General features: G+C 52.3%; 3 protein-coding genes across 11 annotated transcripts; 1 reads left to right on the top strand and 2 right to left on the bottom strand.

The window, feature by feature from the left end:
- Positions 1 to 1,711: 1,711 nt before the first annotated feature.
- NAIF1 (nuclear apoptosis inducing factor 1) lies at positions 1,712 to 7,309 on the bottom strand. 2 transcript variants are annotated; one of them, XR_008290919.1, is made up of 3 exons: positions 5,892 to 7,309; positions 2,526 to 4,213; positions 1,712 to 2,442 (listed from the first exon to the last, which is right to left on the bottom strand). XR_008290919.1 is itself a non-coding variant. In XM_053204562.1 (2 exons), the coding sequence occupies exons 1-2, from the start codon at positions 6,400 to 6,402 to the stop codon at positions 3,741 to 3,743; spliced, it is 984 nt and encodes a 327-aa protein (XP_053060537.1). In that variant the 5' UTR covers positions 6,403 to 7,309; the 3' UTR covers positions 1,712 to 3,740. The 2 variants fall into 2 exon arrangements, 1 of the variants encoding a protein (XP_053060537.1); XM_053204562.1 differs by having other exon boundaries at positions 1,712 to 4,213.
- Positions 7,310 to 7,492: 183 nt separating this feature from the next.
- On the top strand, positions 7,493 to 41,201 carry SLC25A25 (solute carrier family 25 member 25). Of its 6 annotated transcripts, none has more exons than XM_027035212.2 (11): positions 7,493 to 7,857; positions 33,262 to 33,388; positions 33,480 to 33,567; positions 34,216 to 34,251; positions 34,514 to 34,625; positions 35,796 to 35,954; positions 37,480 to 37,632; positions 37,915 to 38,022; positions 38,136 to 38,303; positions 38,820 to 38,970; positions 39,074 to 41,201. In XM_027035212.2, exons 1-11 carry the CDS (start codon positions 7,603 to 7,605, stop codon positions 39,256 to 39,258), a joined length of 1,542 nt encoding a protein of 513 aa, XP_026891013.1. In that variant the 5' UTR covers positions 7,493 to 7,602; the 3' UTR covers positions 39,259 to 41,201. The 6 variants fall into 6 exon arrangements, with proteins under 6 accessions (XP_026891013.1, XP_026891015.1, XP_026891017.1 ...); XM_027035216.2 differs by lacking the exon at positions 7,493 to 7,857 and adding an exon at positions 23,829 to 24,499; XM_027035217.2 differs by lacking the exon at positions 7,493 to 7,857 and adding an exon at positions 30,580 to 30,848.
- Positions 41,202 to 50,730: 9,529 nt separating this feature from the next.
- On the bottom strand, positions 50,731 to 56,007 carry PTGES2 (prostaglandin E synthase 2). 3 transcript variants are annotated; one of them, XM_027035220.2, is made up of 7 exons: positions 55,703 to 56,007; positions 54,267 to 54,464; positions 53,524 to 53,582; positions 52,983 to 53,132; positions 52,505 to 52,705; positions 52,012 to 52,129; positions 50,731 to 51,345 (listed from the first exon to the last, which is right to left on the bottom strand). In XM_027035220.2, the coding sequence occupies exons 1-7, from the start codon at positions 55,970 to 55,972 to the stop codon at positions 51,223 to 51,225; spliced, it is 1,119 nt and encodes a 372-aa protein (XP_026891021.1). In that variant the 5' UTR covers positions 55,973 to 56,007; the 3' UTR covers positions 50,731 to 51,222. The 3 variants fall into 3 exon arrangements, with proteins under 3 accessions (XP_026891021.1, XP_014917877.2, XP_014917878.2); XM_015062391.3 differs by having other exon boundaries at positions 54,267 to 54,359; positions 55,703 to 56,005; XM_015062392.3 differs by lacking the exon at positions 54,267 to 54,464 and having other exon boundaries at positions 55,703 to 56,006.
- Positions 56,008 to 60,948: the final 4,941 nt, after the last annotated feature.

Below are 60,948 nucleotides of genomic sequence, written 5' to 3'. Positions count from 1 at the left end.
TTTTGACAAAGCTCCCATTGTGATCTCAAGACTCACTAGCTACCCCTTTGGAGTATCAAGTCACTGCAATAATGATGACAGCAGCCAGTATTTATTGAGCACACGTCACGTCCTAGGCACACGCTAAGTGTTATGTACCTGATCTCATGAGATGGGTTAATACTTACAGTGCTTAGGACAGTGTCTGCACATGGTAAGTGCTCAATAAACAGTAGCTATTTGGGGCACCTGGTGGCTCAGTCGGTTAAGTGTCCAACTCTTGATTTCAGTTCAGGTCATGATCTCACGGTGCTGACAGCGGGGAGCCTGCTTGGGATTCTGTGTCCCCCTCTCTCTCTGCCCTCCCCCCGCTTATGCTAGCTCTCTCAAAAATAAGTAAATAAAGAAATAAACTTAAAAATTTCAACAGAAAATAAATAGTAGCCATTTCCATTGAATAACGCTGCATAATAGCCCCAGCACGTGGGGACTGTAATTCATCATCCCCGCTTTAGAACTGAGAAAACTGAGGTCCGGCAAAGTTAAGAGACACAGTGAGTAAATAGTGGAACCCAGCTCAAGCCCAAACCTGCCTGAGCCCAGGGGCTTTTTTCTGGCCCCTTGGTCCTGCTGGGCAAACTACAGTTCACAAAGGACACCTTTCTGAAAGATTGCCATCAAAATGGTTTAAAACGCAAAAGGTCTCCACCCCTTGAACCAGTAAGTTTCAGTGGGTTGGATGATCTCCCACATTTCAGGAAGGACTCCAAAACAGTCACCCCCAATGTAAGTGACAGTTCTCTAGTAGCAGCATCAAGGTGAGGTGGGTTTAATTCTGTTAAACCACCCCTTTCCCTCTTAACATGAACGTCCGAAGCCTGCAGAGAATTAGAGAGGTCACTGTGTTTCTCTTTCAAGTGCCAAGAACAATTTAGCACATCGTGCCTCCTAGGCCTCCTCATTTGACCTAGAGACTTCTCAAGGTTAGGCTCAAATGGTCTCTAGGTGATTTCACATCTGACTGGCAGCAAGATTAGCATGGTTAAGAACAAGAGTTAAGAGCATAGGCCACCCCAGAGAATCAGGTAGCTGTGTGATTTTAAGCAAACGGCTTAACCTCTCTGATCCTCAGTGTCCTCATCTGCGAACTGAGAACAGTATTATTACCTAATTCGTGGGGCTATTGCAAGGAGCCAATGAGGTAATGCCTAGACAGAGCAGGGGCTTGGTTAATTCTGTTTTTATTATTACTAACTACGGGAGAGAGTGATAACTACATCCAAGAAGGCTGGGCTCCCTCCAGAATTAAGGCCACTCTTAAGTGAGAATATGTGCTAGGCAGGACTTCTCAACTGTCAGCAGCAACTCCTGAGAACCACCCTCCATGATTCCATGATCTGTGATTCCAGCTGAGATTAAGTCTTCTAGCAAAGTTCATCTGTAACCTTCAGGAAATACCAGAATCACCCAGAGAGCTTGTTTACAAAGCAGATTCTTAGAGCTCTCCTTCCAGGAGTCTCTTTTAGGTTTTACGTGGGGTCAGGTTTGGGATATGTTTACCCAAGTAATTCTCATCCAGAGTCTGAAACATTGCCCTAAACCAAGGATAGGCAGACTTTTCCATAAAGGAGAGTAAATACTTTTGGCTTTGTGGGCCAGATGTCTCTGTCACAACTGCTCAGCTCTGCTATTGTAGCACAAAACCTGCCACAGACATTAAGTAAATGAAGAGTTGTGGCTGTGTCCAATAAAACTTTATTTACAAAGACAGGTGGTGGGCCAGATATGACCTCTGGGCCATACTGTGCCAGCCCCTGCTCTCTGCCAGCCCATATCTCTTCCACCTATAACCAATAAAGACACGGATATGTGTAAAAAAAAAAAGTGATACATTTTTTTTTTAATTTAAAATTATGACCTGGAAAGAAGCAGTCAGTTTAAGTGATCCAGGATTCCTCCTTATACCCAATTGGAACAGATCCAATACTGGCTCAGGTTGCCAACCCCAGAGAAAAACCAAACCAAGTGGCAAGTCCTCAGGAAGTCTCCACAGCTTCCCGGCCAGGGCTGTCGGGCTCCACGGAGGGAGCGTGCCGGGGCTGCCAGGGGCTGCTGCTTTCCAGCCCGCGGAGCTTTCTTTCCGCCATTCACCCCCTCACCAGCCTGATTCCTCTCCATTGCTCTGTAGCCGACACTGCACCCGTGCTCCACAGGGGGGGGCAGACCGTACTGTACTGCGGTCACCTCCCGACCATCTCTGGGAGCATCTTCCGGTGATTGCAACTGCAGAGCAAGCAATTCCAAACGTACGTGCCCAGAAGCGCAGCACCTCCATGGTTTAGCTGAGATCCGGAGCCTCGAGTTGCAACCGTTGGTCACGCGTGGCCAAGGCACCGGCAGCAAAATGGCAATCCCGGGGAATGATCTGGGGAGATGCGAGCGTCTCGGCGATCGATGGCGATTCTGAAAATGAAACAGACAAATGCCATCTGGGTAAACTCCCTACAGAAGGTGACAGAGCGTCAAGACGGAACAGGGAACACTACCTCCTTCCGCACTCCGAGGTCGGTCTGCTCTTCCCCGAGCACAGAAGTCAAAGGTCCCGCGTCTTAGGTCAGCTCTGGCTCTCCCGCCTCAGACACTCGGGGCCAATCAGGCCTTCAGATTCGCCCAGCCAGGCAGTGGGAGTCCCGCAGGAACACGAGGCGCTGAATAATGGGACAGGGAGTCCGGGGCGTGATGCTGAGGAGGCTTTTTCCCACAATGAGTTTCGGAATCGTGGAGTCAGTAGAGAGGAAAGGAGTAAGGGTGTGGCCAGAGCTGCCCCCCGCCCTTTCCCAGAAGGGGTCCGTGGTACAGAATAAAGACAGCTGGCTTGAAGCAAGCCTTCTGGAAGAAGCCAACCGGTCACCTCAGATTCACCGCAGGGGCGGGTGGGGGGAGGGGGGGGAACAACACGATTCCACGCCGGTCTGTTTTCTCTCGAATTTACAGCCCCTAAAGCCTGATGCCCGACCTGAGTCAAGAGCTGTCAGGACAAACCACTAAAGGGCTGCCCAGGGATGCAGTGGAGGACAAGACGGTGGCCAAGCTGTCCCCACCGCACCCAGCATCCCTGAGCCCAGCGGGCCCCATCCTGGGTGTAATGCAGAGGCAGCTCAGGGTATATACCAAGGGGGCCCCTGTCAGGCCCGGGCTGGGGTGGGGGTGGGGAGAGCACAGGTTGACTAGAATGCCCTGAGAACTGAGGCACAGTGCAAAGGAGAAAAGGGTGGAGTTTCCTCTTCAGGCCTAGTCACTCTGCCTCCCTAGGGAGGAAGAAGGTATTGTGTCACTGCCAGCACCACTGACATCTTATTCCAAACGATGACACTGGGTTGGGTTGGGGGTGGGGGGAGAATTTCAGCACAGACCCCAGCTGGGAGACGGCCCCCAGTGAGAACCTCCCTTACAGTTGTCCTAGACAGGGTCTGGGTCGTGTCCCAAGCCCTGGCTCATGACAAGGTGTGGAGCCTCACCAGCGCCCACCGCCCACCTAACCAATCTTCAGGCTGTCAGCCAGGCAGCTCAAGTGGTGAGGGTAAGAGAGTGCGGGTCCCAGGAGCCCAACAAGGTCTTCTCGGTCTCCCTCACTCCTCCGAAACTGCGGATCCCTAACAGTCTATCAAAGAGAGAGCTGTCCACGTGGCCAGTCACAGAACCCACGTACAAGACCAGTGACGTCATCCAAACAGAGCAGAAGGCTGGCGCCACCCCCGTCCTCATTGGATGATGCTGTCGGGCTGCCCGTTCTGGGCCACCTGTCCAGGGTCAGAGGCGGGAGTGGGGTTGGGCGTGTTGCTCTGCAGGTAGCGGCGGAAATCTTTGATCATGGGCCGGAGGACCTGGATGAGGACACTCAGCGCTGCCTGGGTGCCCTCCATGGCCTGGGCCTGGCGCTCCTGGGCGCAGGCCTGGACCTCCTGGGAGCGGCGGATCATCTGCAGTAGGTCGTTCTGCTGCTCCAGGTGCTGGGCGATCTCCTTCACGTGCAGATTGGTAACTCGCTGCTCCTGGATCAGCTTGGCGGAGTTGAGGGCGATGCGGCTCTTGAGCGCCTGGGGTTTGACCGAGGTATCAGCGTGCTGAGCCATCATCTCCACTGGGGCCTCGGCGGGCAGGGGTGGGGGCGCCTCAGCGGTACAGTACTCCACCACTCCCTCCTCCAGCGTGTGATAGGTGGTCTCCGTGGGGACTGTGGGGGAAGAAAGAGCAAAGGCAGTGGCAGGTCACCTTCTGGAAAGAATGAAGCTGGCCACACAGGGCAGGGAGGAGGCCGTTAAGCCCTATTCTGGGGGAATTCAGGTCCTTTGGCTTTAGAGCTCTTCTTGCATAAATCTAGAATCTAAAGCGTTTAGAATCTACTTGGTAACCACAGGACCAGTCCCAGATCAGGCAAAAGCAAAGATGCTGATAACAATGCTGGTGCACAGAGCGCCTACTATGTGCCAGGCACCGTGCTAAGCCCTTTGCACGCATTAGCTCGACGAATCCTCAGAATGACACAGAGAGGGAGGCACTGTCGTGTTCCGTTTTGGAGATGGGGAAACAGACTCAAAAACGTGGAGTACTCGCCCAAGATTACGCAGTTTATTCAACAGGCCCAGGAAGCAAGCCCAGGTCTCCCTAACACCGGAGTCCAACTTGCTCAGAACCACCGCACTGGGATGCTTCCAGCCGATAAAGGCAGGGCCACATGCTCTCCAGTGCCAGCACTCAGCAGCCATCTTGGGTGGGACTCTGCTTGAAGCGTTTGCAGCCACACTCGCCTTATCTCCCTCCTTCTTTTATGGCCAAGCAGTTGCTGAAGTGCCCAATAAATGCCTCCTGTCTCCTTGGCCAAAGGAATACCTAGAGGTCCTTCCTGTTCTAGAGCAGCAACTGCTTTAGACTAGTGTTCGATCCTCTTTCCCACCTTGCTATCCTTAGAAAATATGGCTGCAGGGGGGATGGCACTCACACATACACCCAATTCCCCAGAGCCCCACTGAGGATCACTGACTGATACAGGCCAATAGCCCAGCACAAACAAGCAGTTCACGGTCACTGGTACAAACCCTTATCTGAACTGAAAAATCCAACCAAACCATCGTCATTCATAGCTGAGAACCTTTGAAGGAATTCTGGGTGGGCTGTTTGGGCCTCCACGCCTGTGGGAAAGGTCAATTTTCTCTATCCTTCAGTGCCAACATCAGCTCTGGGTCCCCACCCCGATCAGGAAGCCCCTTCCTTCTGAGTCCTTAGGTTCTCCTGACACTACGGTTATTCATGTGTGTCTTATCTGTCCTACTAGAATATAGCTGGCCTATATTTTAAACACCTTGGGAATCCAAATCCCGGTGCCAAGCACGTTTGAATGGAGTAAGTGCTGGTGTTTGAGGGGTGAACGAACAGATTAACGCTAGGAACCATGAGGTTTCTGAGCAATGCCTGATGAACGTTTGCCGCACTGAAAACCCAGAACGTCTTTGTCCAGAATCGATGCCTTACTTGGGTATTATTATTCCCATCTATCTGTCCATTCGACAAATGTGTCCTGACTGCCTACTATGTGCCAGGCCCTGTGATAAGTCCCGTGGGGATACAGACATGGTCTCTGTCTTCAAGGACCACAGAGTTCAGTCAGTCATGGACACGAATGATGGCAAAACAGTTGAGAGCAATCCAGCCCATCAGAAGTCCAGACTGTGTGCTGAGGAAGTCCCAAAGAGAGTGAGATCACTTCTGTCTGCGGAGCTCTTGGAAGGCCGGGTGGTCTTCCAAGACTCCCATCTGACCTTTGACCCTTGGCAGCCAACCTTCCCCGGGCTGCCCCAGCTCTGGCTGGCCCTTCCCATTTATGCACGACGGACTGGGCAGGAGAGGTCACTCACTCTGTGTCAGGGTGACCGTGGCTGCGGCTGCAGTGGCTGTGGGTCCAAGGGCCACGGGGTGGATCTCTGTGGTACTGGGCAAGCTGATGATGGTAGCCTCGCCCAGCAGGTTGCAGATGCGCTGTTGCATGGGGGTGAGCAGGACGGGGGCTACAGCTGGGCCACCGCCGCCACTGCCACCACCTGTCCCAGGCCCACCGGCTCCATCCTCCTCAGTGGGCCCTGGGGCCTCGCCACCCTCCACCGCTGCCCGGACCTGGGCAACCTTGCGACGGACCTCGGTCTTGAGGTCAGACCACTTCTTCTTGACCTCAGGCAGCTCCCTGCGGCAGGTGGCCACCGCGTTGACCCTTCTTAAGATGCCGTGCCAGGCCGCACTCTTGGCAGCCAGAGGGACCCCGGCGTTGAAGTGGTTCACCAGCAGGTGCTTCTTCAGTTCCAGCTCCTCTACGATGATTTCCACCTCTCGCTCAGAGAAGTTCATCTTCCTCTTCTTGGCTGGGACGGCCATGGCCTCTCCCCACCCTCCCTTTTTAAAGAAATTATAATCCCCCCAGCCGCCCCAATTCCCCTTCTCTTCTTCCTCAACCTCGCCTCTCACCCACCCCCCTACAGGGGATAGGCCGGGCTTGCCCAAGGCCAAGCACCAGGCCTTTGGTAACCCCCCTCGCTACGCAAAGTGCGTAGGGCCCAGCCCCGACCGGCCCGGCCGCTGCCAGCCAGCTGCGTAATGGCTTCCTGAATCTGCCTCTTCCGCCGGGGCGTGCGGAGATCCGCCCACTTCCCCTTTTCCCGCCTCCCAGACCTTCTCCCGGGGAACGTGCCCTCCTGGTTGGCCGCGGCTCAGGCATCACGTCGATCACTGGTTCTTGTGATGTGTCGCTCAGCTAAAGGACACGCCTATTTGCTGGAATTGGCCTGATCATTGGTCTGTCGCTACAGAGCGCTCCGCCCACCTGCCTTTATTCACTTCCATTGGAAAATCGTTCTGTCCTTCAATCGTCAGTATTACGACTATTAAACGCCGTTAAATTCAGCTATTTTATTGGTGGTTTAGGGAGTTCGATTACCGAAACCCGGCCTCCTGAGGATACCTAGTGCTTTTGCCCTTGAGCCACTGGCCAATTAATTTTTAATTCTACTCACGGGGGCCAACTCTGCCTTGCAGCCTCAGCTCACAAGTGCTCTTCACACAAATCCTACTTCCCACCCGAGACTACGATATCTCCGTACATGACCGCTCCTCCCAGCCTTACGATTCCTCAGCCTAAACAGCGTTTCTCAATGGAAATTGGACACGGGGCCTCCGCCTGCTAGTCACATAACTTCTGCCTATCACGGCGTGACTTCCTCTCTCTGGCCCAGTTCAGCCAATCCCCACCTCTTTCAATTTGAATCGGCCGCAGGCTGAGCAGGGATCGCCCCGCCTTCTCCATTGATCCGCGCAGTGCCCGCGGCGTGCGCGGTCCTCGGGGAGGCTCCGCCCCGCCCAGGTGGCCGTCGGGGCCTGTGACTGGCCCACGGCGCGCCTAGGGGCGTGGCCAACAAGGCGGCGCGCGGCGGGGCGGGGCTCCCGGAAGCGGCCCCTCCCGCCCCCTTGCCGGCTTCTTCCATCCCGCGCTCGCTGTCTGGGGACTGCGGCGTGTCTTCCGCGTTCTCCCCGCCGGCCAGCCGCCCCCGCCTCGCGCCCGGCGCCCCTGTCTCGCGCCCGATGGTGAGCAGTGTGTTGTGCCGCTGCGTGGCTTCCCCGCCGCCGGACGCCGCCACCGCCGCCTCGTCGTCCGCCTCGTCGCCGGCGTCCGTGGACCCGTGCGGCGGCGCCGTCTGCGGGGGCCCGGACCACCGGCTGCGCCTGTGGAGCCTCTTCCAGACCCTCGACGTCAACCGTGACGGCGGCCTGTGTGTCAACGACTTGGCCGTGGGACTGCGGCGCCTGGGACTGCACCGCACCGAGGGCGAGCTTCGGGTAGGCGGCGCGCACAGTCCGCGCGGTCTGGGAGGGGGCTTCTTCGCGCCGCAGCTCCGGGGGCTCGGGGTGACAGGTCTGGCTGCTTGGTGACAGGTCTGAACAGCCCGGCTTCTTGAGCAGCCCCTGGGAGCGTGGCAGGTCTGGTGGACCGCCTGTTGGGCTGGGTAGAACACCCAATTTGTGCCTTGGTGGGAGTGGAGCTCCTTCTTGACCCCTGTGGGTGCTTGGGCCAAGGGGAAAGGCTCTCCGTGGGCACAGGTGGGCACCGTCTGGGGCTGTCTGGTGGGCAATAGCCCTTTTTGCTTAGGCTTTCCCCAGAGTAGAAGGCCAAGTCTCGGGAGTCGCCTTTTGTCACCCACTGACCTTCCAAGCTAAGCTTGATGCTCTCCCCTACCCCCCATGGACTATTTCATCCATCCTTCAGTGGCACCCCTCCCTTCCCTTCTCGTTTCCATGCCAGCCGTGGGCCCTGATCTGGTTCCTCTCAGAAGCATGTGGGAGTTAGAAAAAATGGGAACTGGGGTTTGAGGCAGCTCTGTGAGGATGTGGGTGAAGACTGACAGTTCTCATCGTTTAGGCTCATCCCCATTGACGTGCTTATCCAGAAGATGGGATCATGATCTAGAGTGAAAGAATCTGGGGGGAAAGTCTTCCTAAAAGTGAAAGTGTTGCAAACCTAGGATGTTGTTATTCCTGTTCTGGAGTGGGCTTTGGCCAAGGAGGATGGGGGGACAGAAGATGGATGGGGGGCCATAAAGAAAAGTGCTGTCCTTTCTTTATAAGAACCTCAAGCAGAGGCTGTCCCTTCCCCTTCTGTCTCTCATGGTGTTTTCCTGGCCCAGCCTGACTTGGTAGTCTCAGGCACTCTTCCCAAGTGTTTGATTCAGTGTGGCTTAACCTGATTTCCAGCCTGGACTAGAACTTCCGAGTGCTTTACCTAGTAACCTGTTTCTCTTGTGAGTTTAGTTTGTTTGGACCATTTGCACGTAAAACAATTGGAGATCGCCACGTATGGAAAAAAAAGTCTGATAATACACCAGTGAATTAAATCCATTTGTTGGTTGGGTGGGTATCTGTAAGGTGTTTTTAACTCCTGCCCACAGTATATTGGATCAACATCTAAGGTATTTAACCCACTTAGGATCAGCCTAGGAAGACCAAAAGTAACACTGTGCAAGATAGAATCTTTGGGTAAGTCCAAGAGGCTTAGAGACCAGTTTAAGTTTTTTTTTCTTCTTCTGAGTTTTACACAAAATGGCATTGTGAGCTAGATATTTTCCCATACATATCTGATGAATAAGTCACTTGGAAAGACAGGATGGCTAAACTCAGAGGGTCTGGGCTCAGTGAAGTGTGAGCCTATGTGAACCTTTCTGCTTTCGTGAACCTACCCACCTGACATACGTTGCCAGGCACATCGAGGACATCTGGCTGCAGGAGTTACTCAATATTTTTATGCCATGCTTTGTGCCACAACTGTAATTCATGATACATCTGATATTGATGCTCATCTTTTTTTTTTTTTTTGGTAGTAAATTTGTAAGGGCATATAAGGAGAAAGTGACCATTTTTCTTTCAGGTGTTAAAAGAAAACTTTTTCAATTAACCAAAGGGAGCTTTGCCCCTTGGGGTCACATTGGCTCTAAAATCTTGGACTCTGACTTATCTCAGTTCTGTGACATGAAACAATTCCTTATTACTCTTTTGGTGTGTAGATTTAGTGTGAACTCTATTTCTACAACTCTTTCAGCTTGAGACACACAGAATGAACCAATTTACATCCAAGTTACCGCTTACATCCAAGAGCCACTTACATCCAAGTTCATCCTGTGGCAAATGGTTGCATTATTAGAGAACCTCCTTTTTTTGTAAATAAGTGGGCCACAGGAAGACATACTCCCTCGTGAACCCCCCCCCCCATACCACTTCCTGTCGAAATTCTATCAGCTAATGCTACATACAGAAAAAGCGGTGTTGCAGTTTTGCAGAGCTAGCAAAACCAAAAGAGAATTTGGGGGCCCTTCTGTCCGAAACGGGGCATTGGAAAACACCATATCAAATTTTGGTAGCTTCTTCACGTGACCCAGAGGGCCAGTCTGAGATGCAAGGGTTTGTGCAGGAATCCACTGTGAGTGCTTATCAGTGGGTGGTGGTGAACCTAGGCCATGTGACTACACAAAGCCTCTTGCTGGCTTACAACAGGTCGAGCCAAGTTTTCTTTAGACACGAACCAGCCGTTTTTTGGCACCTGCCTTTATTTCAGAAGAAATTGGGACAGCTGAGGGAAAATAACTTAAAATGGAAGTGGGCAGAGAAACCCATGGCAGCCAGCCAGGGAAATCTTCTTTGTAAAGGGCATGTGAGCCAGAAGCCCGTCCTAGGACAAAAGAGGGGCAGGGCTTGTTAAAGAAAGAAAAGGGATGACGACAACAGTAGTGACTTTGGGAGATGAGGCTTCAGCTGGAGCTAATTATAGATCGCCTATTTCGGCAGTTGCATGTGACCAAACACCATCTTTGTTTTAAAACAAATTTGAAACCTCGGTTAGAGCTCAGGCAGCCAATTAGAGAACGCAATCTGGGTGACATGGAAACAGTTGTCCCTTCAGCTGAGGCTTGTGGGCCCTCTTAAGGGACTGGTGTTTCATGCAGGTGAGGATTCCAGAAGACCTGTTGAGTTTGCTCACTCAAAAGGCTGGCATATGCACCATGGAGTTTGAGCTCCACAATGACGTGGTGAAGGAAGCAAGACCGTGTTTTCACCCCATTTTACAGAGCAAAGAACAGAGGTCCGAAAAGACCATTTGGCCACTGAGGAATTACGCCAGAGAAGCAACTGGAACTGTCTTCTGATTCCTGCTCCACTCTTCTCTAACTCTACCTGTTTCTGAGGGACACACAGAGAGTTCCATCCCGGGCCCACAAGAGATGAGGAGAGATCCATTTAGAACCACATCTGTTATTCCCCAAATAGATTTCAAGATTATCCAGAGATTATCCTATCCAAAACTGAGAATCCACCCTGCCCTAATTCTCCCCCTGACCTGAGTGGCGTATAGTGAGGCAATATCTGTTGACTTGAAATAATTGAATAGAAGATTACCAATGTCAAGTTGGTATTGCTTAATCCCAGAAGGTACTGTTGAACTCTATACCTTTTACTTTATTCTCTTTCAAAGGTTTTATTTTTAAGTAATCTCTACACACAATGTGGGGCTTGAATTTATAGCCCTGAGTTCAAGAGTCACACGCTCTTCTCGCTGAGCCAGCCAGGTGCCCCGAACTCTATACCTTTTAAATGTTTGGCCTTTTGTGAGGAAGGTATTTACCTAGATAGCCAGACTTAGGTGAGATCATCTGCAGAAGAAAGAGCCTTATCATAGAAAGGGGATGGACAACATTTAATATGATATATGATATGATATGATATGATATGATATGATGGCCCATTAGAAAAAGAAAAATGCTATTTGCAGATTGGATTGAATTCGTATATTAAACTGATTGTGTTTTATTGTTGCAAAATTGGTTCCTGGCTTGCAGTAATTATCAAGTCAACTAGAAGGTTTGTTTTTTTTTTTAATTCATTACCATTTGGAAAGGTGGAATGAGGTACCCCGGATCCTAAGACCAAATGATAAAACAGGAATATACCAGAGTGGGCCTCATCTGGATCTGCAGCTGGATTCCTTTGATGTTCAAAGAGTCATTAATTGTTGGAGCCTCACAGAAACCACAGGGGTTGAGAGAAACAATAACTTTGCTGGTATTCATTTCCAGTCCTGCTGAGTACAGCCTCAAGGTGAATCTGGTGAACACAACTCTACTTATCCATTTGGACTAGTCTCATTAACCTAAATCTGGGCAGACTTTTCATTTTTAACCATTTCTTCTTATACTAATGTGAATTTGGCAGAATCAAAGAATTTAGTCTTGGGAGGGTCACTGGCCATCAGAGGCCAGCCTCCCCACCTAGTGTGGGGAGCTTTTCTCCTATGGCATCCTTCATAGACGGCCGTCCAGCTCATTCCATTGTGGACCTCGTCTGGGTCATTGTGAGTTCTTTCTTATGTCAGACAGTCTGCTTGCATCTGCAAATGCTACCCATCTGCCCCAAGTGATCCAAGGACTCTGTAAGTATCTGAAAACAGCTGTCTTATCTTTCTATAATCTCTGCTGCTGCTAAAGGCAGGTTTTATGATGCATTTCTTGATATGCTGTCTGTACCTTTCGGGGTCCCTCATCTGAGGCAGGGTACCATGGGAGTACAGACTCCTCTCGGAAACATTGCACCAAGTCGAAGAAGCCAGTCACAGAGACCATGTATTATGTGATCCATTTATATGAAAGTCCAGAATAGGGAAAGCTATAAAGACAGAAAGTAGACTAGTGGTTGCCTAGGCCTGGGAGGGGTAGGGAACGGAGAGATAAGAAGATGACAACTAAAGGTCTTGGGGGCTCTTTTTGAGGTGAGAAAATGTTCTACAGTTGACCATAGTGATGGTTGCACCTATCTTTGAATACACTAAAAACCACTGAATTGTGTAAATGGGTGATTTGTATGCTGTGCAGATTTTATCTCAATAAAACTGTTTTCAGAAACTCAGTACAGGGGCGCCTGGCTGGCTCAGTTGGAAGAGCATGAAACTCTTGATCTTGGGGTTGGGAGTTCAAGCCCCACGTGGGGTGTAGAGATTAGTTACATAAATAAATAAACTTAAAAACAACAACAACAAAAAGCCCAGCACAGGATTTGTGGTACAAAACCTGGGTGCAAAAGTTGTTTCTGCTGCCTGCTAGCCGTGTGACCTTGAACACATCCCTCAACCTCTCCGCGCCTCAGTTTCCGTATCAGACACATGGAGGTATGAATACCTATTTCCTAAGGTTGTTGTGCGATTGAATTAGATAAAGTATATAAAGAGCCTAGCAGAGTGTCTGATACCTAGATGTTCAACACAAAGTAACTTTCTCGTCCACTGAGTCTTTGAAAATAAGATGCCCAGCGTTGGTTGTAGTCAGCTACAGTGTCTCCCAGATTGCCTAGGTGAAGAGCGGAACAGAAGGAAAGAGAATGTCTGGGGACATCGGTAATTAAGGTTGTATAGCACCCAGGTCTCCTTCCTCTCAGCTGAGAGGGCCTTCTGTTTTCGAGAAGGAATGTGGGTTGCTGGGCCCGGCAGACTTGAGGAAGATGGAAACAAAGAAACCCTGCTGGCAGGAAATCTCTTAAGAAGTTACTGAAAGGGTAGACTCACTCTATACCTAAGGAAGTCTTTTTAGCCCAGATGTTCCCCTGGATGGCACTGGGCCCTTATGGGCTCTCACAAGCCTTTTGCCCGCCTCGTGAGCCATGGATGGCCTTCTCTGACGTCTGAAGTTCACTTTGAAGTTGTGAAAATGGAAGCTCAAGTGGAGCTGACTTCAAACCTTTGGAGATAAGCTCGCCAACCTCGTTATTTTGCAAAAGCGGGACTGAGACTCAGAGGTCAGGCTGGCTTAAGGCAAAGGCAGTAGCAGAGTGCAGGATTTTGACTCCACCTAATTTAGCTTAGCACACGCTGCCTCCTTGCTTCCGTGGCTGTGGATACTTCACTAGACCTCAAGGCTTTGCAACTTTTATTTTCCCAGTTCATGACATTGACGCATCTGCCTATAACACCCTCTCAGCATTTTAGGACCCCTGATGGTGCCCAGGAAGGAGTGACTAAAATGATAGGTAAACTCTTCCTAAGTATGAGATCTAAAAGACTCAACACAATACCTTAAGGAAAAAAAAAAAAAGGAGAAATTTTTGTCTTAAAGGTGTACCTTCCAAGTTGGGGTGCCTGGATGGCTCAGTCGGGTAAGTGTCTAACTTCGGCTCAGGTCATGATCTCGCAGTCTGTGGGTTCAAGCCCCGGGTCGGGCTCTGTGCTGACAGCTCAGAGCCTGGAGCCTGCTTTGAATTCTGTGTCTCCCTCTCTCTCTCTGCCCCTCCCCTGCTCCCGCTCTGTCTCCCTCTCTCAGGACTGAATAACTTAAAAAAAAAAAGTTTCATAAAAAAAAATAAAGTAAATAAATGAATACAAAGGTAGAGCTTAAGGAGATTCTTATCTGCTTTAAACTCTAGGCCAGGAAGCTTGAAAAGGAGGTGAGTCATGACTCATTTTCTAGGGCCAAAGGGGAAACTGGAGATGGTGGCTGTCCCTGTTCCTGCTGTTGCTTTGTGAAGCCTTCCACGTTGTTCCCAACAACCCCTGGCCTCATGCCTTCTTTCCTCCAGCCCTCCCTCCTCGGCTGGAGTCTGACGTGTGACTCTTCTTACCAAAACACAAAGAAAACCACCTATATTGTGTTGGAAAACTCTCAAAGGCCATTGAAATGCCAATGGTGAAAAGAGGCGGGCAGAGGATAGTTTAGAACGAGCACAAACTGTGAAATCTTGGCTGTGGGTGACAAAGTTGAATAGTCTTGTTGGTTAAAACCAGCCGGCTACAGCCCCCATCTTCATTAATCTGTTGGCCTCCCCCCCCCCCCCCCCCCCCGTCCCGCGTGTGCAAAACCTGCTTCTCCTTTTGGTTAATGCCTTTAGGCTGAGTCTGAATCCATGCGATGTTGGAACTGGAAAGGTTTTCAAGGTTTGTCCAGTTCGGTCTCCCCTCTCGGCAGCCCAGAGAGGCTAATACAACTTGTCCAGGGTCAACAGATGCACTAGAGGGGGGAAGGTAAGGTCCCTGGAGCACCCCTTAGTGACAATGCATTTATGGATGCAGTTAACTCCTTATTTCATTCATTCACATGGGAGATGCTATTACTTTTGCTAGAGTTTCTTTAACCAATATAAGAGGTAGCATCTAATAAATCTATAGCTAAAATATGCCTTTTCTGAATTGTTTCCTAAGAACTGGTTTGGTATAAACCAGTTAGGCTTACACCGAATTCCCAAGGCTGCCCTTCGCACCTCAAGCAGTGTCTTTGCTGAAGGCAGCGGGTGGCTGGGTTTCACACCCCTGTCCTGGCTCTTCTCTGCAGTCTCACTCGGTACAGAGCAAGCAGCTGGGGAGAGCTATTTTTGCACCGTTCATCCAATCTCAGTTTGAGTCTGTGATCCTGAAATCAGTTTTAAGAAACTGGAAACATTTAATGTTGCTTTAATAATAAATCCGCTGGTTTGCCTTTTTGAGTGGGAGAAGAGAAGGTGTGGATAAAGATAAAGTGGGTGCAGAAATTTGACTCAGCATGTGCCCATGGGTTTGGCTCCCACTGATCAAGTTTGGATTGGTTGAGAAATTTCTGATCATTTTGGGTGATTGGGTTTTCACTGGCTGGCCTCAGTACCGCATCCTGCCCCTCCCCCTTAACGCTTGCCGCAAGGAGAATCCTGCCCTTCTAAAAGGACACCCCAGAAATATTATGCCATGTTTCCACGTGATCTCTTGCTTCCATAGACCTTTAATTTACGTGTCACATCTCAAAATCCTATGCTTGAAAATCGGGTTAATCTTGTACGCCTCTAACTTTCTTTTAGAGAAGAGAAAAAGACATCTTCGTAGGCATTGACCTTGAACTTGGGGCCTCAGTGGGGACTGGCTGTTCACCAGGAGTAGACAGAAGCCCTCCCAGGAGTTTTCTCCAGAAGTGCACTTCGCTTTCCCACAGTCAAAGGAGTGTCCTTCGGGGACTTTTTTTTTTTTTTTTTCTCGCCAAAGCTAGCGTTTTTGGTTTTACTTCCTAAAATGGAAATAAACTGGGGGATTTCACCTTTGTCATCACTGCAGAACTGTCATCTTCGATGCCTTGGTTTCACGGGTGCCAAAGGAGGCAAGTGCCTGGCTCCGCCTCGTTGTCTCCATATAACCCACTTGGCCAAGCCAGTCCTCGTTTTCAAGGCAAATCGGTCTGGCTTTCTGTCAAATAAAATCTGGCTTCATTTTTCAGTTAAAAAAAAGTGTTAATAGGCTTCCCTTTGGCAACAGCTGTTCTGAATGGTAAATAATGCTAAGATAGGTAGTAGGTAGTTAAACTGGTAGACACAGACGTGGAACGTGGCTCTGGAGCCAGTCGTAGGAAATCCCTCTCTGCCTTGTTACAAGACTCCTCAGGAATCTCTAGCTGTTCTTCTGTGCCCTGCTCTAGGGGCCTTTTGCACCCTGGGCAGTTCCTTAGGATAATGTGGAATGGGCTCCCACGGGGGCGTCGATTCCATTGGAATCTGTTTTCTTTGAAAAGTATGGGAGAGGGGCGCCTGGGGGCTCAGTCGGTTGAGCGTCCGACTTCGGCTCAGGTCATGATCTCACGGTCCGTGAGTTCGAGCCCCACGTCGGGCTCTGTGCTGACAGCTTGGAGCCTGGAGCCTGCTTCCGATTCTGTGTCTCCCTCTCTCTCTGACCCTCCCCCGTTCATGCTCTGTCTCTCTCTGTCTCAAAAATAAATAAACATTAAAAAAAATTTTAAAAAGTATGGGAGATCCTGTTTTTATTCAGCAAAATCGGTTTTCTGGATTCTTGGAAGAGTGGGTAACCTGCTGGTGATTAGCCCCCTCTTCACTAGGTTCTGTTGATGTGTATAAGCAATAATCATGGGAGGGTTATACTTGCTAGCCCAGTCTCTGGGTATGGGTGAGCTCTCTTACCCAAGAAAGCTAAGTGTGGAAGAATTGTATTATAGGAATTGCATGTAACCCAAAAGAAACTACTGGCCCACCAGGTACCCCTGGTTTCGGTGATGATGTGTGATATAAGGAGAGCAATGTACCACATTAACCCACAAGGAAACCAAAGATACAAGAGAAAGTGCTTTAAAATAAAAATACTGGCAAAGGATGCAATTGAACAAATTTTCATTGATCTGTCTTAGGTGCAGATTTTAAGATAAAGAAGGCATTGTCTCTCCCTTGCCTAGTTTTTTGTTTTTTGTGGTGGTTTTTTTTTTTGGTGGTGGTTATTGATTTTAGAGAGAGACAGGGTGCAAGCAGGGGAGGAGCAGAGAGGGAGGGGGAGACAGAATTCGAAGCAGGCTCTAGGCTGAGCTGTCAGCACAGAGCGCGACACGGGGCTCGAACTCCCTGGATTGTGAGATCATGACCTGAGCTGAAGTCAGATGCCCAATCGACTGAGCCACCCAGGTGCCCCTCCCTTGCCTAGTTTTATTATTTCCTTCTGCTTAGTCTGGGTTTATTTTGTTCTTTTCTGCTTTCTTGAGAGGGAAGTTGACGTCACTGATTTGAGGGCTTTCTTTTCTAGTATGGGCTTTCCCATCTAAGTACTGCTTTGGCAACATCCTACAGATTTTTATGTGTTCTGCTTTCACACCATTTGAAATACTTTCTCATTTCTTTCTTTTTTTTTTTTAAGTTTTAAAAATTTTTTTATTTTGAGAGAGAGAATCCCAAGCAGGCTCTGCACTGTCAGCGCGGAGCCCAGCGCGGGGCTCAAATTCACAAACTGTGAGATCATGACCTGAATCAAAATCAAGAGTCAGACACCTAACCGACTGAGCCACCCAGGTGCCCCAATACTTTCTCATTTCTCTTTTGAGCTCTCCTTTGACGCATGGATTATTTAGAGTTGTGTTACGTTGTTTCCAAATATTTAGGTATTTTCCAGGTATCTTTCTGCCATTGATTTCTAATTTGATTCCACTATGGTCAAAAAACATATTTGGTACAAGCTGAACCCTTTTATTTTATTTTTTTTTCAACATTTATTTATTTTTGGGACAGAGAGAGACAGAGCATGAACGGGGGAGGGGCAGAGAGAGAGGGAGACACAGAATCGGAAACAGGCTCCAGGCTCTGAGCCATCAGCCCAGAGCTTGACGCGGGGCTCGAACTCACGGACCGCGAGATCTTGACCTGGCTGAAGTCACGGACCGCGAGATCTTGACCTGGCTGAAGTCGGACGCTTAACCGACTGCGCCACCCAGGTGCCCCGTGCTGAACCCTTTTAAATCTAGTGAGACTTGTTTTGTGAGCCAGAATCTGTTCTGCGGATACTTTGAAAGAATGTGTATTCCAGTCTTGATGGGTAGAGTGTTTTATAAATGCCAGTTAGGTCATGGTGGTGGATAATGTTGCCCAACCAGGCCTTCTGTGCCCTTGCTGATTTTCTGTCTACTTGTTCTATGAGTTACTGAAAGAATGGTGTTAAGATCTCTGATTATGATGGTGCATTTGTCTCCTTTTCCTTACACTTTTGTTGGTTTTGCTTCATGTATTTTGAGGCTCTATAATGTGATTCAGAAACATTTAGGCTTCTTATGTCCTCTTGATGCATTGACCCTTTTGTTATTATGAAATGCCCACCATAACATCCTTTGCTCTGAAATCTACTTTGTCTAATGTAATATGGCCATTCCAGTTTTCTTTGGATTAATATGAACATGGTACAGTATATCTTTGTCCATTCTTTTATTCTTAACCTATTTTTAGGTCTATATATATGTTTTTATTTTTTTAACGTTTATTTATTTTTGAGAGAGAAAGAGAGACCGAGCACGAGTGGGGGAGAGGCAGAGAGAGAGGGAGACAGAATCTGAAGCAGGCTCCAGGTTCCGAGCTGTCAGGACAGAGGCTGATAATGGGGTTCGAACTCATGAACTGTGAGATCATGACCTGGACCAAAGTTGGACACTTAACTGACTGAGCCACGCAGGCGCCCCGTATCTCTGTATTTAAAAAAATGTTTCTTGTAGGCAACGTATAGCTAGATCTTGCTTTTTTAATCCCAACTGACCATCTCTACCTTTTAACTGGGATGTTTAAACCACTTGTATCCACTGTTGTTATTGATATGATTGGGTTTGAATCTACCACCTTTTTTTTTAAATTTTTTTTTTTTACATTTATTTATTTTTGAGAGACAGAGTGAGACAAAGTGAGAGTGGGGGTGGGGAAGAGAGAGGGGGAGACACAGAATCCGAAGCAGGCTCCAGGCTCTGAGCTGTCAGCACAGAGCCCGACGCGGGGCTCGAACCCACAAACTGAGATCATGACCTGAGCCGAAGTCGGACACTTCACGACTGAGCCACCCAGGCGCCCCTGAATCTACCACCTTTTTATTTGCTATTTGTTTTCTGTGTGTGCCATCTACTCTTCTCTTTCTTTCTGCCTTCTTTTGGGTCAGTTGAGTATTATTTATGATTCCATTTGGTCTCTTTTGTTGCCTTACTAGCTGTAACTCTCTTTCTAATGGTAGCTTTAGGGATTATAATATAAATACATTTTTAACCTACCACGGCCTAACTTAACCGATATTATATTAAATAGTTGAAGAGGGGCACCTGGGTGGTTCAGTAGGTTACCCACCGGACTTCAGCTCAGGTCATGATCTCACGGTTTGTGGATTTGAGTCCCTCATTGGGCTCTGTGCTGACTGCTCAGAGCCTGGAGCCTGCTTCAGATTCTGTGTCTCCCTCTCTCTCTGCCCCTCTGCCACTCCCATTCTGTCTGTCTGTCTCTCTCTCTCAGAAATAAATAAACGTGAAAAAAAATTCTTTAAATACTTTAAGAATCTTTGGGGCCTGGGTGGCTCAGTTGGTTAAGCATCCAGTTCTTGATTTCAGCTCAGATCATGATCTCACTGTCCATGAGATGGAGCCCCACACTGCGCTCAGCACTAACAGCATGGAGCCTGCTTGGGATTCTCTTTCCCTCTCTCTCTGCCCCACCCCCGCTTATGCCCGTGCTTCCTCTCTCTTTCTCTCTCGAAATAAATAATAATATGGAGCCCCAACCTTGTGCATTGTTCAAGGGCCAACCATACTTTTATTTCTATTCTCCTAGCTTTTGGGCTGTTGTTCTCATATATTTTTACTTCTACATGTGTCATCAGCCCGCGATACATTGTTTTGTTTTTGCTTTAAATTTATCTTTTACAGAGATTTAAATAATAAGAACAAAGTCCTTTATATTTACCTATACAATTACTGTTTTGGTCTTCTTCATTCCTTTGCGTAAATCTAGATCTTCCTTCTACCTAAAGGACTCCTTTAATATTTCTTGTAACGCAAATCTGCTGGTGAGAAAATCTTTCAGCTTTCATAAGTCTGAAAAGTTTTTATTTTGCCTTCCTTTCAGTAGGTGTTTTTTTTGGGTTAACAGTTTCTGATGGGAAAGTCCCCAGATATTCTTATCTTTGTTCCTCTGTATGTATTGGATCTTTTTTTCTGTATCTGCTTTTAAGATAATTCCTCTTTATCACTGGTTTTCAGAAATTTAATTTGATGTGCCTGAATGTAGTTTGTTTGTTTGTTTTATATTTCTTATCCGTGGGGTTTGTTGAGTTTCTTTGATCTGTGGATTTGTAGTTTTCAATGAATTTGGGAAAAAATGTAGCCATTATTTCTTTAAATGTTTTTTCTGTCCCTGCCTTCGTGAACTCTGGTTCATATTAACTGTTAGCAGTTGCTGATGCTCTGTTCATTTTTGGTTTTGCCTTTTTTCTCTCTTTCGTTTTGGAAAGTTTCGATTGCTGTGTCTTCAAGCTCATTAATTCTTTTATTTTGCATCGTCTAATCTGCTGCTAAAACCATCCAGCGTGTTTTTATTTTTTCTTTTATTTTTCCTTTTTTTTTAAATGTTTATTTAATTTTGAGAGAGAGACAGAGCGTGAGTAGGGGAGGGGCAGAGAGAGGGAGACACAGAATCTGAAGCAGGCTCCAGGCTCTGAGCTATTAGCACAGAGCTCAAACTCACGGACCACAAGATCATGACCCCAGACGAAGCTGGACACCCAACCGACTGAGCCACCCAGCCCCTATGAGTATTCTTGTGTACTGGTTCTATCATACATGTCATTTCTGAGTCACTTTCAACTGATTGATTTCAATCCTCCATATGGGTCATTTTTTCCTGTTTCTTTGCATTCCTGTTAATTTTTCATTGGATTTTATTTTACTAGGTGCTGGATAGTCTCATATTACTGTGAATATTTTTGAGCTTCATTCTGGGGCTCCCTTCCCATACCTCCCTATATTGTGAGGTTTTCTATTCTGTCCTGTGGGAACAGGATGCCTTTGGATGGTTCTTTTCCCACCCTCAGGCAGTGTCCTCACAGGCAGCCTGCATGACTCTAGGAGGGCCCTCAGCAGCTCCCCAGAGCTCACTGTCTGTGCAGTTCCTTCCTCCCCGGTCCTTGGTCCTGCTGTAGCTGCCCTGACCTTCCTGGCCCCCCAGCTGCTTGCCTTCAGCATGGGGAGATTGCTGGGCTCTACCTGGGTGCCTTTTCCCTGCATCACAGCCTGGTAACTCCAGCCATGAAGCTGGGGCAGGTTGTAGGGCTTGCCTCATTTGTGTGGATCTCTCAGGAGTCACTGTCTCGTTGCCTGTTGGCAGAAAGATGAATCAGTCCCTGTTATTCCATCTGGGCTGGAAAGCCCTAGAGTTTTTGCTCAGTTCTGTGGGATGGAAGAGCCCATAAAATGAAATGCCAGTAATCTATTACATAAGCGATTTCTCTTGTGTTTGCACATGGGGGCCCAAAACACTGCTATGTCCAATTCGACAGACCCCTTGTGCCTAAAAACAAGATTCATCTTCATTAAAGGATTACTAATTTGTTGAGGGTTTGGGGCTCTGGACTGATTCTTCTTCAGTATTAAAACTATTAATTTCATGAACTCGCAATCACTTTCTGTCAATAAAATAGCTAGTGTGAGGGCGCCTGGCTGGCTTATGCAGTGGAGTGCACAACTCTTGATCTCGAGGTTGTGAGTTCGAGCCCCACAGTAGGTGTAGAGATTACTTAAAAATAATATCTTTTAAAAAATAAAATAGCATGTACTGTTTATACATGCTTTATAGATACATTTTTTAAACGTTGATTTACTTGTTTTGACAGAGGGAGAGCACATGAGCAGGGGAGGGGCAGAGAGAAAGGAAGAGAGAGAATCCCAAGCAGGATATGCACTCAGCACAGAGCTGGATGCAGGGCTCAATCTCACGAACCTTGAGATCATAGCCTGGGCTGAAATCGAGTCAGACGCTTAACCGACTGAGCCACCCAGATGTCCCGAGAGCTAATTATCTAATTTCATGGTTAACAAATTCTGTGAAGTAATAATACAGTTCTTTTACCATCTCCATTTTGCGCAGATATTAAAGCACAGAGAGCTAAAGTAGCTTGACCAACATTATTCACGCGACTAGTAAGGGGTGGCCTGGATTCACATGTAGGGTCTGGCTCCAAAGACTATACATCTAGTCAACACACAAAACTGCTTCAAAATAAGGTTGGTCCGTGTTTCCAGTGAGAAGGCAACTGATGCAGGCCCCTCAGCTTTCCGAGCAAGCTTGGCCATGTTGCTTTCGCTTCTCGTGTTTTCTTTTTAAACAATTGTAGTTACGTACATATGCACGTGTGTGTGGTCATAACATGCACATGATTCAGTTTCACAAGCTCTAAGGATATTTAGTGAAAATAAACCACCTGCCTTTCTCCTCTCGAGCCCCCAAGTGCCCCAGACCATACTTCAATTTTTTTTAATGTTTATTCGTTTTTGAGAGAACACGCATTTAATTTTTATTAATATTTATTAATATTTTAAAAGAGCGCCCCTCTTTAATTTTTAATGTGTCTTTCCAGAGATAATTTGTCACATATACACACTGAGAAATCAATGGCAGCATATTACCCCCTTTATTCTGCACCTTGCTTTTCTCATTTAAAAAGATCTGTTCAAGCCATTCCATAACAGTAGGTAGAAATGTCTTAATAACAGTTGGATAGGTGTGGGTGTGCCTGAATCTTATGTACCTGCTCCTCTTGTCAAGGACCTGGAAGTTGTTTCCAAATTGTACTATTATAAACAGAGCTGCAAAAATACATATATATCCTCATATTTTATCCTTACATGTATATGTATCACACATATATCATATATGGGTATGTGATTTCCCGTAGGTGCAAATGTATCCACAGGATAAATCGCTAAAAGTGGAATTGTTTTAAATTTTTTTTTAACGTTTATTTATTTTTGAGACAGAGAGAGACAGAGCATGAATGGGGGAGGATCAGAGAGAGGGAGACACAGAATCCGAAACAGGCTCCAGGCTCTGAGCTGCCAGCACAGAGCCAGACGCGGGACTCGAACTCACAGACCGTGAGATCATGACCTGAGCCGAAGTCGGCCGCTCAACCGACTGAGCCACCCAGGCACCCCTTAAACAGAATTGTTATATCAAAGGATTTGGGCTTTTGACATGTTGGAAGCCATGACTAACTTCCTCGTGGGAGAGGTGGTACTGATTTACACGCTCACGGCAGCGTGTGAGGGTGCGTGTTTCCGTACACTCTCCCCAACACAGTTCATGAAAATTTTCTCACGCTTGTGTTTTTAAAAGAATGGTTGTGAACACCATTATCAAAGCGTCGCTTTGCGGGCGGGGGGGGGTGGTGGGGAGACTGGTCACTGCTTGTGTTGGCTAGTAAATTGAGAAACATTCAACCAAATGTAACTTCACTTTTATTCATGATCATCCACTCCCTCCAGTCTACAGACTTCATCTGTGCCTGGTTCTGGGTACTAGAGGGAGAAAGATGTGTGACTTGGTCCCCGTCCTTAAGCAGCTCGTGGTGTAGAGGAAGACATGGGAGAGTGAGTAGCCGGTATGGCGTGCGTTGTGCTCGGCAGTTGGAGAGAACGGGCTAATGGGGCAACGAAGAGCGTTGCTAGATGTGTCAGGAGGTGTTGCCAGGGTGTATTGATCGTGTTAACCTTGATGGTGAAAGTCATCCCGGAAACAAGCAGGCGGAGAGGAGGAAGTTGGGCTCCCGCGGGGGTGGGGGTGTGGGTGCAGCACCGGGAGGGTCCTGCGAGATGGGAGGCTCATCTGGCGGTTGCCATCAGCACCTCCCTGCAGAACTGCCGGCCGCATGCAGGGAATCGGCCGCCTGTGATTGGAGGGCCGTTGCTGGTTGGGATAATGAACTCGGTAGTGTCGGCAGAGGTGATTGGCCGCGCCCTGCTGCAGTGAGATTGCAGACGCAGACGGGGGTGCTCGGGTCCGGGTCCTGGCTCGTGTGATGATCATTAGTTGAGCGAGGACTGCTGAATAATTGGGACCTCCGAGTTGCTTCTGCCTCCAGGAGAGATCTGTTGGGCTATTGCTTTTAGCTTTTTGAAAAAAGCCAATCATTTGATCACCATCCATCTGCAAGAGTGAGTTTTTATTGAAGTAGCTCCGTCTGCTTGCTCTCAACGCCAGCGGCTCGGCGGCAGGGCTCTTCCTAGAGGGAGCCCCTTCTCAGGCCAGGCAGGACAGCAGTGCTAGGAAATTTGAAAAAGCAGGAAACAGCCACTGCATGCCGAGCTTTCAGCCTCACAGCCCCCCCAGGCTAGTCTTCCGAGCAGCCGCGTAGCCAGAGATCTTTGGTATTGTGGTCACATCCCTCCTCACAAGTGGAACAGTCAACCGCCGGCGACACTGGGAGGAAGCCGTGATGTTGCAGATGCTGTGGCCTTTTCTGTCCAGCTTTCTCCCTAGGGCTGGGTGCCAAGGCTCCAGAGAGGGGAATGATAATGAAGTCAGAGGCACCCCGGCTCCAGCTCGGGGAGACCAGATGTCAAGCTTTTTGGGGAAACAGGACGGAAGGGCTGAGGCCACGGAAAAGAGACCCACCATTTTGCTGGTGGTCGGACCTGCAGAGCAATTTCCTAAGGTAATGGCAACCTCAAGAGGACCTCCTACTTTAGGGGCTGTTCTAGGATCGGTTCCCTGGAGAAAACTGGAGTGTGGGGAGGAAGAGAGGACTTAGAAATCAATCACTTTGGTATTGGGGCCTGGGGAGAAGTGTTAGACAATGAAGAAACCCAAGTCTCCAGTCTAGAATCTTCCTGTGGCCACGGTAAAAGCTTTATCACCCTATCATGACCGGCTCAGTGTGGCCATTTGGGGAAGGAAGGTTGAAGGCCATAGAGGATTTACCTTAGGATTTGTCATTTTGGTCCCAGAAAGCCGTTTGAAAGGAAGAGACAAACGATCACGCTATGTCTTGTGTCTTAGCTTGTCTGAACAATGCAGGGAGGACCTTTAAAGTTGAACCAGACTGCTTGGAGCTGGGGAGGGCCAGCCTGTCCTGCATCCCTAAGGTCAGACCTTTGGGTCTGTAAGGAAGGGAGGAGAAGGAGGAGTCAGGAGAGGCTGGAGTCCCAAGGTGCAGAGGCCAGTCCCCTCGTGGGTCTGCGGGTCTCCCAGGGCCATCTGTTCATCTGGTGCTGTGAGTGTGGGTCACCTCGCCTCATGTTCACAAGAGCCAAGGTAAGTTGTAGCACCCCCATTTCATGGATGAGGAAACGGAGATGCAGAAAGGCTGAATAATTTACCCAGGATTCAACAGTTCCAGAGGGGTAGAGGTGAGATTTCACCCCGGAATCCGTATGGAACTTTGCCTTGTACTTGACCTCGCTTTCCCTGAAGAAAGCAGTTTTTAACAGGACCAAGGTGCATTCTTGGGATTAGAATGGAAAGTGCAGCTTGCCTGGGATTTCTCCTGCCTGCGTTAGGAGCAGCCTTGCTGACCTCCTGAGTTGTGGTTATTTGAATCTGTTCTCCTTTCTCAGGATAAAAATCAATCAGAAGAGAGAAGGAGATTCTGCCCTGTGTCTGGCACATTGTAGATTCCCCAAAAATGTTGTTTGAATTGAACTGCTGTATCAGAGAATTAAATGTTGGGTTTTTCTCTGCCAAGTGGGAGGGACGACAGCTCCTGCTGGCATTTAGGTGCAAGCTTTGAGCAGAAGCCTCTGTAGGCCACGGGCTTGTCCTGGTGGGCAGGGGCCTCAGAATCCGTGTTCCGCCTGCAGCGTGCTTCGAGCCCCGTCTCTTTCTACCTTTCTGTCATCCTGGACGAGCTCAGAAATGGCAGTGGCGCTCTCCTTTGTGAGAACCTTTTTTGTTTTTTTAACGTTTATTTGTTTTTGAGAGAGACAGAGACAGAATGCGAGTGGGTTAGGGGCAGAGAGAGAGGGAGACACAGAATCCGAAGCAGGCTCCAGGCTCCGAGCTGTCAGCACAGAGCCCCATGCGGGGCTCGAACTCAGGAGCTGTGAGATCATGCCCTCAGCTGAAGTCAGACGCTCAATCGGCTGAGCCACCCAGGCGCCCCAAGCCTTTTTTTTTTTTTTTTTAAATCTACAGACCTGCTTGCCTGATGGCCAAGGGATTAAGAGACTGGCTGGCTCCCTTTTAAATTCACCTACTTTGGACTTTAATAATTAACTGCTCCATTTCCCAAACTCATCCTGGCACCTATTGCCAGCCCTGCCCCTGGGTGGCCTCATGTCAGGACTTTCTGTTCTGAACAGCTTAATTCCTGGCCTGCCAGTGGGGCCAGGGGGTGGGGTCACGGGGCCCAGCCAGAGACCCACACCTTTCCCTTTCTCCAAGAGGGAGACAGATCAGCTGGCTGGGGGTGGGGGCAGCCCCAGCGGGGGAGACAAGAGCAGCCAGTTTGGTGTGAAGCAAGAAAGCAAGCACATCTGGGCAGTGTGGACTCTTGAGAAGCAGGTAAACTGAGAACTGGGAATAGCAGGAGCATTTCTGCAGATAAACGGACAGAATAGTGTTTCTGCAGCGTGTGTCCTTGGCCAGTGCAGCGACTCCTGAAGGTGGGGTTTGGGGTTCGCGATGCTTGGCCGATGGGACCTCAGCTTCTCAGTTCCCACTACTTTGTTGTGCTGTCACTTCCCCCTGTCTGCTAGGGAGTCAGGTTCCTGCAGGCTTTTCTTCTAGGAGCTGTTCCAGTTTGCCCCTTTATCTTTGTCTTAACAGTTAATCTGCAGTTGGAGAAGAAAGCCATTTAGTGTGGCATGAGAGAGGCGCCCTCAGGGCCATTCAAGCTCGCAAATCCTGAGGGGCCGGCTCCTCAGAAGCTCAGAGAATTTTGCCCATTGTGTGTCTAATTGCCAAGTGCAGGCAGGTTTCATTGGAAACCCAGCTACGCTGGGCTGTCATGGCAACCTGATCATCAAATGACACTCCCAGCCACAGCGGCAAATGAGGTTCGAGAACCTTACGGGTGGGTGGGGCTAGAGCAAGCTGGATGCTGGCGGGGCTCCTTTGCACATTAATATTTTTGGCCAGGTCTGAGTCATTGCAGAAGAGGGAGAGATACTTTATGACCTAATGCTCCACTCCCAGAGGCACTCTACCTGCCCTGCTCTTCTCCTACTCACAGTATTCAGCGCTTACAGGAAGCACCTGTTCTGGGGGCATGAACCAGAGCAGTAGAACAGGGACAGACAGCCTCTAGTGGCGTTGGCAGACTCCAGGAGAACAGGATGCTGGGGAGAGGAACTTCTACTTTACAGATGAAATGGAACCTGAGACTGCTAGATCCTAAGGGATCCAGAGTTGCTGTCATTGGCTTTGTATGCCACTTGGTACGGGAACGGACATCAGAAGAGGCCCGCAAAAGTAGATCTGGGCCACAAAACTCAAATAAGTCCAAAGAGCAAAGAATGGTAGATGGCAGGACGGGGAGAGGGATGGCACGTGACGCTGTGAGCCGGTGTGACTCAGGAGGATCGGAACACGAGCCCTGCTTCAGTCTTGCGTATTTATATTTCCCTGGTATGCGTTCAGAAGCTTTCACACAGATCGGTTTTGGGTTTGCTTTTTTTTTTTTTTTAAAGCTAAGCCTAAGCCTGAACTCGCTCAGGTCACACACCTTTCCCACACACCTGCCACCTTCCAGTATGAAGCGTTGCGTACTGTAATTCTCCATGTCAGGCGTGTACAGGCTTTCTTTGGAAACTGAGTTCTAAAATTCTTCCTGGCAGCGTCAGGTTTGGGCGCTGTTTTCCGTGGATGTGACAAGAGCTGGGTCCTGGGTGAGGCCCAGCCCTACCGCCAACAGGCTCTGGGCCCCGGGAGAACCAGGGCGCCTCTCCAGGTCTGTTTGCTCATCTCAGAGATTAAGGGGGTGACCCCAGAGCCCCTCTGGGCCCCGGTAAGGTAGAGCACTTACCTTGCATCCCAGGTGCTTCGAGATTGGCTCACTTGGGTGGGATTTCCAGTTTCTGTGCGACAGTGGAATTCTGCCTGACCTGTGGGACTCAAGAGGAGGGCTGGTTTAAATAAGTAAGCAAACACCCAATTCCAGTTTGTCTAATGAAAACATTCTGTTGGACTCCTTCACAGTTGCACAATAGAAATACGTTGGAACCCTTTTTTAAAATCAGCGTTGGAATAGAATTAACGTTAGCATTGGAAAATAACATTTTGATAAGCACATGCAGAGCTTTTCAGAGAACATTTCTTGACCCCCATGATACCATTGGGCTGTGGAGTAACAAGCTCTGTTATAACCAAGGAGATTTCGTCCTGTTGTTGTTTTTTCCCTAGAAAACAGTTGCTGTTATCTGGTAATGCTTTAATCAGTTTTTCCCTAAAATATAGAATATGGGTTTCCTTTTATTTGGTATTGTTTTTGAACATTTTCGCATGTTCTGTAAATACATGATGAAACTCGATAGTACACAAAGAAAAATTCCGTAGTACAGTTATATTTACTTGTTAGAAAATGAACATCTCCCAAGTTGAACAACTTATTTTTTCAACCAAAATATTTGCCATATTAGAGGCGCTTGGGTGGCTCCGTTGGTTGAGCGTCCCACCTCTTGATTTTGGCTCAGCTCATGATCCCAGGGTCATAGGGTTGAGCCCCTTGTCGGGCTCTGTGCTGAGCATAGAACCTGCTTAAGATTCTCTCTCTTTCCTTCTGCCCCTCTCCCCTGCTCGTGTGCCCTCTCAAAAAAAAAAAAAAAAAAAAAAAAAAAGCCATATTGGAATGACTGCAGTCATCAAGAAATGAGATATTTCAACATATGTCTGTAACTTATTTTTATTTCAGAGGCGAACACGAATAATTTAACAAAGGAAGATCAGCATTTCAAAATTTAGCTCCTGTATTTATAAATGTGAATCTCCTTTATTATTATTATTTTTTTAGTTTTTGTTTTTAAGTAATCTCTATACCCAACACGGCACTCAAACCCACAACCCTGAGATCAAGAGTCACATGCCCTACTAATTGAGCCAGCCAGGCACCCCTATAAGTGTGAGCCTCCTTTAAAATAAAAATAATAATACACGACCTTGTTGAGGTGGATGAAATACCCCAACGACTATGTTTGCAGACACTCAGAAAAACACACTTGAGGTCTTCATCACAAGTGATCATGCTATTTATATCAGCACCCTCCGTGACCAAGTCGAGGTACAAAGGTTCAAAACAATAGTCTGCCTTCAGGGACCCCAGTAGCAGAGATAAGTTGTATGTGAAAATAGCCCAAACCAGAAATTCTAGATGGCGCAATTCTAGAGGTAGCTGAGTGCCATGGATTTAGGTGGAGGCTGAACAGAAATCTTCTGGATAATCCAAGCTGCCTCTGGAGTCCTCATCAGATCCTCTCCAGTGTAGTCCAAGACCTGTCATTACAGACTCATCATCAGGTCTCTTTTAGAGGGGCTGAGATGTCATATAAGTTATTAAAATGTTTCATAATGCTACATGTAAGCATTAACATCTTATTTTTTCTTAAGCCTTATTTATTTAATCTCTACACCCATCGTGGGGCTCAAACTCATGACCCTGGGACCAAGAGTCACATGCTCTTCTGACTGAGGCAGCCAGGCACCCCATCTTATCTTAAAATTCTTTTTTCTAGTTCTTAACAAAAAGCTTTATAGTGAGTTGATAAATTCCTTTTACTTTTGTGATTTCCAAATAATAACCATCCATTTTTATCCATCCTGGTAGTGAGATTTAGTCTATATTAGGAAATGGCGCACTATAGAAGGGACATCTCTGTGATGTGGTCTGCCTCCGCAGCACGAGTCTGTGGAGTACTTGAAATGTGGTCACACAACTTGAGGAACTGAATTTTTTTTTTATTTCATTTTAATTAATTTAAAAATTAAAACCCCTCTTGAATAGGACAGACCTAGGCCAGAAAGCTAGGACTATACCGAACTTTGAAGTATTCTGAGGGTGGGCCCTGAAGGCCATCTGGAGTCTTCAGTGAGGGGCTGGCTGACCCCAGGTTGATGCTCCTGGGAAGTCCCTCAGCACAACGATCTTTAGCGGGGATCCCCTCTGCCCCCATCATGTCCACTCTCCGGTGCTTGTAGGACCCCCAGGAGGAAGCCTGCAGGGGAATGGGTTGGTTCTGAGGTGCTCCCATTGCAGAGTGGCCTGGAAAAGGTCACTGGAGCCAGCTGGAAGGTGGCGCGACTAAGGCACTCTGAGTCCAGGGCACAGCCTGCCCAGGGGCAGCCCCCTTGCGGATGAGTGAGCCCGCGATGGGGCCGCTTCCAGGATGGCTGCGCACCCGGCTCTCGGGCAGCTCCTGCCAACTGCTATCCTCACAGCTGAACTAGACCCATTGCCAGTTAGCATCGACCCAGTCTGCACACCCGCTTCTTTTTCTGTCGGGAATGATTTACTAAAGGGGAGAAAACCATTGTATTGTGTGACGCGTTTGGGGACCTTGTGGAAAAACATGCTGAAGGCTGTTTGTTCATCTGGCGGGCTTGGCACCGCAGGGTGAAGGTTCGCTCCGACCAACAGCTCTCGCGGCCCGCTGGCGAAGAGTTAAGTCGGGGCGCAGGTGACGTCAGTCCTGATCTTTACACGCCTCCGCTTGAGCAATCGCCGCCTCCTCGCGGGGGCCGGTGCTCATTGGCTGTGGGCAGGGCTTCCTGTGGGCAGGCTTTTCTCAATTAAGTAAAAGGGCAGGGCCTGAGCAGCCAATGACAGCTGCGCCCCGGCAGATCTGGTGCGTGTGTGCCCGGCCAGCCAGCATTCCCTGGCTCGCAGGCGGCGGCGCGCCCGGCTCCCCGTCAGCATGCTCTGCCTGTGCCTCTACGTGCCGCTCATCGGGGAGACCCAGACCGAATTCCAGTACTTCGAGTCCAAGGGTCTTCCCGCCGAGCTGAAGTCCATCTTCAAACTCAGCGTCTTTATCCCCTCCCAGGAGTTCTCCACCTACCGCCAGTGGAAGCAGGTCTGTGCGGCCTTGGGGCCGGCGGAGTGAATGAATGCGCGAGTGGTGGTAGACGGTGCGCGTGCGCTAACTGCCCGGTCTCCCCGCCGCAGTGGGGGAAAGAATGTGTGAAATGTGCAAGTTCTTGCGGCTGCAGCCGGGAAAGGGCTATGTCACGTCACGGGAATGACTGGCTTTCATATGACTTCCAAGGAAGGCCGGAATTACCGGGAAGATACTTGTGGGAGACGGAAAGGGATTCTCTTGCCGGGGGTGGGGGGTGGGGGGGGGTAGTTCCGGAGAAGTACAGGGCAGGCGGGGATGGGGGCACAGCCCACATGCTGTGGGGCTGTTTCTCCGAGCTGGGGGAACGGAGGGACGGATAGGCAGAGAAGCTCCTGTTGGAGGCCCAGGGTTGGAAGTCGTGTTACAGAGGTCGGAGCCGGGGGTGCTGTGCCCTGGGAAGGGGGAGAGTTCCCTTGGGAGCAGGGAGGCAGCAGAAATCCTTACATTTTAAAGACGGGGAGATGGCTACGCGGCCTGTGGGGGTTGCTTGCCTCCTGAAGGGGCACCCTGACTTCTCTGTTAGATCTCATGCTGTCCCTTCAGTGCTCCTGATGGCAGTGGAGGTCGGATGGTGTGCTAGGGGTGGTGGTGATTAGCATATCCTAGGAAGGAGCCAGAAAGTAGGCCCAGTAGTTCTGAGGTAGAACCAATGACTTTGAAGGTATCTTGAAATCAGCTGCCATGAACACAACCTTGGGTTTTCTGTATCACAAGGCACCCCCCACACCAAGGCACATGGATTGCGTTGGTGGCAGAACAGCCCAGATGCCAAAGCCTCCTAGAGTCTATTTCCATTTGTCATAAATCTAGACTGATAACCCTATATGTAATTCGTACCGTTCTTGGCCGAGAGCGCAAATGTCCGCAGGAAGTTAACTCCAGATAACAGATAAAATATGTACCAGCATCTGTCTCACATTCCAGCCACACCCCCAGAGTTGTTCTTTGGATCATGTTAGGTGACATGGTATCTGTCCAGGCCTCCTCCTAACACCCTTAGTGGCTGAGCGGTCGCAAAGAGCCATCAGCTAGTTCGGAGAGTAACCCTGATTGTAATCGTTGGAGGGCACCAGCTCGCCCAATGGTCCATCCATTTCCTAACCCGTTGGCTCAGAGACTTTTAAAGCCATATTGGTTTGTGAATGGTGAATGTGTTTCTCACTGAGAGAATTGGGCAACACAGGAAGATTATAACCATTTTCCTTAGGGGATTCTCGGTCTAGATTTTGGGGTGTTGCTGGGTTGCAGTGACTCATGTGTGTCCCCCACCTTCTTGAGATTAACTTTTAGGGCGGCAGCAGGATCTCTAGGGAGGTGGCTCTGCAGTCCAGCAGGCCCAGCTTGAACCCCGCCCACCACTTCCCTAACTGTGTGACCTTGGATAAATTACTTAACCTCCCTGAGCTTCTGTTTCCTTTTTTTGTAAAATGGGGGAAATGACAGTACCTGCCTCCTAGAGCTGCTTGAGAGGGTTCAGCAGGTTACTAGAAGTAAAGCATTTAGCAGGTCCTATGGCACAGGCCAAGTGCTCACTCGTCTGGGGAGAATTTCCAGGTGCTGGGCATCCAAAACCCAATGGCAGCTGCTGAGCAAGGCTCACCTCTAAGGGCAGGCACAGAGTGCTGTTAAGGAACGGGGTCTCTTCAAGCCTTGTTGGGTCAGTAAACTACTAAGAAGAGCTGGCCTGCCTTTTGGTACCTCGTTGAGGGAGCTGAGGTCAGTTATGTCACCTGGGATCAGAGGCCGGCGGTGCCATTAAGCCCAAGCCCCAGAATAGCCCCCCCTTGGCTCATACCAGGGTTCTCTGGCAGTGTTTCCGGCAAGCAGGCATTGGCAGGGACCAGCTCTGCCCCATACCTTTACCGTGGTCACCCATTTGTTCTTGGGCCAGTGCCACTTGTAGGGATAAAGAGCAGGCTACAGCATTGCTGGGGGAATCTGGAGCGCCCAGGGCCGTCCCCACATTTGGGCAGAGAGCATGCAGGCCGAGGCCTGGTGCCAGGGACAGTGCTGCCGGGGAGCCACGCAGCTGACCCTGGGGTACAACAAGTTAGTCTTCAGGACACTCGGGATGAGAAAGTGCCAAGCCCGCCACTGTTAGCCTCTTGCGGAAGGGCTTCTCCTGGGTGTACTTTTCCCTCTTTGCTTGTGAGGGAAGCAGGATGCGCTCTTGCTTGGATTCTGGCCAGCCCCCAGGAGTCTGAATGGTGGCTCTGGGAGTAGAGCGAGGGAAGCATCTCAGGTCCTTGGGGCCACCTCTGTTCTGTTCGTGGGCTGGCACAGTTGTTTCCTGGGGACGGGGCGCCGTGAGGGACAAGGGAGAGCTAGTGCGCGAGCTAATGGACCAAACCTTCCTTTTGTTTTGTAGAAAATCGTGCAAGCTGGAGATAAAGACCTCGACGGGCAACTCGACTTTGAAGAATTTGTCCATTATCTGCAAGATCATGAGAAGAAGCTGAGGCTGGTGTTCAAGAGTTTGGACAAGAAGAATGATGGTGAGCGTTGCCTCCAGAGCCAGTGGCTGCCCTGGGTCTCAGGCCTCTCGCGGGGCCCGGCCCCCGGCTGAAGCCTTTGTTGTTGTTGCAGGACGAATCGACGCTCAGGAGATCATGCAGTCCCTGCGGGACCTGGGAGTCAAGATCTCCGAACAGCAGGCAGAAAAAATTCTCAAGAGGTGAGCGCTTCGTCAGCCTCCGCGTTTGGTTTAACTAGCGTGTGACGAAAGAAAGGCGTTCTCTGACCAACTCTGTGGTGCCCTTCACTGTACTGACCCTGTTTCTCTGAACTTCGGCTTCTGATGGTTTGACGCGAGCCCCAGGTAGCCTCTCCCCGAGAGCCGCTGCTCCCCGGGTTCCAGGCCAGGGTCACAAATCACTTGGAAGCGTGCCCGCTCACCGGTGGCCTGTGAAGACCAAAGACTAGTTGGGGGCGTTTCAAGTGGGTGAAAGGCGAGCACTGCCTGGCGGGGAAGGGGCTCGGGCAGCCTGTTTACGATGGACTTCTTCCTGAGAAGGCCGACTTTTCTCCCCCCTGTCCTCAGACGTGCTGCCCCGAGACGGCTCACAGGGGAGCCTGGTCCTGGGGGGTTAGCGTAGTGACTCTGCCAGGAAGTCATGCAGGTTTGCGTTAGGAGCGGCTTCCCGTCCTGCCTGCGCCTTTTCCAGATCCCCGGGGCCGGAAGGGGCTGGTCAGGGCCAGCTGCCTCTCGTACTGCTCCCCGGGCGTTTGTGCCGTGGCGTGTGTCTGCTTCACTAACATCTGCTCCAAGCACTTATCTGTGTTTCTCCTCTCTCCTCTGCATCCTCCTTTGTCTGTCTGTCAGAATACGAACGGGCCACTTCTGGGGCCCTGTCACCTAGTAAGTATCCGTGTCACCCTGGTGACTGCCTCCCTCCTTGACCTCTGTGCCTGATCGGAACGGGGTTCTTGTGGGCCACGATAATTCCCGTTTTTGTGCAAAGTGGGGTGTGGAGCCACCTCGCCTCTTCACTGGGGCAGAGGCACCTCCTGTGGGTTCGTCAGTGGCCCCGCGCCTGCCCCTGGCTGGCCTGGAGGGGGGATGTGCAGCTGGCACGCGGGCCTGTTTACCGGGGGAAACCGACCGTACGTTTGTCTTGCAGCATGGATAAAAACGGCACGATGACCATCGACTGGAACGAGTGGAGAGACTACCACCTTCTGCATCCCGTGGAAAACATCCCCGAGATCATCCTGTACTGGAAGCATTCCACGGTGAGTCCCTTGTCCCCCGAGGCGTTTTCCGCCTCTTCCGTTCAAGGGTCCCCTCGTGTGGCGTCAGCCCCCACCCCGGCGTGGGGGTGAGGGCGGGGTTTTTGGCTTGCCTCCTGCTCACTCCGCCGGCGGCCCCCCAGAGCCCTCCACGTGCACCCTCTGTTCCCACATACCAGCCAACGCAGCCGTTCCCCAGACATGGGTTCCCTCTGCCAGGGGTGCCCTCCTGCCCCACACACCGCCTGTTCTTCAGGGCCCACTCCAAACACCCCTTCCCCGATCCGGCTTATTCTCCCAAAGCCGGGGTGTGCCTTGGGCGGCGGGGGACACTGTACAGAGAACAAATACAGAGCCATTAAGTTTCTTCCCCCCCCTCCCCACTTTTTGTGTCCTTTCTCTCTGTCAAAAGAAAACATCCCCACAGTCCTGTTCATAGTGTTCCTTCACGCCTGTCAGCGCCGCTGTTCAGAAAGACCCACACCTCCCTGTTCGTGGCCATGTTGGTGCCCCGCCTGCAAGCCCCTTCGCTTGGGGTTCACCTCCAATCTGTCTCCCACTGTGTCCAGGTCAGGGCCTCGCCCTCAGGGCGCGCCTGGCTCTCAATGGGGGAAGTTAGGTGCCCTGCTCCAGGCGTCAGAGCAGAGCTGGTGCGGATTCGGCAGGATGCCGCCCAGGAGAGAGGCCATTACGTAGGCATCGCAACCCCTCTGATATTTGCTGAGGCCCTTGCACAATGTTCTGCCAGCGTGATCTGGTTACACATCGGGTTTCAGAAGAATTTTTACCCCTGACTTGACCCTTTCAGTACAGGCAGTCTGGTGATCCTCAGCTGAAATGCCTCTGTAAGCCATTCTTACAGGAGCCAGGGGCAGTATCTGAAAAGCCGTCCAAGTGGTTTTATAACTGCTTTCTTCCAGCTGCGCTCTCAGATCCTATCCCTGGGCCTTTGCACGGCTCCGACAGGGATCGGAGCTGTGCCACCTTCACACGGTGAAGGGGGAGGGGCACACCCGTCTCCGACCCTGGGCCCTTGGCATTCTCACTCTCTGTGTGGCCCCTCGGGCTCGGCCCTTCTAGACGGTGGAACGTTATGGACCTAGCTGTCTGCCAGCAGCTTGGCCACGAGAGTCGGGAGCCTGCTTATTTTATCTTTGTTGGTCTTCCTCGCAGATCTTCGATGTGGGTGAGAATCTGACGGTCCCGGACGAATTCACAGTGGAGGAGAGGCAGACGGGGATGTGGTGGAGACACCTCGTGGCTGGAGGCGGGGCAGGGGCCGTGTCCAGAACTTGCACGGCACCCCTGGACAGACTCAAGGTGCTTATGCAGGTATGTGGGGAAGCGGGCCTCAGACTGCCTGGGTTCTATCCCCTGGTTCCTCAGCGGGTTGGTTTTCCCCTCCTTTGTATAACCCTGTTTGGCTTACGGTTTTCTAACCCATTAAATTAGATCGGAATTACTGCTCAGACAGGGTAGCATAAGATCCAGATCTAGGTGCCCTTTTGCACATAGTTTATCTCATTTTATCTGGGTCAAGCAAGCCAGGGGTCACGTTACAGGGCCGTGATGGGGGCAAGTGAGGCCACCGAGAACCGGGTGTGACAGGAACCTGTTTCCTTGGGTGCATCTTGCATAGACATCACACGGGGTCGGAGTAAGTGGACCCCCACCTGGCCCGGAGACCTTTACCTTGGCCGGGTGCCTGACTCCACGTCCACAGGGCAGAGATAAGCTAGGCCCGTGTCAGGGACAGGGTTGTGAAATCGACCTGCACGAGGACGCCCTGTTGGACTTCAGTGTCACCTGAATATGGCCAGTCACCTGCTTGTCCCCTTGCTTGTGTGCTGACATTTGTATTTCTGAGCCCTGCTCAGAAAAGGTGCCATCCTTTCCTCCCCCGCCCCCCCCCCTTGCCCTCCTGAGCCTGCATTGGTTTGAAGCTTGTTAAATGTGAATTCCCTTCTTGTGCCCAAGTTGGGAGGTGGAATGGTGTGGGGAGAAGAGCTTTAGGGGGTCCCCCATCCTCACAGCCATGGAACTTTGGGCAAGTCACTTTAGTGCCGGGACGTCCAGGTCCTCTGTAAAAAAAAAAAAAAAAAACCAAGGGGCTCCAGCAAATTGCCTCATCGATTTGTGTTTCTTAACTGAATTCCCAGGAACGTGGTAGGGATGAAAAGCGGTGCGTGGGTGGAATGATCGTGTCTGGGATGTGCCTTAAAGCGATCCAACAGGTGGGGGTGGGGAGCGCACGCAGATGTAGAGTGGCTGTGGTTTCATGCTTGTCGAAGCTGATTATGGGCTCATGAAAGCCCATGATATCTCTGTGCATTTTTGTATGTGTTTGAAATTTTGCGATAAGAGAAAGCTCAGTTTAAGAAACTTTTTTTTTAATTATTTTTAAAGTTTATTTATTTTTGACAGAGACAGAGTGCAAGCATGAGCTGGGGAGGGGCAGAGAGAGGGGGAGACACAGAATCCAAAGCAGGCTCCAGGCTCCAGGCTCCAAGCTGTCAGCACAGAGCCTGACGCAGGGCTTGAAATCACGAACCGTGAGATCATGACCTGAGCCGAAGTCGGACGCTAGCCGACTGAGCCACCCAGGCGCCCCAAGAAACGTTTTAAGGTAGTCATTGTGAAGGTGTTTAGCACAATGTTGGCACACAGTGGGTGTACAGTGAGGAGCTGGGGTAGCCGTGTTTGATTGTCACGGTGTCGCGTTACCCTTCTGAAAACTGAGAAACAGAGAGCTGCCCGCTGACCTCGGTGTGTTGGCCTGTGATAGAGCCTCTTTGTCCATCAATGGCAGCCCTCTGGCCGCAGGGTTCTTTCTGACTGCTTGTCCTTCCCTCCTCAGGTCCACGCTTCCCGAAGCAACAACATGTGCATCGTGGGCGGGTTCACCCAGATGATTCGAGAAGGTGGGGCCAAATCCCTCTGGCGGGGCAACGGCATCAATGTCCTCAAAATTGCCCCTGAGTCGGCCATCAAATTCATGGCCTATGAACAGGTGAGGACCCAGCTTCCCTGGGCTGAGGTCCCTGCCCTGCTGCTGATGCCCTGGAACTTGGAGCCAGTCACTGGGGACAGCAGGGCGGGGCAGGCGGCTGGGTCCGGCCCCCACCCTGCTGCCAGCTCCACTGTGGGTCAGTTCCTTCTATTTTGGGGCGGTGTCACAGGTGCCAGGGACACCGGGTCTTGGTTAAACTTGACTGGCTCTGGGAGGAATGGTGGGGCAGGTGCCAGTGTGCTGATCTCTGGGGTGCATCAGTCCGTTTGCTCTCTGTTCTAGATCAAGCGTCTTGTGGGGAGTGACCAGGAGACTCTGAGGATTCACGAGAGACTTGTGGCAGGGTCCTTGGCTGGGGCCATCGCGCAGAGTAGCATCTATCCAATGGAGGTGAGGGCCACGTTGGTCTGTGGTAGAGCCTCTTAGAACAAGCAGTGTGCGTGGGGTTGAGGGCGAGGAGGGGGCCATGCTCACCCTCCCGTCGTTCCTTTTGGGTTCTCCAGGTTCTGAAGACCCGGATGGCCCTGCGCAAGACAGGCCAGTACTCGGGCATGCTGGACTGTGCCAGGAAGATCCTGGCCAGAGAAGGGATGGCCGCCTTCTACAAAGGCTATGTTCCCAACATGCTGGGGATCATCCCCTACGCTGGGATAGACCTAGCCGTCTACGAGGTGAGGAACCCCTAGTAGCCAGGACCCCCCCATCTGTTGTCACACTTCCTGAAAGACACTGGGGATGACTGCGACAAGGAACACCAGTGTCTCCTCCCAGAGTCATCAAGTCATTGCAAGGGTCTCCTGTCACACTGCAGCCCCCAAGTCTACGCCCTCAGGGATTCAGTGGGCAGATTGTCAGAGCACAACTCTGTGGGGGGTCCACTGTGCCCCCGGAAGACTTCAGACCCCAGGAGTCAGGCTCTCTGTGTAGGGAAGGTGCTGCTGCCCCTGCGTCATCCCTGCTCCCAGTCTTATCCAGGAGCCCCCAGTGAGGGCAGAAACAAAGGGCAGGCAGGCCAAGCGAATCAGGTTACAGTAGCCTCGAGGATCCCATGTGACAAGGAAGTGCCTCCTGTGTGGATCCAATAACTGTGTCCCCACCCGCAGCGCCCCTGTCTCTTGTGGCCTCACAAGGTCTCTGTGAGGCTCAGAGGCACTTGGGCTCATCCCTGCTCCCCTTTCCCCTTTCAGACGCTCAAGAATGCCTGGCTGCAGCGCTATGCGGTAAACAGCGCCGACCCTGGCGTATTTGTGCTCCTGGCCTGTGGCACCATGTCCAGCACCTGTGGTCAGCTGGCCAGCTACCCACTGGCCCTGGTCAGGACCCGGATGCAGGCCCAAGGTAATGCTGGTCCTGGGCCAGTGCCCAGGGGCCCATCTCCCAGGGCAGGTCAGGCTCTCGGGAGGAGCTGGCAAGCCTCTGATGGGTGCCTCTCTCGCTACAGCCTCCATCGAGGGCGCCCCGGAGGTGACCATGAGCAGCCTCTTCAGACAGATCCTGCGGACCGAGGGCGCCTTTGGCCTGTACCGGGGGCTGGCCCCCAACTTCATGAAGGTGATCCCAGCCGTGAGCATCAGCTACGTGGTTTACGAGAACCTGAAGATCACCCTGGGCGTGCAGTCGCGGTGATGGGACGGGGGTGCGACCCCGCCTCGCTCGGCAGACTCACGGATCCTGGGCCTGCAGCCCCGGGATGTTCAGCCATCTCATTCTGTGAATGTGTCAACACTAAGCTGACTGAAGCCAAGCTGTGAAAAGCCTGGGGTGCGCCCGCAAGGGAGTAGGGGAAGGCCTGGCAGGCTCACCGGCTGTGTCCCGCTGACCCTGGTCGACTCTCACGTCCGCTCCGGTGGGGGGGTAGCAGGACACAGGCACACGCACACAGGGACAGGACGCTTCCTGCGGTGCCTGCCGAGATAGCAGGGCTCGGAACCGGCTTGGTTCTTCCATCTTGCAGCCAGACCACCAGCTGCAGGCCTTGCCCCCTGGCCTGCTGGGCGTCTACCCTGCGCCCGCCTTCCTTCCTTCCTCGCTGCTGTGTTAATATGGTAGGAGGAGGGCTACCAGCCCACTCCCCATGTTACTGCTTGCTCCTCTCGCCTCAGTCCGTGGGGACCTCACACCTGGCTTCCTGGCCCACAGTGTCACCTCTGGCCAGGTTGTGCCGGGAAGAGGGAGGAGTCTGGCTTTTGTGCGCACCCTCATCTGAGCCCTGCTGTTGGCTTCTGAGCTCACCAACAGACGGGCACCTGGGTGTGTGTGTGCATGCAGGGGGCAAGGCCACGCCCCGCCATTGGCCGCCTGGCATCCTGGTGCATGGCTTCACGGGAGGCACGTGCTGGGTCCCGCAACGCAGAAAGCCTCTGCTCCTGCTGCCGGGGTGTCTTGGTGCTCTGAGCTGGCCCCAGACTCCGTCAGGACTGGCACCAACTCAGAACCAACCCCCGTCCCCTGCTCTGGAGTGAGAGCGGTGAGGCGTCACGTAGCTGCGGGAAGGGGAGCTGCTGCCGGGGGTCCGCGCGTCCTGGGGAGAGAAGGAAAAGGTTTTTAAAGGCCTTAATTATGTATCGTTGGGAAAAGGGTTTTGTTCAGAAGGGCACACTGGACAAATGTGCAAGTTCTGTGCTTCCAGAGGGAAGACAAAGGGGGTAGAAAGCCTGGCCGACTGCATTAAAGTCTGTTTCTGACGCCCCCTGGGGATTCGTGTCCAATCCCAATCTGGGCAAATTGGGACCAGCCTCACATTCCACCGATGCAGGGCGTCACAGTGCTTGGAGCCTATTTATTTCATATTTATTTGAACAGAGTTCTGTCCTAACTATTTTTATAGATTTGTTTAATTAATAGCCTGTCATTTTCAAGTTCATTTTGTATTCATATTTATGTTCATGGTTGATTGTACCTTCCCAGCACCCTCCAGGTGGGGTGGGGAGAGGAAGCAGGGGCCGTGGGAGTGACCTTTCCCGCCGCTGGCCGCACTGTCGTCAAGTCTGTCCAAAGAAATGCCTCGGAACTGGCGACAGAAGAAAGGTCAGGGCAGGAGGGCCCTGGTCATGGGGAGGTGGCTCCTGGCAGGTTGGAGCAGGGCTTGCACCCAGGAAGAGCCTTAGGATCTGAGGGTCTGACCGGGGGCAGGAAGAGTGGCAGAAATCTCCACTCCATTGAGCGTGGAAGTCCAGATCCTTTCTTGGGCTGGGAGGATCTCTTGTTTCAGCCTTTAGACTGACTAGGCACTGAGGGGCCTATCACTGTGAGTTTGGGGTGGGGGTTCCAGGAGAGGGCGGCCAGCTCCCCGCCCCCGCCTGTGAAGTGGGCTCCCTCCCCCCCAGGCCCCCCCTCCCCCCCCACCACTCCTGCTCAGCAATGCTGGTCAACTTGGCGACTTCACGGTCGCGCTTCTGTTCCACCAGAATGGCCTGGTGAGGACAATTCAAATAGGATGCAAAGATCAATGCAAAAATTACTGTTTTATCTAAATCTAGGGATAACTGGAATTTGTGAAAAAGCAAATTAAGACAGAATTGGAAGTTGTCCTTTAAAACAGCCTTCTAATAAAGTTGTTTCAAAGCTGATGACGGAGCCATGTGATTTTTTTCTGATAGGGGCTCGAGGGGTGGGGGGGGGTGGGGGGGCAACTGCACGTCAGAGAAAGAATCCACCTTCCTCATCAGAGGAAATGAGAAAGCTACCCTCTCCGGGCTTCTCGGAGGCACTCTTTAAAATGGGATTGGGGGTGCTCTGCACAGGTCACCAGAGCCCCCTGAGCCTGATGTTTCTTCCTCAGGCCTCCTCTGAGTCTCGGGCAGAGCTGGTCACTCCCTGCCCCTGAAGCCCCTCCAGGTGCTGCAGTGCCATCATCCACTGCCCTGGGTGCCCCTCCCCAGCCTCACCGCTCATTCCCACCCAGCTGGCACACAGAGACGTTGTGGGGCCCTGCCTGATGTTCTCGATTTGCTTTCTGCCTGTCTCCCCGGGAGAGGGTGAGGCCCTCTGGGGCACGGAATGCGTTTGTAGCATTATCTCCAGCACTTAAGACCGCGCCTGGTACCATTTTCATTAAATAACAATCCACACTCTGTCCCTGATGGCCCCAGGTATGTCAGGGCAGCAGGGGACAGTATGAAGCAGCTTGGGGACTCCATCAGGGGGCTGTGGCATTCAGAGGCTGTAGGGAGGCACGGAAGTGTGCCCATTTTTGAAACTGGTATATACCACTTGTACTGGGTTGAATAGCATCCCCCCCCCAAATTCATGTCCCCTGGGAACCTCAGGATGTCACTTTATTTGGAAATAGGACTTTTGCAGATGTAATCAAGTGGGTTACAGTGGGGGCGTCTGGGTGGCTCAGTCGTTAAGCATCCGACTTCGGCTCGGGTCATGATCTCACAGTTGGTGGGTTCGAGCCCCGTGTGGGGGATCTGTGCTGACAGCTCAGAGCCTGGAGTCTGCTTCGAATTCTGTCTCTCTGCCCCTCCCCCGCTCACACTCTGTCTCTCAAAAATAAACATTAAAAAATTTTTATTAAAGAACAAAACCTGGATTATGGTGAGCCCCAGGCCCAATGAGTAGTGTCCTTATAGAACAGGAGGATTTGGACAGACATGCCCAGAAAGAGGTAAAAGGCCATGTGACCACAGGGCATGCATCTACAAGCCAAGAAATACCACGGATTGCAGGGGGCCACCCAAGGCAAAGAGAGTGGCAGGCAGTTTCTCCCTCAGACTGTCCAGAAGGACCCAACCCTGCCAACAGCTGGATCCCAAACTCTGGGCCTCCTGAACTATGAGAGAATGAATTTTTGTTGTTCGGGGTCATCCAAGTTTGTGGTGATTTGTTAGCAGCTGGGAAACTAATATGGTACCTGCTTCAGCTGTTCATTGCCAGGGTAACGGGCATAAACCATTTCCTGACCAGTAGGCCTTGGCAAGTGGGTCCCCTCACCCAGAACCTGCTCTCCCAACCAAATGTTCCCGAGTGCCGTAGGCAGAATTATGCCCCCTCCCAAAGAGGTCCCTGTCCTAATTCCCACAACCTGTGAATTAGGTTACATTGCACCGGGCAATCAAGGTTGCTAATCAGCTGACTTTAAAATAGAGAGATTATCCTGGATTACCCAGGTGGGCCCCATGTAATCACACGGGTCCTTCAATGGGGGATCAGGGAGAGTCAGGGAGACGGCACAGGAAGGACTCGGCCCAAGGTCGTTGTCAAGGCCACGAGTCAAGGAATGTGGGTGGCCCCTGGGAGTTGGAAGAGGCAAGGAATGGATTCGCCACCAAGAGTCTCCAGGAGGAACACGGCCCTGCTTGATTTTAGCCTAGTGAGACGCATTTCAGACTTCTGACCTCCAGAACTGCAAGGTAATACTTTTATATTGGTTAAGTCACTATGTCTGTGCTAATTTGTTACAGCAGCAATAGGGAACAAATATAGAAAGCCTGTCTGACTTTTCATGGGTTGACAGCGGGACAGTGGAAATCCCTGCCCCAGTGTGGCCCAGGTTGGCCTTGGGAGAGTCACAGCACCTGTCTGAGCCTGTCTGTCCGTTAGATAAAAAGAATTAAGACTTGCCTGGAAGGGCTGTTAGAAAGCTGGAAAGGGACAGGGGGGCGGGCCTGGCTGGCTCAGTCAATGGAGTGTGCGATTCTGGAGCTCAGGGTTGTGGGTTTGAGCCCCAGGCTGGGTGTAGAGATTACTTAAGAATCAAATCTTGGGCGCCTGGGTGGTTCAGTTGCTTCAGCATCTGACTTCGGCTCGGGTCATGATCTCACCGTCCGTGAGCTTGAGTCCCGCTTTCGGGTGAACACGAGCCCTGCTTCTGTCTTTCTCTCTCTCTCTCTCTCTCTCTCTCTCTCTCTGCCTCCCTTGGGATTCTCTCTCTCCACCCTTGCTCATTGGTGCCCTCTCTCTCTAAAAAAAAAGAAAAGAAAAAAAAAGAAAGCAAATTGTTTAAAAAAATGTGAGACATCAATTATAAAAATAAAATTGGGATGAAATTTAACATTGTGTCAACTATACTCAAATTTTAAAAATACTCATTTAAAAAATTTTTTGAGAGTGGGTGTATGTGCACTAGCAGGGGGAGGGCCAGAGAGGGAGAGAGAATCTCAAGCAGGTTCTGGGCTCAGCTCAGAGCCTGATTCAGGCCTTGATCCCAATGACCCTGGGATCATGACCTGAGCCAAAATCAAGTCAGACGCTAAACTGACTGAGCCACCCAGGTGCCCCTCAATGATAATCGTTTTAAATATTTATTTATTTATTTACTTGAGAGAGAGAGAGAGAGAGAGCAAGCAAGGGGCAGAGAGAGAATCCCAAGCAGGCTCCGCACTGTCAACGCAGAGCCCAATTTGGGGCTCAAACTCATGAACCGTGAGATCATGACCTGAGCTGAAACCAAGAGTTGGATGCTTAACCGACTGAGCCACTCAGGTGCCCCAATGATAATTCTTTTAAAAAGAAAGTTGAAATTAGGGGTGCCTGGGCGGCTCAGTCGGTTAAGCGTCCAACTTTGGCTCAGGTCATGATCTCATGGTTGTTGAGTTTGAACCCTGTGTCGGGTTCTGTGCTGACAGCTTGGAGCCTGGAGCCTGCTTCGGAGTCTGTGTCTCCTTTTCTCTCTCTCCCTCTCCCTCTCTCTCTCAAAAATAAACATTAAAAAATAATAATAATAACAAAAAGAAGTTGAAACGAGATCAGGAAAAGACAAGACTGGTCCTTAAAAAACAGCTCCCTTTCCCCAGCCAAACACACAGTAAGTAACCCCCTCAACGCTTGTCATTCTAGCCTCCAGTGTTGGGAGGCTCGTGCAGGCCTGGGGTCTCTGGCATCTGAAGAAACCCAACCTGGGGGTGGGGTGGGGGTTGCAATTTGTGCTGCAGGGCCTGGTGATTCCTCTACCCGTCTCCCTCCTGAGGCTAGATAGACCCTTCCATCTCTAATCCTGAGGGCACCAGCTGGAGCACTACACACATAGGACTTAGCCCTCAGTGGTTTTAGGAGGTGTTTCTGCCACCATGGCCCCATTCTACAGATGAGGAAACTAAGGCTGGAGGAAAAATGACTTGCCCAAGGCCTCACTGTGAGTAGCTGACAGGGCCTCAAATGCACGTCAGCTGACCCCTGGGCTCTGCTGAGGCTGCCCGCCAGGAGGCCCGTGGGACAGGGACCATGCTGCGACCCACCCGTGGGGACTTTCACCCAGGAGCACTCTGTCTCGACTCCAGACAGGTGGCACCCGGTCCCTGGTTATTCTCCTGAGCCTGGAGGCCACAGAGAATCTGGAACTCGTTGGGCAAGCCTGTGCTTAAATCCTAGCACCTGGCAATATGATCTTGGGCAAATCTCATGCCTCCCTGAATCTCAGTTTCCTCACAAGCAAGATGGACACAGAACCTTCCTGACGGCTTAGAGTGAGAAGGAACTTGTCCGGGTTCATACAAAGGGTAAGTATATGTTGAAGTGAGATTCAAACCAGCTCGTTCACTCTGAAGCCATGTTCTCAACCTTGGCTCCTGGCCGGGCCGCCCCCCATCCAGATCTCACTGGTCTGAGCAGGTTGGAATGTAGGGGAAGGCAGAGGGGAGCACCTGTGTGCTGGGCCCAGCTGCCCAGGTGTGAACCTTGGTCCCTGCCCTCCAGGGCTGATGAGGAGGCCGGAGCAGACCAGCCAGGTCTGGTCACACTGGCTGGCCAGGGCTGGCTAGGAAGGGCCAGCAGGAGGGACACAATGGGCTAGGCCAGGTGAGAACGAAGAATGAGGAAATTGAGGAAATTGAGGCCGGGGGAGGGCCAGAGGCCTGTCGCAGTTTCCCCAGGGGGGCAAGACTGAGCTGGGCCTCCTGCTCGGAGCTTCCTGGAACCGAAGCTGGCTGGGGCGGCCACCCAGGAGCCATCTCTTTTGACCATTTGCCCATCAACACGACCTGTTATCTCCCCACAGCAGATGTAGATGCTGAAGACCGAGGGGGCTGGCTCCACCCCTCAGTGGCTCCGCCCCCTCCGCACCACACAGCCCAGCCCCACCTCTCAGTTCACAGAGTTGACTGGACAAGGGACTTCCCCGAGGTCACTAGGCTCCTCCCAGTAGCCGATTCTCTTCCCAGGCCACACTGGCTTCTATCCTATGTATTAGTATCCCATAGCTGCTGTTACAAAGTGCCACAAGCGTGGTGTCTTATGACAGATTCATCTCATCTGTTCTCTCACGGTTCTAGAGGCTTGGAAGTCCGATCTCTATTTCACTGGGCTGCAATCAAGGTGCCCGCAGGGCTGCTTCCTTCTGGAGGCTCCCGAACTTCTGGAGTCCGCCTCTTGGCTCCTTCCGGTTCTGGAGGCTTCAGCATCCCTTGGCTGGTCGAGCTTTCTTGAATGTCCCCCCCGCCCCCGCTGGCCTCTGCTTCCTTCTCCTCTCTTCTGGAGTCACACCTCCCTCTTACAAGGACATTTGTGATCATGTTACCTTTAGGGCCGAATCCTGAGACCCCATCCTGGAAAATCCCTTCATCTCAAAATCACTAATTTAATCACATCTACAAATTCCCCTGAGCACAACGAGGTAACAGCCACAGGTTCCCGGGACAAAGACCTGGACACATTGGGGGCCATTACTCAATCCACCACGCCACTCCCCCACTGCAAACCCTGTTCCCCGTTACACCCTTCTGCCCCTCAGCCCTCAAAATCCTTCCCGTTCGACTGGTGAAGTAAATTAGGGAACAGTCATCCCACGGAAGGTGGCTACCGTGGAGGACTACACAGCCATCAGACTTGTAGAGCAATTACTGATCCGGAATATGTTCACGATCTGAATTTTTACTTTAAAAAAGGGAAAAACTTGGGGCACCTGGGTGGCCCAGTCGGTTAAGCGTCCCACTTCACCTCAGGTCATGATCTCACAGTCAGTGAGTTCAAGCCCACGTCAAGCTCTGTGCTGACAGCTCAGAGCCTGCAGCCTGCTTTGGATTCTGTGTCTCCCTCTCTCTCGGCCCCCCCACCCCCCCACCGCCACCCAGCCCAGTAGAGCTCTCTCTCTGGCTCTCAAAGATGAATAAACGTTAAAAACTGAAAAAAAAAAAAAAGGAAAAACTTACCTAGAGAGAGAGGAGCAGTAAGGCACTGTGTTAAGATCACAGATTCTGGGGCGCCTGGGTGGCTCAGTTGGTTAAGCATCTGACTGGCTCAGGTCATGATCTCACGGTTTGTGAGTCTGAGTTCCCCATTGGGTGTGCACAATCCCCACTTCAGGTGAGCCTCGCTTCTCTCTCCCTCTGCCCCTCATGGGATTCTCCCTCTCTCTCTGCCCCTTGCTCACTTGAGCCCTCTCTCTCTTAAAAAAAAAAAAAAAATCGCAGATTCGGGGGAGGCACTTGGGTGGCTCTGTCAGTGAAGTGTCTGACTAGGTTTCGGCTCAGGTCATGATCTCATAGTTCATGAGTTCAAGCCCCACATGCAGCTCTGCACTGGCCGTGAGGAGCCTGCTTGGGATGCTCTCTCCCTCTCCCTCTGCTCCTCCCCTGTTCACACTCGCTCTCTCCCCCTCAAAATAAATAAACTTAAAAAAAAAAAGGAGGGGCATCTAGGTGGCTCAGTTGGTTAAGTGTCCAACTTCGCCTCAGGTCATGATCTCATGGTCCAGGGTTTAAGCCCCCTGTCGGGCTCTGTGCTGACAGCTTGGAGCCTGGAGCCTGCTTCGGATTCTGTGTCTCCCTCTCTCTGTGCCCCTCCCTGGCTTACACTCTGTCTCTGTCTCTCTCTCTCAAAAAATAAATAAACATTAAAATACATACAGACGGACAGATATGCATACATACGTACCTAAAAAGATTACAGATTCTGGAGCCAGACCTGGGTTCAGATCCCACCTCTGCCACCCACTAGCTCTGTGTGACACTGGGCCAGTCACCTAACCTCTCTGATGGCTCAGTTTCCTCATTTGTAACGTGGGGTAGCAAAGCTTAAATGGGGTAAAGTATGTAAAGTGCTCAAAACAATCCTTGCCATAAAATAGGCCCCATTTAGCTGATATTTATTTATAAAATATAAATTTTATCTATACCTATCTGTGTGTGTGACACACACACACACACACACACATATGCACTATATGTGGGCTACATAAAAAATAATCTAGAAGGCTGTACTCCAAAAAAATTTTGAGTGCTCGTATCTCTAGGTTGGTGGGACCATGAATAATTGGTATCAACTTTTTGCTTATCTGAAAGTTCTATTTATGTACAATAAACATTCATCATTTGCATAATCAAAGTGAAATTTTAAAATTTAACAGTCTAACAAACAAAAAAAGCAAACCGGAATCCTCCTGACTCTTGAAGCCCCAGCTGTGGCTTGTCCTCCCCAGAGACCTCCCTGACTCCCAGGGCAGAAGGATCTCGCTGTTCTCACGACTCTTCTTATTTCCTGGAGCTCTTGACCTAAAAGCCCAGTTGGGAACAGAGAGTGTTCTGAGGCCAGCAGACCCCACCGGCTGCATAAAACGCCCATCACATGTCAACTGTGCACGCTGACTCTGTGTAGTGCTCCCATCTCCAACCACATCAACCCCACGAAGGTTAACTGACCTCCGAGGGCTTGCCCAAGGTCACAGCAGGTAGTGACAAGGTTCCCACCTCAGGCCTTCTGCTGTCATCAAGGCCACAGGGCATCTGCCCTGATCTGAGCCTGACCGAAATGGGGCAGAGGTTCTTGGCTTGGGGCCCTTTCCTCCGAGAGGTGTGGCTTTTCCTGCCTGCCCATTTTCGGACCCTTACCTGCTCAACGCATTTTATAGATGAGCCAAGGGTCGCTGGATAACAAAGACCAGCCAGACAAGAGATGCGATTCTGAAGCTGGTCACGAGGTGGCAGCATGAGGCCCTGTTTCGCATCCTCTACTGCCCTCTGGTGGTTATGGGAAAATATACCCAGGGGCTGGCCAAGGAGCATTTGGGAAAACTGAGGCAGGGTTGTCACCTGCGGTGGAGGATACTCAAGGGAAGAAGCACGCTCAGTTGGTGTCCCACGGTGGCCTTGGGTTGACTGGCCATTCTCCAGCCTCAGTCGCAGGGAACAGGTCTAGCTACTATCGTCCTTGGCCTTTTCATCAAGGTGACCAGTCAGTGGAGGAGGGTGTGGAGGGTGCCGGTGGGTGCCTTTCGGCCTACAGCGGCCCCAGGGAAAAAGCCCCCAGCCAGATCCCTGTCCCCAGCACACGGTTCTGCCACAACCATATTCTCCTCTGTGAAATGCAGAGACAGAAGAAAATATCTGAATCTGTGAAAACAGGGAGAAGGTAGCTGGTAGCTGGGGCCTGGCCTGTACCTGAGCCTCCTTAGCCAGACCAGGCCTCAAGTGGGGAAGCCTGCACTGGGAGACACAATCCCTGGGCTGAGCAGGAGAGAAGGGGCAGGGAGCATAGGGTGGAGATGTGGGCAGTGAGACCCTCCCCTGGCCACGGCGTCACGGACAGCTGGGTAGCAGGAAAAGGCTGTCTGTGAAGAGATGGGAAGAGGGACAGGGATGCAGGGAAGGCCCTCCCTGGGGGACCCACAGTGCTGCTGGCCTAGTTCCTATCCTGCCTGAGGGAGGCTCTGGGATCCGCAGGCCCGGGTCCCTGGAGCAAAGGCCTTTGAGGACTTAAGGCCTGACTGATTCAGAGGAACAGTATTCTGGACACAAGGGTGGCTCTTGGAGGTGGCCTCATGTCACAGACTGATGTGGCCTCCGGCCTTGGCTTCTCTCCTTCCTCCCACAGGAGAGGCACTCCCAGGAGACAGGAAGGGGAGCTGGCCTGGCCAGCGGGCTATGGCTTATCCATGCAGCGAGCACTCTGCAGCTGTGAACAACAAGCCAGCGTCACATGTGCTGACAAGGACAGAAGCCTGTGATGGGAACGAGAACAAGCAGGTAGCAGACCAGCTCTGCAGGAGAGACTGAGGCCACTGCTTCCAAATGTTAGGCTGTTTTGCCTCCAGAATGCTCCTCAGGCCTCTTATTTCAACGTCTGCCATCACAAGGCACATGAATTCTTTTTATGTTTTTTTAAATGTTTATTTTTGAGAGAGAGAGAGAGAGAGAGAGAGAGAGAGAGAGAGAGAGAGAAACAGATTGCAAGTGGGGGAGGGGCAGAGAGAGAGACACACACACACACAGAATCGGAAGCAGGCTCCAGGCTCTGAGCTGTCAGCACAGAGCCCGATGCGGGGCTCGAACTCACGAACGGTGAGATCATGACCTGAGCCGAAGCTGGACGCTCAACTGACTGAGCCACCCACGTGCCCCAAATTATTTTTACATTTAAAAAAAAAAATTAATAAAGAAAATAAAATTTTAAAACTCTCCTGAGGGGGTCTGGGGGAAGGGGTTGCCCAGTTGCCCCCGCAGGGAGAGCCCAGGGAGTAGAGTTCTGCCCACTAGCCACCTGTCTGGCCTGGGGAGGCCACTGTGCTCTTCATTTGCTGAAACCAGGGGAATGGGGACCCCCGACCAGGGTGCTCTGCTCAGAAGGGGGCACCACTCATTTACCACCTCCCCCCCCATCCCCGACCATCGCTCCTAGAGCTGGCTTCTCCCTCTAGACCCCTTGTTCCAGAGTCCTCTACCTGTGAAGTCGCAGGCCTGGGACTGAAGCCTGGGTGCCCACCTGCCTCAGAGGGCCCTGAAAGGGACAGTGTTCTTGGAACCTTCTCTCCTGATGTGTAGAGCAGAATGAGATCCGTCCAGCCCCTGCTCTGAGCCCGGTGTCCTTCTCCACACTTGACCTGCACCTCCCCATCAAAACCCTCACCACCTCCCCTCGAGGTGGAGACTATCATTATGCTCACTCGACAGATGAGGACACTGAGGCTCAGGGAGGGGCGCCACTGTCCCAAGTCCCACAGTCAGCGAGGGGCAGAGCTGGACCCATGCCCTGGGACACCTCAAGCCTCCCTGCTGCTTATCCTGTGGTGGAGTGCCAGGGTTTATGTGACACAAAGCCTGCTAAGTCCTTCACCCCAGGCCTGACACCTAGAAGGCACTGGACAGATAGCAGTTACCACCAGGGCTGGACACGGCCTCCTTCTGAAGCCTCCCACGCAGCATTTTGCCACAGATCTCCACGACAGCCGCAAACCTCTTCTTTATTGCCAACATGACACAAAGTCTCGGGGGCACTTGGGAAGGGCAGGAGCCAAGAGGAGCCAGGGATGAAATCCTCTCTGAACCGGACTATTCCCACTTCTCCCGTCCAGGGCAGGAGCCCAACCCAATCCCCACCCACAAGGTGTGGACACAGCAGCCACTGAGAGCCCCCGAGAATGGCTGAAAGTAGAGAGGCCCAGGATGGGAGGCAGGGGTGGGCTGGCTCCTTGGGGCTGGGGTGCCCCTCAGGGGGACTACGAACAGAAATCAAACCTGGGTTTTGTCCCCCAGCGTCCCATGGCCTCAGCAGGTGTCCAATGCTAGAACGTTGGGGCTGGGAGGGTGGGGGGGGGGGGGGCAAGATGCAGCACGATCCTGTCCCCCAGCGCACAGCATCACCAGGTGCTGACCCCATGGTCCTGGTCCTGGCAGCTGGTGTCTTCCGCTGTCTCGCACCCCTCCTGGGACACTCAGGTCACTGGGGGACCTCAGCAATGGCTTTCTCTACCCGCAGGTACCAGGGCTGGATGTGGGTGTGACGCATCAGGTCGTCAAAAGCCTCCAGGCCCTCCATCACGCGCAGCACGCCGTATACTGCCTGGGGGTGGGTACAGAGGGGGTGTCCAGACCTGCCCTGTCCTCCACCAGTTGTGTGCCCTGGGGCCCGTCACCTCTCCTCTCTGAAAGCGCTCACTAAACAGCCAATTTTGCACTTGGGGCTTTGAGTGAAGTGTGTGGGATTTCTATAGGTTTTGCCTGCCCTTCGCCCACACCCCACCTCTGGGCAAGAACCCTCACCTCCAGAGATTCCTTTGGGAAAATGTGCTGAGGAGAGGGGCCCCCCCCCGCCCCCCAGCTCTAAGACCCGGACCTGGAAATCAACATATTCCACCTTGGCTTGAAGGACAGCTTCAAGGCTTGGCATTGAAGCCAGACCAACAAGACACCGTCCCGGGACTTTTGCTGGGTGCAAGCTTGGAGCGCTGGACCCAGGCCTGCCTCAAGCTAAAGCCAACCCCAAGGGGTTGAGATGAAACAGGAGAGGCTGAGACCTAATACCATTTGGGCCCCTTGATCAAGCTGGGCCTGAAGCCAACCCCTCCTCTGAACCTGTCAGTTATGTAAATCAAGACAGTTCCTTGCAGGGAGCCAGGTGCCTCCGGAGTGGGAGAGCTGTTGAGATGGAGGTATTGCCTACATCCGGGCTTTCTCTGCCCAGACAGGCCCCTCAGGTCTGGGCACCCCCTGCCACCACCACACTCACCAGATCAGCCAGATTTGGCTGCTGGCCCCCCATGAAGGGCCGGTCTTTGCCCACGGCTGCCACCCACTTGTTGGCAGCCTCATAGAGGTCCTCACGAACGTCATCCTGGAGGTGGTGCCTGGGTGGGGAAGGGGGAAGTCCATCAGGGGAATTCCAAACCTCAGCCCAGGTTGGGACAGCAGCAAGGCTCGCGGGGAGGGGGGGGCAGGGCTGCTCCCCCGAGGGGCATCACCCCTGCAAAAATCAGTCATCATCTGTCCCAGACAGGGAGGCCGTGGGCAGAGGAGGAAAGAGACCCGGCCACAGAGAAGGAAACAGAAGAAGGCAGAAGGCAGGCACCCAGCTCTGGACTCTGAGGCCAGTCCTGCTTCCCCTGGGGTGGTGGAGGCAACTGGAAGTTCTGAGTTCGAGTCCTGACTCGGTTTATACTAGGGACTGAGAGACAGCCGGCCACACACACACACACACACACACACACACACACCATCATCACCTGCTCTTAAGCCTCTTGCTGATGAGGTACATGGCAGCTGCACCCATGTACTTGGCCACGGCACCCTCCACTGTCCCGAACTTGCCCTCCCTGACAATGTAGTCGAAGGAGGCCAGGGCCTCAGCAGGAGTGCGGTACACGTTGGGGGAGATCAGGTGCACCAGCCAGTCATCTGCCCACTGCCGCCACTTCATCTCCTCCCTGTGGACAAAGTGGGGACAGAGGGCAGGCCAGGTGGGCTTTTAGGAAGCCTGGGGCCTGGGAGGCGCGGGAGCAGGTACACTGTCTAGACCGCACAGCGTGCGGATGGGAAGCTGAGGCCTGAGCAGGAGGTCCTTAAGGAGACTCAGCCCTGGCCGTGGCCCCAGCCCTCCTGGTCTCCCACAGTGCTCCCCCCTTACAGTGTCTCGCTCAGCCTGTCCCCTCTGGGAAGGCCCCGCCCTTGCCACCTCCTGGGACCTGTGCCGGCCTCACTTACGTCCTCGCCTCCTTCCCGCCATACATTCGCTGGGCCTCCTTCTCATCTAGCATGAGCCAATACTTGTTGCAGAATTCGGTCACCTCCTTGCCCTGGTCATTCACGGCCTTCATGGGTGGATAGTAGGTGATGATGTCTTCCAGGGGCTGCCTTTGGGAGACGACATCCAGAGTCTCATCCCAAGTAGTTCTTCCTCCGCGGGGGCTGAGCCGTGACCTCCTCAGGTTAAGTATCTACCCCAGCCTGACCCAGCTCCGGGATGGAACCGGCACCAACCCGCAAAACTTTCCACCCTCTCGTGGGTGCCACAGGAGGTCCTGCAGCAAGAGGGACTTGGGGCAAACACCAGAAGCACTTCCCTGGTGGAGGGAGACGTGCAGAGGAAAGGAAGGGGGTATCTCAGAGTAAAAAGCCCATGGCTCATTCTGGAAACCCAGGCAGCAGCCCTACCCTGCGCCCCTGTAGGAACCCAGGTGAGGCCTCCCTGGAGATGAAAGGGATGAAATGTGACCCCAGACTGGGCCTCTGAGGGGCTCCTTACCCCGACACCAGATAGGTCTTGAGAGCGCTGATGATGACCGAGGAATCGTTCAGTTGTTGCTGAAGAACGAGAGGTTGGTTTAAATTGGGGGCGTGGGTAGGGGTTGTCTGGCCACCGGCAGGGTCACCAGGGTCCTCTTAAAACAAACCCCAGGCATTCGAGGAAACTGGTCGGGGGGAAGCTTGGCATTGTTTATATCCATCCCTGGGGGTTCGTCCCCCAAACTGATGTCCACTCTGAGCTTTCTCCTCCCCAAGGACCTAGTCCCCATCCTCAGGGAGGCCCATCCTAGGTAAGGGAGGCCCAAGTGTGACTGAAGGGAAGGAGGGTATGGGGAGGACCTAACATCTTGGACCTCCCCACTCGCCTGTCCGGCCTCCCAGCCAGTGGGGGGCAGGGTGGACTCTAGAAGCTACAAGCTAGGAGCCAAGCACTGTGCCAACCATTTCCTACCACCCAAGAGTATCGTCCTCCTTTGAGTAATGAACAAGCAAGCCCAGAGAGACTAAGTGGCCCTTAGTCACACAACCAGGGAGTGACAAAGCCCCACCCTGAGCCCAGACCACCCTGAGTTCAGAGCTCACTGTTGAGTTCTGTGATGCTCTGCCTCCTTTGGCCCAGCTGGTTCATAATCCTCAGCAAGGTCCAAAGACCCCACATTTTTCCAGAGCTGCACAGCAGGGCCTAACTCGGGGGTACTCCAGGAAAACCCAGGACATGGGGGGTCGCTCCCTGAGGCTCACCAAGCTCTCTCCTTCCTGGGCCAGCAGGATAGGCACCTTCTTGTAGGAGGAGAACTTGATCTCGGCCCTGCGCACGGGGTTCACTTCCACCACCTGGTAGGGCAGGGCATGGAAGTCGAGGAAGGCGCGGACCTTGCTGCAGAAGGGACACGTTTTGTACTGGTACAGGGTCAGCTGCAGGCGGCTGGACAGGGAGAGCTGGGTGGGGAGCAGAGGGAGGAGGGGCTTCTGAAGCCTGGCGCCCAGGCCCCACTCCCAAGCAAACTTTTCCCCAGGGATTCTTCTAGGATGACTTCTAGGGAACATCAGGAGGAACGGGGGTAGGTGGCAGAGAGAAAGGGAGGCACAGGGAGGTGGGGAGCAGGCTCGTGCAGTGGGTAGTCCAGCCTCAAGCGCCCATCCAGCGCCCCCACCCCCACCCCCCAGGTAGGAAGTATGGGGAGGAAGCATCTTCCGGTCTCTGTTCAACATTAGATACCTCTCCTCTCCCTCCTATCCCAAGGGGACATCAGACATTCCCAGGTGTGCCACCCGAGATGCAGAGCAATTGTTTCAACTTGGAGTGCCCACCGCCACTCCCTCAGCCCAAGGGACTCTGGGTGAGGGGGCGGAGCCCAGCACTTGTCAGAGTGGGGTCTAGCTCAGATCTCCAAGTGGGGAGGGTTGTAGCTGGGCTTCGGCCCTGGATCTGCATGTTCCGCAGCCCCCGGTGAGCTTTTGCCGCTGCATATTCATGTTGGAAAGCCACAGCGGCAGTCCACCTTCCTCACCATTCAGATGGGAAACTGCAGCTGGCCAATGGGGGTGGGCAGAGAGATACAGAGAAGGCCACTCCCCTCCCACCATCCTGCTCCCCTGGGTCCAGAAAAGGGGCATCTGTGGACGGATGGTGGGTGTCACAGCAGAGAAAGGCTGTGTTGGTGATGTGTATGGAGCACTGCGAGGGCAGCTGGGCCACCACTCGGCTATGGGACACCTCCCTGTCCCTGTCTCCGGGGGCCTGGAATCTAAGGGTCATCGGCTCCCTAAAAACACTAACACTAATAAATACACAGCTTTAGGATCTGAAGGCAGTGGAAGGGTTTAGGGAACGTTTATTACTTTCCAAATGACAAATGACAAAAAAAGTATGGAAAATAATAAACTCCGCAAGCTTTCTTTCCCTTTCTTGTGATCTCCAAAGCTTTCCGTTAAAAAGTCTAAAAACACGTTAGAAAACGACTTTAGGGCAAAGACAACAATTCTAGTTAGCAGGCATTAGTAGCGACCCCATTTCACAGATGAGGACGCTAAGGGCTCAGAGACTTAAAACCAAGTCAGTCGCCCAAGGTCACGAACGGACGGAGGAGGCGATACCTGACCCCGCCAGAAGTCCCGAAGTGCGTTGCTGCTCCCCAGCACCCCCACCCGCGCGGCTCGATCCGGCCCGGGCTTACCTGCGCGGCAGAGCTCTCTGCGCGGAGGTCCTGGGCGCGCAGGTGCCACCGCGCGGTGTGGTACAGCCCCAGGACGCCCCCCAGGGCCAGCGCCGCCGCCCCCAGCAGCCGCGGGCTCCCCTTGCGGGCGGTAGCAGCGGGACCCGGGCCTCCTGCCGCTCCTGCGAAGCCGGCCCGGCTCTGCGCGGGGAGTGCCGACTGGAGGCGACCGCCCAGCCTCCAGGCCAGAGCGTGCGGGACCGGCCACAGCGCCCGCGCAACCTGGGCCATGTTCGCTTCGCCGGCGCCGCGGGCGGGCGCGCGAAACGAAGACCGCCGGGGCTCAGGCTCCCCTTAAAGGGACGGGTCTCCGTCGCGGGAGGGTTGCTAAGGGTGACAGTGACGCCGAGCGGGGAAGGACAACTCTGGAGGGAATAGGCTTGCCTCCCGGGCGCCCGGTTTCCACGCACCCATCAGAGCCGCTCAAACACACCCTGGGATGTATGGAAGTCGCTAAAGGCCCGGCTTCTGAACATGAGATATAACTGGTCTCGGTGGTGACCCCGGGCCGAATGCAGGAACTCGCCGTGTGGCCTTCGGATCCCAGGGTCTTCCGGAATGTGTGTTTATTAACTTCTACCTCATGCACCCAATCGAAAGATACTGAACCCTTCAGAGTGTCAGAAAAAGGGCCACAGCATTGGGTCCAGGAGGGACGCGGAAACAGCCAGACCGGACTTGGTGCCCCAACTCTGGCTTTTTCTGCCCTCCCGCGCTGCTGCACGGTTTCTTCTGCGTCCCGAACCATAAATTCTTCCATACATGCAAGGGGCCTTAGAAACCACGTGTCTCAGATTTCGCCCTTGTGGAGGCGCCGGCTCACTGACTGACCCGTAGGTCCCCAGCGGCCGGAGGGGCTGAGTGGAGGCTGTCTCTGCCCCTCTGCGGGGCTCGCTCGCCATAGCTGAGGGTCCGGCCGCCCACCACCTAGGCTTCTCGGCGGGCAGCCCCGGATGGCCCCGCCTGGCACCCGGGGGAGGGGCGGGGCTTGGAGAATACGCTGCCATCCGAAAGGCGGGTCACGTTGTGGGCGGGGAGGGGCGGAGTCTGACGGCGGGGCGGGGACAGAGCTTGGCTTGCGGGAGAAAGCGCGAGAGCTGGGCTGCGGCGGGACAGAACGCTGGGCGTGAAGGGCGGAGTCTGGCGGGAGCAGGGCGGGGCTGGTGCTGCGCTGACGTGGCGGTGCGGTGGCGTTCCTTTGCTTTATCTCGCTCTACGCGCTCCGCGTTATGTCAGGCGCCCCCACTTTCCGCCCGCCACCGGCTGTCGGCTGGATGGTCGCCGCGGCACCGGAGCCCGCGATGTCGGGCCCCGACGGGGACCTGGGCGGGCCGGCGGAGGCGGGCGCGGAAGGCGGGAACGGTGGCTTCGGGGAAGCAGGTGACACGGACGGACTGCTGACGCGACCTTCGCTTTCTCAGGGCTGCCTCCTTGGGAAGGGGAATCTGGGCCGCGCTGGGGGCATGGAAGGGACCGCAGAGCCCTCCCACCCCGGATTCATAATATGACCCAGAGTGCATTCGGTTTTCAAATGTCTAAGAGAAGAAGAAAATGATTCTCATAACTCGCGGATGTTTTAATAGTAGAAGACAGGTATTCAGAACTAATGATTGGCCTTTCCCTTCTTTTCCTTCTACTTTCTTTCCTTCCTTCTTTGCCTCTTGTTGTTCCACCTTTTAAATGAGGTGGGATTGTGACAGGAGGAGGTCATCCCGGATTAGCTGGGTGGGCCCTACCTGCCATCACGAGTGTGCTCAGAAGAGAGGCGAGTGAGATTACACACACAGTGGAGAAGGTGATGGGAAGACAGGCAGAAGTTGGATCAGTGGGGCCGCAAGCCAACAAAGGCCAGCAGCAACCAGAAGCTGGAAGAGGTGGGGAATAACCGCCTGGAACATCCAGAGGGAGTGCGACCTTGCCCACGCCTTGATTTGGCACAGTGAACTGTTTATTTTTCTTTTCTAAGACTATTTATTTTGAGAGGGAGAGAGAGCAACGAAGCGGCAAAGAGAGGGAATCCCAAGCAGGCTCTGCACCATCAGCGCGGAGCCCAATGTAGGGCTCGAACTACTGAACTGTGAGCTCATGACCTGAGCCGAAACCAAGAGTCCACGTTTAACCTACTGAGCCACCCAGACACCCCAGCACAGTGAACTTCTGATTTTTGATTCTGGCCTTTGGAATGTGTTAATTTAACCTAAAAAGTTCGTGGTGATTTTTTGCAGTAATTTGATGATTGGGAAATAAGCATCCTCTCCAGAAGATCCTAAAAGTAGGAAATTCACTGTTTGGAGAGGGTGCTCTGGAGAGAAGGTCAAGGGTATGGGCTAAACAGGAGACCAAAGGATGTGGGGGAAGAGGTGGCCCAAGATGGGTCTCCAGGGGCGTTGGAGGGAAGGTGGCCCAGGACAGGGAGATCCAGCGGCATGGGGAGGTGACTATCTCAGTCTCTAACAGAATACCACAGACTAGGTGGCTCATAAACAACAGAAATTTATTTCTCAAGGGCAGCATAGGGACTAGAGTCCATGATCTTGCATGGCGCTGTCAACAGATGGTAGCTGCACTTGAGGGCATGAAGTAATTTACAGAGACATTGAATCACTATGTTGTACACATGAAAGTAATGTAACATTGTGTGTCAACTTTACTCAAATAAAAATTTATTTAAGTAAATTTATTTATTTATTTATTTATTTATTTATTTATTTATTTAGTTTTGAGAGCGAGAGAGTGTGAGTGAGCAAGGGGCAGAGGGAGAGGGAGAGAGAGTGCAGAGGGTGGAGCCCAGAGCGGGGCATGAGCTCACCCGATGCAGGGCTCTAACTCACTCATGAACCGTGAGATCATGACCTGAGCTGAAGTTGGATGCTTAACCAACTGAGCCACCCAGGTGCCCCTCGAAAATGTTTTTGAAATTTATTTCTCACAGTTCTGGAGGCTGGGAAGGCATTGCCACAAGGCACTGGCAGATTCAGTGTCTGGTGAGGGCCGATTCCTGGTTCATAGATGACCGCTTTCTCACTGTGCACATGGCAGAAGAGGCGAGGAAGCTCTTTGGGGTCTCTTACAATGGCACTAATCCCATTCCCAAGGGCTCCACCCCTATTATCTAATTACCTCCCAAAGGCCCTCCCCCCACTCCCAAATACTACACCGAAGATTAGGTTCCAACATATGAATTCGGGGGGCTGGTTATGACTTAAGCTTTCAGTCCCGTAAATGGGGACCAAGGGGTATGGGCAGAAAGCGAGGAGCCATGGGAAACTCCAGTCCTGGCTGACCCGGCTAAACAATTAGGGAGGGATGCTTGCAGCTGCACTGCCTTGGTGGGAGGCCAGTGCCCACCCAAGACCTGAAGGATGCTGGGCCCAGAGGGAGGCACCCAGACCTGTGCTCTGTACTCTGTCCTCTGCAGAGGATTCAGTGCATGTTCTCGGCATTTCTTCCACCCCCTGCACCAGCCTCCTGGCCCTTCACCCCACTCTCCACTGATCCCAAGTTAGCCCCTTCTTTTAAAGCTGTATGTACTCTCCCTTGGGGGTCTGGCCTTGTCCTTACTGCCTGTCACAACCTTGCTCATGACCCCCTTCCCTGAGGGAGAGGCTCAGCCACAGACCTGATAAACTAAGCACTGGGATGTCCACCGCAGACCCTGCCCAGGGCAGTGGCCTCTAGTCCCCACTGTGGTCTTCATAGGCCCTCTAGCCTGCATGGGAGTTCAGTTCCTGGAGTCAAAGGCAGGAATATCCAGCTAGGAGGCGTGCTTGGGCCAGGTACCTAAGGCCCAGACTGACAAGGCCCAGACCTTGTATGGCAGGGCCTGCTCCCCGTTGCCCTGTGGGCCCAAAGAACCTTTGCAGAGGGAGGAACCCAGTGGGTGTATTATGGGAGAGGTAGGGAGGGACTGCCTTTCAGAGCCTTTCCATAGGCACGCTCCCCAACCGTGGAAGGGGCAGGAGCTGGGAGATCCTTGAGGCCCCCTGGTGAACCCTAGTATGACAGGTGAGATGTGGGAGTTGGAAAACTCCTGAAAACTAGAAACTCAAGCCAAGGCTCTGGAGGAGCAGGCCTTCCCCCTCCAGTGTGTTTGGACCTGCAGTGAGCAAGGAGGGCTCATCGGTGGACACCAAGAGTTCCTGCTGCCGTGACTGGCCTCCAGGGGGCATCTCCTTTGGAGGCTCCTCCCAGGTGTGGTCCTGGGCTCTTGAGAAGTCCAGTTGTCCCCTTCCCCTGGGGATGGCCTGCCCAGCCTTCAAGCAGAGGAGAGAGGACTGCTTGTGTCTCAAACATGGGCTGGGCTGGACATTGCTCACAGTCTTCTAGAAACCAGTCTGGGGGGTTGGACGGGATTCCTGAGGTGCAGGAACTGCCAGAGAGCATTTTGCTGCTCCCCTGGGTGATTGGGTGACCCAATCATCCAAGGGGTGGGGACTGGGCACCTCTATGGGAAGACAGGCCACTGCAGTCCCTTGGAGCCTCTCCTCTTGGGTATGTGGAGTGGGGAGAACCACCCTCCAGAGACAGTGGGGAAGGTCTGGAGCAGCTGGAGTTCTCCTGGCTTCTTGCTACAGAGAAACCTAGGTGTGGATGCCTTTTAAGTTTCTGCTATACTGTAGAGACCCAGAGGTTGGGTTAGAAGGCCCAGTCCTGGCCTCTCCCAGGAGGGGCTTGGCCCCAAGGCTTCTGTGTAGCTTGTTATAGGTTCACACGGGTGAATAGTGTGGCCTTCAGGGTCCTGTCTACCCTGGAGCCCTTGGAGTTGGCCTGAGTCCACACCATGGTCCTCCGCCATCCCTCTGAGTGCTGAGTCCCAACTGACATGAGGCGGGTGTGCATGTTGAGCTGACCCTCCCCCCACAGCCCTATTGGACTCTGAGGAGGGGAGGCAGAACTCTACCTTTATCCCCAGCCCAGCCTGCAGGACTCTTCCCTTCCTAAGGCTAAATGCAATGGGTACCCCCAGCTGGTCCCCACCCCTCCAGCTCCAACCAGCCCAGTACCCACATCTTGTTGGCTGGGATTGACCATAGCTTGGCTTGATCTCTGGCCCGGCCATGACCATGACTGTCCTTGGGCCCCCACAAAGTATGGTTGGGATACTACACACTGCTAAGCCTCAAATCCGTGGACAGGCCTCATCCCCTTCACTCTTCTCCCTTCCCTTGGCTCCTGGACTGAGCCAGTGGAGGAGAGCAGAGGCAGCT

The sequence above is a fragment of the Acinonyx jubatus genome, chromosome D4 (assembly GCF_027475565.1).
Source record: "Acinonyx jubatus isolate Ajub_Pintada_27869175 chromosome D4, VMU_Ajub_asm_v1.0, whole genome shotgun sequence".
NCBI lineage: Eukaryota > Metazoa > Chordata > Mammalia > Carnivora > Felidae > Acinonyx > Acinonyx jubatus.
The sequence above is the reverse complement of the archived record's forward strand: the minus strand, read 5'-3'. Positions and strand labels throughout refer to the sequence as shown.

Bases quoted from the DNA above. Each gene is read 5' to 3' on its own strand.
- NAIF1 (XM_053204562.1), bottom strand. From the start codon at position 6,402: ATGGCCGTCCCAGCCAAGAAGAGGAAGATGAACTTCTCTGAGCGAGAG. The intron at 4,214-5,891 runs GTGAGTGACCTC...CTTCCCCCACAG, and splicing joins CACGGTCACCCTGACACAGA to TCCCCACGGAGACCACCTAT.
- SLC25A25 (XM_027035212.2), top strand. From the start codon at position 7,603: ATGGTGAGCAGTGTGTTGTGCCGCTGCGTGGCTTCCCCGCCGCCGGAC. The intron at 34,252-34,513 runs GTAAGTATCCGT...TTTGTCTTGCAG, and splicing joins TTCTGGGGCCCTGTCACCTA to CATGGATAAAAACGGCACGA. The intron at 37,633-37,914 runs GTGAGGACCCAG...TCTCTGTTCTAG, and splicing joins AATTCATGGCCTATGAACAG to ATCAAGCGTCTTGTGGGGAG.
- PTGES2 (XM_027035220.2), bottom strand. From the start codon at position 55,972: ATGGCCCAGGTTGCGCGGGCGCTGTGGCCGGTCCCGCACGCTCTGGCC. The intron at 52,706-52,982 runs GTAAGTGAGGCC...CTTTGTCCACAG, and splicing joins GGCGGGAAGGAGGCGAGGAC to GGAGGAGATGAAGTGGCGGC. The intron at 52,130-52,504 runs GTGATGATGGTG...TTCCCCACCCAG, and splicing joins AGCAAGAGGCTTAAGAGCAG to GCACCACCTCCAGGATGACG.